Source organism: Corvus hawaiiensis, chromosome 2, assembly GCF_020740725.1.
Source record: "Corvus hawaiiensis isolate bCorHaw1 chromosome 2, bCorHaw1.pri.cur, whole genome shotgun sequence".
NCBI classification, from domain to species: Eukaryota; Metazoa; Chordata; class Aves; order Passeriformes; family Corvidae; genus Corvus; species Corvus hawaiiensis.
Window position 1 is genome coordinate 120399764 of NC_063214.1, and position 71475 is coordinate 120471238.

Here is a 71475-nt window from a genome sequence, read left to right on the forward strand (position 1 = left end):
CAGAGTCCAGGGAACACATCCACAGAGCAGCAGGATTTGGCCTCTAAACAGGAGCACTTTCACTGAACTGAACGATGCTGCAGTGGCAAAATCAGCTGTAAATAATTTATTTCACTTGTGTAACCATGAGAAAGGAGAGCAGGAAGGAAAGGGCACCTGCATTTGCAGCCAGCCAGGTTGGCATCAGCCCTGGCAATGGATCAGAGCAGGGATCAGAACAAAACTGACAGAGGTTGTGCTTCGTGTATGATCTGCAATAACTACAAAGGGGTGTAAACGCCATCCAAAACAAACAGCAAAGCTCCTTTTTCTTTCAGCAGCAGCTCGTGGTGAGGAGAGGGGCACTGGGGAAGCTGTGGGGCTGCCACAGCCCAGCCACAGCCATCGTGTTGACAGGGAGCAGCACAGTCCCCAGAGTGCCCTGGCAGGGGCAGGACCCTGTCGGGTCACAGGGTGACAGGGACAATGCTTCTGCCCATGAGAAGCATCCAGAAGAGGAATATTTTCCAGCAGAGCCCTGTTGCTGCCAGAGTTGGCAAATGAACAACCTCTCTGACCCAGCGAGATACAAACCCTCTCTGGACCCCTCTCATACTCTGGTCCCCATCACTCCCTGTGTTGGGGGAGGCATCTCCCAGGTCCACCAGGTCCCTCCAGGTCCCCCAGGTCCCTCCAGGTCCCCCAGGTCCCCAGGCACTGCCAGCTGCAGCTCAAGGCATATCCTGCATGGCCCACATCCCTGGGGCCATCTGGGCTTGTTTGGTGTCAGGCACTCTGACTTCAGTCCCAGCTCATCACCAGCAGGCACAACCTGCAGAGCCAACGACTTTTCCTTAAATCAAATCCACTTCCAAGGAAAGAAACAGCAGAAACCCTAATTCTAGCCCCTTCCTAAGGCCTGACCCTTCCTTGCTCCTGGGGAGGCCCATCCCATCCTCTTTGCAAAAACAAACCCATCTCTTGCTTGTGCTTGCCCATCCTCTTCCCTCTCACCTCAAAGGAGTTTTGGTTCCATAATCTTTTGATCCCAAACTCCACTGATATCTAATTTTCAATGCATTGGAGGCAAGACCTCTGAACCCAACAGCACTGCTTGCTATCTTTTGATATAACCTTAAATCACCTTATCCAGGAAACTGGAAGGTTACTTCCCTCTTTTTCTTTCCCCCAGAATAATTTCAATTAGAACGTGCAATACCTATCCCTGGACCCAGGTATAGTTTATACAGTTACTCCTAATAACCTTCATAATATCATTATGTTCACTACTTAATAATATATAGTTGACAGTCATAAATTTTATTTACATTAGATAGTTTTCCAGGTATGTGGAAAGCAGCTCCGTTCTGATAACCAAACAAATTCCTTAAAATTCAGGAAGTTGATTAGCACACCAATTTTTTTCATTTAGTGAAGTGATATTCCTGCCAGGTCTGGGATATTTCTCTGCACTTTGTTGACTTTCAAGGGCAGTGCACTTTGGCCCTTTGTTCCCTTCACGCTACAGTAAGCAAAGCCCTTCATGTTTTCTTTCCTCTTGCACCAAAAGGAGCCACCTGAGAGCTGACCATGGTTTCAGAGGGAGCCCTTGGGAGGCTGGGGGTGACTGAGTTCACGTCACATCAGCACTGGTTGTGCTGTCCCATGTGTGTTAGGACAAGTCCTGAAGTCACCCTCAGGTCACAGGTGACGTGCCAGGGGCTGTGCTGCAGGATCCTGCCCTTCAGCACCCAGGGACACCCAGAAGGGACCCTGTCCTTGTCCCAGCAGGGATCCTGAGCACCCCTGCACAGGGCAGAGCGTGGCCTGACACGGCTCATGGGTGTTGGGTCACCTCAGGTTGCTGATGTCACTTCTTCAGCTTTGGGTTGATAGGCAGGATTTGCAAATAAGGCAAACTTGCCTGGAAATCGGCACCAGGGTTCAGTTCTGAGCTCTGCCACGGACTTCCTGAGGTAGCGTGGGAAAGCCACTCCACCTCCTCGTGCTGGGATGGGGAGGGAGAGAGAATCTCTCATTTCTTCCTCCCTTTGTTCATCTCATCCTTTAAGACTTAATGGCTGCTTCTCAGTGTATGAGTATCCTGAGTTTGGCCACAGCCTGTAGGTTTTACTCTAAGATAGGTACTGAATGGTAATGAAAGTAGCCATGAAATTGCTATCACCAGATAGGAATCAAAAAGAAATGAAATAAATGTCCTGCAGCTGAATTTTGTTCGTTCTCTTGGTAATGTGGAGCTCTTATGGCAGGTGAGTGTGACGGGTTCTTGTCACAGCACTAAAATTCTCACCAATATTTGAGGGTTTTTTTGAAAACTTCATGTCCCAGAGTCAGGTGGTTATAGCTGAGTCTCAGTTTCCACTGAAAAGCAAGTTTTTCTACTTTTAATGGTCCAGGGAAAACCTTTATAATATTATTCCTGGAGGAAGAGAGAGGTGGAGAATGAGAGGGAAAGAGGAGGAAGGCAGAGCAAGAGAGAGGAATAGAGGAAGAAAGAGAGAGAGAGAGAAAGAAAGAAAGAAAGAGAGAGAGAAAGAAAGAGAGAGAGAAAGAAAGAGAGAGAGAAGAAGAAAGAGAAAGAGAGGAAGAGAGAAAGAAAGAGGAAGAGAGAAAGAGAGAAAAAGGAAGAAAGAGAAAGAAAGAAAAGAAAGAAAGAATTGTTTTGTTTTGTTTTGTTTAAGGTCTCATGATGTTTATGCCAGTCCTAAGAACTTCAGTGGGCTGATTCGTGGTTTCTGAATGGATATCTTTGGCAGCACAGGAATCTTACTAAAGACTCTAAACAATTATGTTCTCAGAGTCTCCAAATAAAATGCTTGTGCTTTAACAACAGTGGAAAAGTGAAAGGTTTGGCTTCTTTCCCTTCTGGATTAACAATGGCATGAATGGAAAACTGGTGCTGTGTGCTGCACTGATAAAAAGAGCAAACAGATTTGTTTCTCGCAGTGCTGGAGCACATCAGCCAGGAGGACCTGAGGCAGATTTCATCTGACCCTGCTGGCCTGGGGAAAGGTTGTGCTGTTCTTGCCAAAAAGTGTTTTTTCTCTAAGCTGAGGGATGCCACCCTCACTAGTTCTGTAAGTTTCCTCTTCTTTTTGAGTGTGTAGCAGTGGAAGATCACTCTCCTCCAGCTAGATTGGGACAAATCCCAGGCCAGGTTATAGTTTAGGTATCACAAAGAGGCAAAAAGTCACAATAACTGTTAAATATCCAGGGTTTTGCTCCCCACAGTCAAACCCACTCAGTGGATCCTGTTCAGCATAAGAATTAGAAAACCATAAGCCTCACATAGACTGTTTTTAGGGCTTAATGCAAGGTCTTCTGGTCATCCCGTGGGAATCAATGGATGTTGAGGGGATACTCCATGTCCTCCTCTGCTTCCCATTGCCCCAAATCTGATGATAGCAGCTGTTTCACTAAGAACCCTCATCAGGCAACTCCGTGAGTTTTCCACCCCTCAATTATGACCATGAACTCTAGTCCCAGGTCAGCTTCGAGCCACAAACCAAATCTAAACTTAATCTGGATGCAGACCCAGCCCCTTCCCCTGCACAGAGCACGCAGGAATTCTAAAGGCGAATTTTGGAATTTTCCATGGTCTGTGATAGTCTCTGTGGAGCAGCAATGTGGGCAAGGCAAGCACGGAACGGGGGCTGTGGAGGGCCAGAGGAGTGGAAGCAATTCTTTGCTTTGTGGGTAATACCTTGGAAGTCCACGAGGCTGCTCTCTAGGGAAAACATGGGAAATCAGGGGTGGAATCTGTGCCTGTAAGGGCAGGGTTCAGCAAATGAGGCAGAGCTAGGAGGGAGCACCAGCGAGGCTGCTGCTAAGACCCCTGAAGGTCTGTTTTCTCCACGTTTGAAAGCTTGGGGAGGAAAAAGAAAAGGGAATGTCAGCAATTTCTGCCTGATATTTCCATCCTTTGGATTGTCTGCCTCTGGGAGAGTTTGCCCTGTGAACATTTGAAGTGGAGCAAAGTATCCCCAGCATGTGAAAACTCAGCCCTGCTCAGAGCTCACACGAAAGGCTGCACCCAGCCACTGGAGCTCAGCAAGTCGCTGTAGCTGAGCCCTTCCAGGTGGGCTGTGACCAGGAATGCCTCTTGCCCCACGTATTCTCAGCTGCTGGTAACCTAAATGCCCCTTGGAGTGGTTTTTTTTCCGAACATATTTTGCAAAGCTGTCAAACTTGACGTGCAAGCACATACAAAACCCAGTGGGGGGGTTGGTTTGGGAAGCCCTGGGTGACTTTGCCCAGACATATATTCCAATTAAACAGCACAAATGTTCAAATTCCTTGGCTGCTTTCTGGAGTCCCAGGTCTTTACCTTGGCTCCTTTACCTTGGCTTCTGGTCTGGATCAGACCAGAACTGCTTGGGAGTGATTTTCCTTTATCAGCTCCTTTACAGGTAATTTACCAGCAGTCCAAGCTGCATATTTACTCTGAAGAGCAGAAACTCCATCTTTCAGATAAGATTGCTCTCCTCTGAGTAAATATTGGGCAGAACACAAGGAAGGGATGAAAACTGCAGACAAAATGGAAAGGAAATGGCTGATCAGGCTGTCAGAGAGTTAGCTCAGGTTGAAGTACCTTCGGAATTGGTCAGAAAGGAGATTAGAGGGGAAAACCGTTCATGGCTTTGTAAAACCAAGGGCAATGCTCTGCACTGGCCTGTGATCCTTTCAAAGTGTTCACCTGGCATGATCAGTAGATTCAGACACTGAAAGTTAATTTGGAAAGAGTCTGGAGAGTTGGTAGAAACACTCCTGAGCTAAATGTGCCTGCCCACCGTGGCATCTTGAACAGAAAAATCAAAGCTTTAAAATCCTTTACTGTGTGGAGGGGAGGCTGCTCTGCAAGGGAGGCAGACACCAGGCTTGCCCACTGCTCCCACAGGGGAACTTTTGGAGGAGCAAACGTTTGTAACAAGCTCTTTGTTGGAGGGAAGAATTCCAGGGTGCGGAACCTGGGAGAGAGACCAAAGGATGACGAGCTGCATCAGCTGCAAACCTGGGTTCTGCCTTTCCATGTGGTGCTTGGCTCCCCTGGTGACAGACACGTTATAAATACCTCAAGACAGACCCATTTCAGAGGGGTGTCTGCAGCTGTGGGGAAGCTGCAGATTGGAAATTCCAACTGACTTGTCACAGGCATGAAAAATATTTCCCCAAGCCTCTCTGTGCTCGGGGGGCTTTTCTTGAGCAGAGACTTCACTGGTCTCAACACACTGCTGTTAGAAAGGCTTGTGAGGGCTGCATTCAGCCCCAAAGCTGATTGCAGCTGGTGTCAAAGCCAGGGTGATGTGAGGCTTGCCCTTGGAGCAAAATAATCAGACTGGTGGAGAAGTGATCGTGGTTGAAGAGGTGTTGGGAGCTATCACAGGGTTGTGAAATGGGGGGGTCAGCAGCAAGAGCCCTCATTGAATCACAGAATCACAGAACGTCCTGAGCTGGAAGGAATCCACAGGGACCATCCAAATCCAGCTCCTGTCCTGCCCAGACCCCCCCAACAATCCCAGCCTGGGCATCCCTGGCAGCGCTGTCCAAACGCTCCTGGAGCTCTGGCAGCCTCGGGGCCGTGCCCATTCCCTGGGGAGCCTGGGCAGTGCCCAGCAGCCTCTGGGGGAAGAACCTTTCCCTGCTCTCCAGCCTGAGCCTGCCCTGGCCCAGCTCCAGCCGCTCCCTGGGTGCTGTCCCTTGTCACACAGAGATCAGTGCCTGCCCCTCTTCTTCCCCTCATGAGGAAGTTGTGGACTGTGACGAGGTACACATGCACCTCATCCCCAGGTCACGCATCCCAAAATGTGCTTGTAGGGCTGAAATCACCCGTGTGACATCAGCCAGCAGAACAGTGCAGGTAGACACTCTCTGGAAGTGTCCAAGGCGAGCTTGGATGGGACTCTGAGCAACCTGGCCTATTGGAAGTTGTGTCTACCCATGGCAGGGTGGGAACTAGATTGTCTTCAAGGTTTCTTCCAACCCCAAGCATTCTGGGATATGAAAATTATGTCAGTACTCCTTTCCCAGCCCATAATCGGGGGGACTTCTGCCTTCAGTAGCATGATTTAAATGACACCCAGTGCCATGTCCAAACCATCCCCATACATTTGTTCCCATGCTTTGTGCCCCTGAAGGAGTGACCATCCCACCAAACCTATCTGAGGTTGTCCATGTAGGTCTCCACCTCATGGGTGACAGAAATTTGACAGCACATCTCACCACAGAGGTGAAATGTGAGACAGATTTTATCCTGAGCTGTGAATCTCCCCAGTCTAAAACCTTTCTGGGGTACCCTGACATTACCACAAATGCTATTGTGAAGGCTCTTGACAGCCTGAAAGCATTTTCATTTTGGAGAGAGAAGGATTTATCACCTTGATATTCCAGCAAGCTCAGTTCCAGGCAGTGCAATGCCCAGGACACCCTCAGGGCCCAATTGCGCAAACAACGGGAAGAAGAGGAAATTATGCTGGAGTTTGTGCCTTCCCCTCCATGAAGACATGAATGAGAAACTGCAAGGCTGAATCATTTCTTTCTGATAAACCACTCTGTATTAATTAAACCTAATCACTCTAGCATGGGTTCTGATACAGCTGGTAAATTGTTACCAGCCCGCTGATGATGGTGCTTACGAAAAAGAAATCAGGCCACGTTTTTACTGGGGTTATCAGAGATTTCCACCCATCACTTACTTGTTCCTTCCTCCACCACAGATCACTCACACGTGCCAAGTGCCACATTAACTATTTATGGGGTGGCTGTTGCCTGAAGGGGAAGAATTCTCAAAAAAATTTGTATTTCTCAATATTCAACCTTAACACAAAATTAGAAGTGCTCTGCTTTAAAAATTACGTTAGAACTTTGGGGAAGATCTCTTTATTTACAGAAATTTCAAAGAACTTGTTTACAGAAGAAAGGAAGTTCAGTAAGTGTTTTTAACAGGGTTTTTCCTCCTTGTTGGGCACTGGTGGTGTTTATAAAAAACAACAATGAAATGTTGCAATGTTCCTTTGCTTCCATTTTTCTGCACTACCACAGAATTCCTCCGGCCCAGACACACATTACCATAAGCTTCACAAGTGCTCTTGGGACCCTGATTGCATTCACTGCCTGCTCTTGCCAAAATGTAAAGTAAATTATTTTCATATATATTTTATGTGTTCATAAAAAGCTACACTCTACTTGACATCTGTTATCTGGATTAAAGCTTTTTGTTCAGCTGGCCAAAAAGAGATGGAAGTCTGTGGAGCATTTCATTCGCCACAATCCACAGATGATGGTCATTTGTCGGGATGCTAATATGAAAAATTCCAATAAAACAAGCAATCAGCCTTTGGACTTAAATAAAACAACAGAAAGGGGAAAGAAATACCAGGCCCTCCTCCATAATGCTCTCCCATTTATTATTTTTGCCTGTGTGGTCTTATGATCATAAATGTTGCCATTACAGTCTCCATGACTTTCTTGCATCTATCACCAAGACCTTCTGGTAAAGGGAAAGCAAAATGCAGTGCTTTGAAGGTCCCCTCTGAATTCAAATGCCTGAACTGAAAATGAGCATTGAGCCAGCTCAGAACTGCTGCTACATTTACTAGAACCAGTAATGTCCAGAGTTATTTCCACCCTGCTCTTTTACAAGTCACGTGGTTCCATTTCTCCTCCACCAACATGGATAAATGAAAACCAGACTCATAACCATACATTCAATTTTATTACCTTGCCACTGTGTCAACAGGAAGGCTTCAAAGATTAAATGGCATTTTAGATAAGGAGAGTGAGCAAACCATAACAGCTTCGACAACAACAGCAAGAAAGAGGGAGCATTTAAATAAATGATTGTGGGAGAGAACTATTTCACACAGTCAGAACATAATTGAGTCCATAACATGGCTGATACACTGATGGCCATGAAAATTTAATTACTCATGAGCCCCTGAATGAATTATGCAGTCTCTGATCGCTGCAGAATAAAGTTTATAGACCAGATTCACTGTTGGCACAAGCAAATGGAGCTGCGTTGGCTTCCACGGAGTTGCCATCATTTGTTCCAGCAGTGAGCTTGGCTCGCCATCACTCCAGCATGGATCCACAGTCCCTTGAAGTTGATGGAAAGAGCCCTTGACTTTAAGGGACTTTGGATCCTGTCTGGGGTACGTTGTGTTTTGCCAACAGCTGACTTAGTCGTAGTACAGATCACCATGTGCGCACACATGCAGTGTGGCGACACATAGTGACCCAGGAGTGGGACTGGAAATGTATCCCTAGCAGCAAACACTCTATTTCTGTAACCCAAACCCACATTTGGAGCTGCTCTCCTCACACTTAGAACATTTCCACTCAGTGCCAGCCCCTCGGTTTGTTTGTAGTTTAAATCCTTTGAGAATGTTGTTCCATCACCCCCTCAAATCGCTCAGTAGCTGCCTGAAAATTGAAACTATTTTGGACAAAGCTTCATCAGAAAAGTTATGGTTATAACCGAACGTATTCTTGCCCTGCACCAGCTGTCTGTTCCCTAAGCCTAACTGTGAACACGACATTCCCAAGAAAGCTCTCTGGCACAAATTAGGTAGGAGAAAGATGATGGAGGACAAGATCACACATTTTAAATGGCTGGTTGGTAGCAGGAAGTTGCTGATCTTGCTCTTCTCAAATTGGACAGATCCTCAAATACTCCATCTTCAAACACTGTCCAGCCTTAGAGAGGATCCACCTGAGCAATGCAGGGGCTCCAGTCACCACTTAACTAAAAAAATGCAAAGGGAGTCCAACAAACTGGTGGTGATGTCCTGGCACAGGGTGCCCAGAGCAGCTGGGGCTGCCCCTGGATCCCTGGCAGTGCCCAAGGCCAGGCTGGACATTGGGGCTTGGAGCAGCCTGGGACAGTGGAAGGTGTCCCTGCCCATGGCAGGGGTGGCACTGGATGATCTGTAAGGCCCCTGGAAGAGATAAAAAATCTCACACAAACCTCCTCTCAAGCAGCATGAAATGTATAAAAAATGCCTTATTTAACCTAACTGTGACCTCACTGAACAAAAACTCAGCTTTGACACCTGGTATGGACACCTCCAGCTTTGATCTGCTGGGACACCCTTGATGTTTTGCTCTTCTGTGCCGCAGCCTCCCAGCTATGAAGAGGAATGGCAGTAAATCACCTTGACTGCCTTAATGAAGCACTAAAAACCTCCTGTTCTAATGAGCCAAAAAAGCAAAACCAGGCAGAGTTGCTGTTATTTAGCAGCTGCATTCAGGTATGAGATGACTCTTTGGAAATGGGATGGTGGTGTCACACCGCAGGTTTAAAAATAGACACTTTCCGAATATGAAAGTCCACAGACAAACTTGTGAAACACCAGTTCAATCACTGACCACGGATTAGCAGTGAAGTCTAAATTCAAATTCCAGCTAAAAAGCCAAATTTAGGGCTGTAAAATAGAATGTTTAAACAAACCTCTATCTCACACCAACTGATCATCACCAAACAGAATTAGAGCTGGCTGAAATTCTTCTGGGTTAGCATGAAACTACTGGAAGTTTAAAGCTTTTTCAGGTTTTTTTTTCTTTTTGTCACAATCTTGATAATGGGCTTATTATGGGGGTTGTAAAATTTCATTGCAGCTCATTCGTGTCTTGAACAAAATGAAGCTCATTTTTCCAGTGGAAACAGCCTGGTCTTGATGATCCTTCCCTCTGTGCCAGCGAAAAGGTTCAGCTGGCTTTTTGGATCAGTTTTACGGCCTCTTTGCAACGCCAGGATGCTGCAGAAAAGGGGAACCGTGGAGCCAAGAATTTGGCCTCTGGATTGCAGTGACATTAACACCCAGAAAGAATTCCTGGGAAGGACCACTTCCATGAGGGAAGCTGGAGCCATTCCTCGCAGTCTGGGGCTTGTCTGCGCATGCAAATAAACGCATCTGGAATAAGAGGAGCTGTAAATTTAGAGTGTGAGAGTGGTAAAATGGAGCGAGTCATGTGGCAGTGTGATTATTTCTTTTTTATTTCTGCTGGAATTGCTCAGTGAAGCTGAGGCAGGGAAAGACAGCCACAATCCAGTCCCCCAGCATCCCTAGGCACTGTCACTGTGGACTGAGTTACTCAGAGTTGTTAAATGATTGTGCTGGAATAGCTCCATGTGAATACAAGCTCTCATTTTGCTGTAGAAGAGGGGAATGGAAGAAGCCTATCAGGGAATCAACTCAGCTTGGTTATTTCCTCTCACAGTGAAAGATTTGCCTGGGTTTGCGAGGTTTGTATAAATAAAATTGTCTGGGTAAAGCAATCAGTGTTTCATTAATGGACATTTCACAGCTGAGTAAACTTTTTTCCAATGTATCAGAAGGCTCAGCCATTTCTGGGTTTCAAAACATTCGTTTGGAGTGTCTGTTCTGGCTTTCAAGCACTCTGGTTGAAGGAAAAAAGATCAGCTGTCATATTCACACAGGAATAAGTAAAAAAATGGGTTTAGGGCAATTTTCTAGGAAGAAAACACAACTTTCCTTATACTTAGGTGCAGTTTATTTGAAGTGGAATGCAGGTCTCAGTTCTGAAGTGCTCCACGCTTGGGTAAGGTATTTATTTCTCCCTCTCTTCCTTGTCTGTGTTTTGGATAGCATTTCCTTTCTTTTTTTCAGCCATAAACTGTCCCATTATACACTCAAATCTGCAGTTTTAGAGGTGCTTCATGCTCATGCAGAGCTCGTAGGGCTGTCACTTGTTGTTCACTGCTATTTCAGAGCACTTGGGGTACAAAACAGCTCCGAATCCATGGAAGAGAGCAGAGGGGAGAGGGAGGAAGAAATTTGGAATCTCATCAGGAATTACACAACCTCCACTCTGACCTTCCCCAGACACCTGATGGTGCTGCACTGAAACTGGAGTGGTTCTGTCACACAAATATCAGCTGGACGCACTTTGGGGAGCCAACATTCCCTAAAACCTGTGTTCCTCACAGGAAAGCAGCTGTCTGCCTGCAGCTTTCCAATGGAAAACTCTCCTGACTTACAGCAAGCACCTTTCAGAGGCTGTTGTGGTGTACAGTGTTCTCCCTGAACTCTGTCTGCCATCGGGGTAGCATTTAGGATATTTTTTTTCTGGAAATAACCATCTGGAGAGTTTTTTTTCGATAACTGGCAAGATCGGTCATTTAGCATGAATCACCTAATTCATCCCAGATTTTGGACTTTGATATTTATTTTGAGGTATTTCTTATTTTGGAGCACAGCAAAGGGTACATTTCTCAGACCATTTTACCCATTTCATCCCGTAAAGAATGAATAATAATTACCTAACTTGAAGATTGTTGCTTAACCACAGTTGTTAAGTGAAATCATACTCTGCTCATGGTTCAAGTATACATCTTTTCAGCAAAGGAAAGATAAATAAATTATGATCCTAACCAACATTGGATAATTAGATGCTTTATACGGGCAGGAGAAGGGAAAAAACATTGAAATTGGTCTATAGGAGTGAACAATTTGTACTGCAAAAGCCAGTAATGAGTCCTGGAGCCATCTGACCTCTGTTAAGTCCTTTTTAATGTATAGAAACCCAACATTTTAGTCTGAGGTTGGTGTGGTCCCAAAAGAGAGTAGATATCCAGGGAGGGTGGCCAAGGGATATTTCTGCACCCATTGGACACTTTTTCTGCATGAAATCAGCAGAGCATTTCCACAGTGTGGGATCTCAGCGCCAACAAACCTCCATGAGTTGGTTTTGGTTCCCTCAGAACCTGTCAGACACTTGAATTTCAGCTGGAGCTTTGGGAGTGCCAGGAACTGCTCCATTGTGCTGCTGGTCCTAAGGATGCAGATCTTGGGCAGAGCAGAGCAGATCGGTGGAGCAGGGATGGGTTTTGTCCACAGGGAATAACTGATGGCAAGAGTTCATATTTCATTAAACACTTTCCTCCTCTCAGCATAATTAGTGTCAGTCATCATGTCATGGTTTGTGTGGATAAATGTTTTCAGGGGATGGTAAGAAGGAATGAATTTATCAGCCCTGGGATCTGGTGAGGGGCACAGCCAGCACTGAGGAATTTATTGCTGGGAGGAGATGCAAAGAGCACCTGCAAGTTGTGCTGCTGGTGGAATTCCCTTCCCCGTGTGCCATGTGCTGACACAGGACAAAGCAGCCCCGGATGAGAATATGTGACATCCTGGAAATGCTCCTTTCAGGCCACAGAGGTACAGGATGTTCAAGCAGTACCTTTGGCATTGAAAGGGCTCTGTTCTGGTAATCTCATGTTTGCAGAGAGTTTCTGCTGGAGGCTGAGCAGGCAAGGCAGGGGAAAACTCCTTTATACACATAATCCCAGCAACAGGAGGGCAACCAGGACACAGCCAAGCAGTAGAATAACAATGGATAAGCAAGAGCTGGAGCACACACTGAGCTTTTTTAAACTTCTCTCCATGATGGATTTGTGAGACTCATCACAGGGTCTTACCTGTTCCCTTACAAGCTTAGGCTGTCATCAGGCTGACACTGAGCAAACACACTCACAAGGCATCAGGAACATTTGCTCAAGCACAGGACTTGCATTCATTTCCCCAGAACTTTGAGTCATCTCAGCAAATCTGGGAGCTATTTTTGGGTTTTTTTAATTTGGCATCCTATGGAAGTAGCAAATGTTCAGTCCTATGGATGCGTATAGGTGTGTTTGGGGGTTTTTTTCCCCGTTTTCCCATCCCCTCCCCTGGTATATTTTACACCTAATGGCTATTTTCGCTCCTATTTCTAGTCAGAAAATTAGAGAACCATCTTTTACTGGAGACCACTCTGTTGCCCTGTCAAATCCTTGGCTTTCCACAGACACTGTCATTCCTTTGGAAGATGACGTGAAACGTTAGTGAGGGATGGTGGATTTGACTCTGGCACAGTCAGCTTCTGCAAGGAAGCAACAGAAGTGAAACTATGCTTATTCAATCACCTACCTACACAGAACAAATAAATACATTTTTAAAAAGAGAGGAAAAAAAAAGAGAACAATGAATTATTGAAGCCAAAGCCAAAGCAAATAGTTCAGAGACAGCCCAGGAGGTGAAATAAGTTCCCATTCATTTGTGGGCTGTAAAGTCCAAACAATAAAACTACTCTAAAAATATTCTGCTCACTGATAATTCATAAATAAAAGAACCATAAGTATGTCAGATTCCTCAGTAAATTTTTAAAAAGTAAATGACTGGATTTTTAAAAAGTCTGACTTTTAAAGAGTGGCTGGAATGGAAGATTTACTTTTTAGACATATTCATGCTCTTGTACACACAGGGAAAGGGGATTCCACTGCTTTATTTAAACCTTGAAATTGTAAATTCCAATTCAACAGTGAGTGAGGCAGCTTTGCTTACCTAAGTTTTGCTTTTTGGCTCCCCATCCTCTTCCTTCTCAGCCAAGGTAAATCCCCAGAGCTGAGCTTGCCACAAGCAGCGAGAGGTGGTGGTTTGCTGCTGGTTCCCATCAGATCCACGTGTCCTGACATTTTCCCACTGCTGCTGAGCATCCTGCTCCACTGCTGCTCTGCTGGGCTTGCAAAGAATAGTGGAAGTGACGCCTGCACAACACCAGCTGGGAAAACTTCAGCTCGTTCCACAGCAAGGCTGCTTTCTCCAGCTGAAGTGAATAAATATTATCCTAATGTATGTATATAACACTTCTGTGCAGTCTCTCACTGCCTAATGAAGATTTGTCTTGGTTTTGCAAAAGATATCCAGTGTTTTCACAGAATTATCAACATTGCAAGAGACCTTTAAATCATCCAGTCCCAGCATCACCCCGCAGCACCAGCATCACCCCAAACCCTGTCCCCAGCAGCCACATCCAGACCCCTCCTGAACATTTCCAGAGACAGTGACTCCACCACCTCCCTGGGAAAATTATCCCAATGTCTGACCACTCTTTTTCTGATATTTTTCTCAATATCCAATTTGCTGGAGCAGTTTAAGGCCATTTCCTCTCATCCTTTTGCTTGGGACACATCAGAAGAGCCCAGCCCCCCCTCACTGCACCCTCCTGTCAGGGAGTTGTAAAGAAACAATTTTATTCTTTCTTTTTGTAGAGAAACAACTCTTCTCTTCTCTTCTCTTCTCTTCTCTTCTCTTCTCTTCTCTTCTCTTCTCTTCTCTTCTCTTCTCTTCTCTTCTCTTCTCTTCTCTTCTCTTCTCTTCTCTCTTTTCTCTTATCCTTGTAGGACCAAAAGGTCAGAGAAAAACATTTCTGTGATTTTTTTTTTTCTTTCTTTTCAAAGCTTTTGCTTTAAGATGCTTTAAGAAGATTTAAGATGTTTTTTTCTTCCAGGACAATCTAATGACTGGAATGGCCTAGAGAACACAGTAACTGAACTTTGGGATTGGTGTACAAAGGGATCAGGTGATCATCAGATGTTTCTAGAGAAGAGCCAGGTCTCTTGCTGTTGGTGAAGCTGTTTTGTAGTCAATACACAGCCATGACAATTATTTTAGGAATGTTCTGAGTCCTTATCTGGATAAAAAAAATAATAGGAGTGCTTGTTTGATTATCAAAACACAGATATTAGGGCTTGGCAGATGAAGAGTTAAGACAGCTGTGAACTTTCACCTCAGCACCCCAAAGCATCTTTGAGTTGTAGGACACAAACCTCAGATCTATGAAGTGACTGTAAAATTCTTGGAGCACACGCAATTTATGTGTGTGATGAAACAAGGGATCAGGAAAAGTGATGTAAAATTTGAAATAAACAATCCATAATTGAAACATTTACATCCTCTACATGGGATTGCAAATGAAAACCTGTGTTACCACACAGCATAAAACCACCTGGAAATTCTTTCCACAAATTCCAGGCAGACCCTGCCTACAGTGGTTTGAGAGAACTTGTTCACTCTGGAATGGGTAGAGAAACTCTGAGGATTAAGTAAAGTTTGTCTTTTCAAATAAGTACTTGCATGTTGCCCAGGCTGCCCAGAGCAGCTGTGGCTGCCCCTGGATCCCTGGAAGTATCCAAGGCCAGGTTGGATGGGGCTTGGAGCAACCTGGGATAGAGGAAGGTGTCCCTGTCCATGGCAGGGGACAAGGTGATCACTTCCAATCCAAACCATTCCATGATTCCATGATTCTGTGTCTGATTTCCCCCACAGGAGAGCTAAAAATTTACATAAATCAGCAGTTTTAAGCCTCTCATGCCCCTCCTCACCACCACCACCCTGCCCCACTCACAGACACCCCACAGGCCCCTGCAGTGTGTGCTCCTTTCTTCCTGACATCCATTCCTGGTGCCACCTCTGTGCTCAGCTCTCTTGGGCTGCAAGCTGGATTTATTAACTTTATAGAATATTGTATGGCAGAGTGCAGCACTGCATTCCACCAGGCCACACAGTGCCGGGAAGCTCAGCACAGTGCTGGTAAAACAAATAAGTGCAATGATGCCAAAAGTCACAGAATCACAGAATGCTTGGGGTTGAAAAGGACCTTAAAGATCATCTGGTTCCAACCCCCCCCCATCCTCTCATCAGTGCCAGCCTTGGTGGCTCTCAGGCCAGACCCATTTAAAACAGGTTTTCCTTGCCAAAGCTTTAGAGGAGCAGAATCTCTAGAACTCAAGAGAGCTGCCAAAGTGATATGAGTCAGAAATAATTTCAAATTCCCATTAAAAAAGCCTCTATAACAGAGATGCTACGTGGACACCGCTGCTACCTGGTTTGCTCCCTGTCATCTGGCCACTGCAGTGACCTGCAGAATTCCCAGGGCTTGTGCCAGAGGCAAATGCTCCAAGCACTCAGCTCTTTCAACATCTGGGGTACTGCACCCTCTCCTCGTGGTACAAAGAGATCGGGAACTGCTCGAATTAAATTCCTTTATTAATGGAATGGTTTTAGTAGACCAAAATTGAAATGGATGAAAGGAATGCTTGTCCTTTATGGCTGCCAGAAAAAGTAAATATTGTCTACAGACATTACACAGCTTTCTTTTTAACCAAAATTAAATACGGTCCGGAGCAAAGCAAGCAATCTGTAGAATTGTATTGTTATGCTGCTGTTACAAACTATTTACATTGGATAAAAAACAGGTGTCTCAAAGCCAGCTAGAACCTTAGCTGATTACTGTTGTGATCCTGTGTGTCTTGCCCTCATCTCCCCTTTTTGCTATCAGATACAAATCAGGCACTTGCAAGGTTAAAAAAAGTGAGTGATCATAAAACAATCACAAAACAAGCTCTGAGCAGCAGAGACAGAGAGCGAGTTCTCTTCCTCACCACCCAGCACTGCTCTGTCCCACTCCTTCGAGATTTAAGAAGGAGTTTAACCCCTCCCTGAAGTTCTTCCCACATCCAACCATCTGTCTCTCCAATCAACTTACTTTCAGTGCCAGGAATCCCCAGGCAGGCGATCCCTGGTACGAGAATATAGATTTTAAATACGCATATTTCAAAGGAGGACGTTTCCTTCTAGCAGTGCTGTGTGCTGTCCCTGCATGTTCACAGTAAAACCATGTCAAATAAATATTTGAGGGAATCAGTACAGTGCGTCCAGTTTCACTTTCCAAACGGAAAGTGGCGTGTCTGCTTTCAGTGGTGGCATAAGGCAGAGGTTTAATACAAACCCAATTTTGCTAAGTCATGATCAGGAACAAAGAAATGCTGCCTAATTACAAGATACTTGATTAACAACTCGGCCAAAGGGGTAGATTTACTGTACACCAAAGCTATTTGCTGAAATAGGACTGAAAAGGAAATAATCCTGAAAAGGACTTTACTTCTGGTTTCACAGCAGACATACAGCACAGAAAGTGTGGGTTTTTTCAGTTTGCAGAAAAAGGATTATTCAGAATAATTTGTCCATCCAATCAAACATTACTTTGCTGTAACAACATTGTTCTCAGTTCCCTCTCTCTTTGGTCCTCCTGCCTGTATTTCTCCTCCAGCTTTTGCTTTTCAGAGTCCACACTGTAAAAAGTAGAATCTGTGCTTCTCCTGATCTTCTCAAACTGGCTGAAATCCGCCACGTACTTTCCGTTTGGAGAGAGGGAAACCACAGGCACGAACTCGTAGCCCCAGTGGATCTCCTCAGGGATGTAGGAAGTCCTGCTCTGGCAGACAGCACTGGTGGACTCCACCGTGGCGTTCAGGAGCACCACAAGCTCAAAGTCCTTCTCCTTGAGGTTTTGAGGTGTGAGGTCTCTCAGAGGGCTGCTTTCATCCAAAATGTGGTAGAAGGTTAAAGGCAAAATGAGAAATGGACTCTCTGAAGAGGAGTCAACATTGAATTTGACACTGGCTTGGTTCAGCAGAATCCTCTCCCCTTCTTTGGTTTCGTAGGTCTGAAGAAGCTTCCCAGAGAGCTGACACTGTATCAGGAGGCTCTTCCTCATGTTTGCCACTCTGATCACCAGGCAAAGCTCCCCGTTGTGTTTGGTGATGACGGCGCAGTGGCTGAATTTAATTGTCTCTGCCCTTTTCTTCGGCCTCGCAATCTTGGCCAGGAAGGTACCTGTGATGAAGATCTCAATCAGGGTGGTGATGACCAGCTGGGCCACAAGCAAGAAGATGGCGTGGGGACACTCTTCTGTGATGAAACGAAATCCATAGCCAATGGTTGTCTGGGACTCCAGGGAGAAGAGGAATGCCCCAGTCAGGGAGTCCACGTTCTTCACGCACGGCTCCCGCTTTGGGGAGAACTTGTTCATTTCCAAGTCCCCGTGAAGGAAAGCGATGGCGTAGTAGATCACCCCAAAGAGGAACCAGGTCATGACAAAAGTAGCAGCAAACAGGGTGAGTTTGTACCTCCACTTCATGTCTATGACTGTAGTCCACAGATCCTGCAGGTAGAGCAGGTAAATGCCATCGACTTTGTCAATCCTCACATTGCTGTGGCCGCTCTTGGACATCACGCGGGGTTTGTGTGCCTTGAGCATGGCGGTGTCGATGCCACCGTTGACCAGGGGCACGCGGGACATGTTGATCTTCGTGGGTTCCATCCTCACTGCTTCAGTCCTGAGGAGAGAAGAAAAGAAGGCTGTTACTTAATGAGACCAGAGCTGACTCTGAGAAGCATTTGAAAATGTTGATGGAGAGAAGCACAAACATAATCTAAACACAGCAGCAGTGAATAAAAACAGCTGGAATATAAAGTTACCACTGTACAGTATCTGACATTACAAATAATTTGATATTCTTTTTTTGTTTCCAGGAAAAAAAAAAAAAATCATTCTTTGATTCTGGTGCCTGCCAAGTATGGAGAAGTAGGTCTCTTTTATGATAGCCTGCAAAAGAAATTTGTCAAAGCTGAAATTTTATATCAATACTTTATTTCTGTAAAAGGCATTAAATATTTTTTTTTTTCCTTACGTTTCTCTAGAGAAGAGGCTCTTTTTGATTAGTGAGCAGGTTTTCTTTAATGCCCTGAAGAGAGACATCTGATCAGAATTAAAGTCGCCTGGGTTCAGAACGCAGATCCAGCTCACCACCTCTGTCCCTTCCTGCGACGGAGGCAGAATGAGCCAGACCAGCTTTCACTGGGAACAATTAACTTCCACAAGTGATTTACTCAGTCGGATCTGGCTCTTTGTTACAGACCTACAACTAACCTAGAGGGAAACAAAGCAGACCTGAGCACATCAAAGGCAAGGTTTGGAATATTTACACCTGGATGCAACACTCTGAAGCTGTTTGCACTGGACAGCACTCCCACATTTTAAGCCGTCTGAAGGAAAAAAAAACAAAAAAAAAATTTTTAAAGGAAGTAATTCACAAAGTCAGCATTCTAAACGTGGGCCCTGACCTGCGCGACCCCAGCAATCATTAGAGCACCCGACTCCTGGGTTTGTTTACTGGGCATCAGTCCGGATGGAGAGGGAGAGTGCGGGCGCCCAGGGCTGGGCAGAGCCCCCGGGGTGAGGCAGAGCCCTGCCCGTGTGCCAGCTGGACAAGGCACGGACGGGACCCGGCTCGCAGGACCAGACAGCGATTACGTAGAGCAAGGACAGTGCATGTTATAGTCGTTCCCAACAACAAAACTTCCTGCTGACAAAAGCAACAAAGAAAAAAAACATCCCATGCATCCTTTGTGCTTTGGCAGGTCTCACAAAAAGGCATTGTTTTGTCCCATTGTTTTCCTCAAAAAGAGCCTCCAAGTCAGTGATTAGTTTTCGCCAACCGCTGGAAAAAAATAAATGAGAAGAAAAAAAAAAAAAAAAAGTCTTCCTTATAGCTACTTAAAAGAATTTTGCAGGAAGTACAAGATATATTTGTGGCACACACATGTGCCAGCCCAGGACATCAGCATAATTGCTCACTGAAGTACCTTTCCTGTTATGTCAATTAAGGAGAATTTTTGTTTGTGACTGTACTCATCACACTGTTGCAGATTTTCTGGGAAAGGGTGATTAAACTTATCCCCCATTAACAACTGTAGCTGGTTCCAGTTTTAGTTTAATCACCAGCATTTCTCTTCCATAGCTAAGAACCATTGCCACAGATATATATATATTTATGAAAAAAGGAGTGCATCCATGATCGCAGTAGGAGATTCCTTATGTGACAGTCAAATCAACACACAGAGCGCAGCATGTCCGGATAATAAACAGGAAAAAACCTTCAAGTGATCTGAAAAAGAACAACGGGAGGAAATGTGGGGGCTGGGAGGGGTAGGGCTGGGAAGGACTGTACATGCAACTGCTCTTCAGGCCAACTCAAACCCCAGCATTGCTGTCAGGGGGAGGTAAATATGTGCAGCCTCTAATGGGAAACCTTTCAGGCAAGTGCATGTTCCTTAGGGAACACACCAAGCCTCTCCCTGGATAGGACATGGATATAAAACATGCCCAAAAGTCTGTCCTGAGATCAGTACACTTCTCCCTCTCAAGCACACTTCCCCTTAGCCAGTGCTTCCACAGCACCGGAACAAGTTTCCCTGACACCAGTTGCTGTGCCAGGAGATAGCTGGGATCTCTGCTCCGGTGTTGGAGGCACATCCCCATCCCACCCCCTTGCTCAGCCTACCTGGATGCCTGCTCCTGGGAGCAATTCCCAGGGCTGACAGCTCCTCCTCCCCTGGAGGTCACAGGGATGGGGACAGCCAAGGCTCCACCTTCCCTCCTTGGAGATCCAGCTGGTGGGGTTGGGCTGGAGGGGCAGGGACAGGGCTCCCGGGGTGTCTGAAGGTCAGAGTTACCTGTCCAAGGTCAGGGATGGCCCAAGGCACGTGGACACTCAGCTCTCCACACTCACCATCCCCAGGAGACACTGGATCCTGCACCAGGGGTCGGTATGTGTGTGTGGGATGCAGTGGGAATAACAACAGTCATAGAATCATGGAATGGTTTGGGTTGGAAGGGACCTCAAAGTCCATCCAGCGCCACCCCTGCCATGGCAGGGACACCTTCCACTGTCCCAGGCTGCTCGAAGCCCCAGTGTCCAGCCTGGCCTTGGACACTGCCAGGGATCCAGGGGCAGCCCCAGCTGCTCTGGGCACCCTGTGCCAGGGCCTGCCCACCATCCCAGGGAAGGAAAAGGTTCAACCCTCACAAGAGCCTGGTAAGAGCTCCTGCCCCTGTCTCTGGCCTGCCCTGGAATAGGTTGTTCCCTGTCCAAGAGCCCCAAATGAAAAGAATCCTGACACAGCAGCCTCTCACATTTCCAGACCTGCTAAAGGACGGCACCACAGATATGACACCAAAATGCCACAGCAGAAGAGCTTCCCCCAAGAGATGGGAGGCAGGAAGGAAGTTTCAAAGCACAATGTCTTCCCTGGGCTGCCCCAACAGAGAGAGGCACAGCTGCAAAATTTGCCATTTCACATTTTAAGCCGAGAAGTGAAGCTGTGGTGCAGCCCAGGACAAGGCTGGCACACTCCAGACTGGTCCAGCTCACAGCCAAGGCTGTTTCTCACTGTCCATCTCCCCTGTCCCCATGTGTAAGCTTGATCCCCACATGTGGCAGAGCAGGAAACTTTGGAGTCTGCCATAGGTGAAAGAGGCTTTTTTCAGAGCTCCCCCATCATCTTCTGTGTTCTCTCCTGATTTGTGACAAAGTTACTCAGCTTTACAGCCACTTCCTGAAATGGATCCCAGCCAATTTCTGGTGCTTTTTTTGGTGTCAGGGTATTTTTTGTGTTGATTTGCTTCCTACTTTTTTTTTTCTCTCTCACATCACTCTTTCCTGTGTGATCCTGAATTCCTCTAGTGCTCTCTTCCTCCCCAGAGAAATTCCTCTTGGTTTCCTTTCCCTGCAGAAATACTTCCCTCCTCTGCCACACTGCCACAGGAAGAGAGGATCTGTCATGCTGCCTCTGCTCCCCTCCCTTATCACTGGCAGCAGCCAGCAGCAATCACTTGGGGGAAGAAACTCTGACGAAACCATCAGTAGAAAAAAGAAATAAGGGCTTCAGAGGAGGATTCTCTCCTGCCCCGACTTCCCCAGTGCTTCCTGAGTGAAGTGACCACTATAATATCCCAAAATAAATGATTCATGGATGTCTGTATGTGTAAAAAATACATCATAACACCTGCATTGCTATTTCCCATCTTATAGAGGCACCTTACACTCTCTGCCCTGACAACCCAGCACCTCAGCCAAAATTCTTTGGTTTGTTTGCTTTATGCTCACTCTAAATCACAAAGCACATCTACCACAGTAAGTTACTATGAGCAAACAAGCTTAAGTAATAAGAGTAATACACATTTTTAAATTAAAAGAACTTCTTCTGTCTGTTCCCTAACTGATTTTACACTGAAAAATTACTTTTTATTGCTGTAAATCAAAGTGGCACTGCAAATAAAATTGAGCTGAAGGAGAGTGAAGGAAACATACTTCAAGAGGGAAGAAAATGAAATTGTCTCAGGCTTGTCTAGCATTCTAATGTCCTCTGAAATACCTCTTTTCCTCACCAGCCCTTTGGAGCAACCAAAGGAGACTCCCCCTCAGAGCATATGGAAGTTCAGTGCAGACAAAGCCAATAAAACGTAGAGCTACATACCAAACCACCAAGCATGAATACCTTGACATTAAGGTAATTCCAGCAGCCAGGGGTCTAACCAGCACATTACCACTGCTTCCAGGGAGCACATTATCAGCGAGCCGAAGCCAGCTTGCATACACGCAAAAATGTTCCTCTTGCATGGAGCCAGCTTTGCTTGTGCAAGATCTCTCTTGGCAGACACAAGTGATTAAAAGCGTACAGGAGCATGACTTGTTCGAAGGGCCTCAGCTGTTTTCTTTTTTTCCCAATCAGATATGGCTTTGCCACTGGAGCAAATCCTCACACATGCTTCGCTGCCACTCCGATACGGGGGCAGAGCTTGAGCTGTTTTTTCAAGCGGCAAAAAACCATTAGCAGGCTTGGCATCGGGAAAATGAAAAGGCAGGGGTGAGGAAAGAAAACACTGAGGAGGGCTGCATAATCTTCAGATCTTTCCTAGGTCTGATGTGGTTCAGTAGGTTACAAAAGTGCCTCCTGAATTCTCAGTGCTCTGCGTAGCATGAACATCCTCCTCCCTCTGGGCTGTGCACCAGGTTATGCTGTACAACTGTCAACCAGCAAAATCCTCCTCGGGGGCTGAGTTATGGAATTCAAAAGGAGCAGAAGAGGAGGGAGGGAGGGAAGGAGAAGCTGCAAAAGGGTGCTTTGCCTCTGGCATAGCCACACAGCTGGACACTGCTACCCTGGGTGGCAAAAAGAGCCCTTTAGTGCTAGGAGCCACCAGGGAGTGGTGACAGGCAGGCTTGAAAAGCTAAACTTACACATTTTGGGGTTTTATCACAGAAAGACTGAGACAAGAGAACCGTAAATACACCCCAAGTCAAAATCAGCTCCCAAAGCTGTGCCTTCATCTGCCACCTTGGAGCCACCCATCAGCACAGGGCAGCCCTGGGAATGGTCACTCTCTCCAGTTTGGGCACCAGGAGCAGGTGAAAGCAGGGGCACGTCCCAGGGCAGGACAGGGAGGGCTAAGGGGGGCAGTGGTCAAGCCAGAGATGGGTTTTACATCACTCACAGCAAGGCCAGGGCAACAACCATTCACAGAGCAGTGGTAAGGAACTGAAAACCCAAATCCATCTGTCTCTCCTAGGCTGCTGACTGCTGGGCATGGAAGATGAATTAAAGGTGGGCAAGTCTCAGGTGTGTTGTCTCTGAGGGAGATTTGCCCAGGAATGTTGTTGTTTCCCAGGGCAGGGTGTAAGGCTTTGCAGTAACTATGGATTTACACAGAGGAGCCTCCTTCGGAGCTACACTGATGCAAAGAAATAGAAAAACAACCAAGAAGGCAGAGAGGAGGCAAAAGATGACTCAAAGCTTGTTAAAATTAGTGGACAAGCTCCCAGTGATTCCCAAGGCCTCCAAGAGGAGAAAAAGCATATCCTGCAAGGGTGTGAGCAGCTAACACACTGGAAGTGAGCACCCACCCTTCCAAAATCCTGCCCTCCAGCCTCTGGCCTGGGCTCTGGGGATGAGCAGGGGACTTGGCCGTGCACATCCTTCAAGTACACCAAAGTGTTCTTCCAGGAAGAAGCAAACAAACTCCTCACTTCACGAAACTCTCCTTTTTGTGCTCAGCATTATGGTTTATGCACAGCTGGGAAAGAAAGAAAGGTTCCCTAGAAACCTGTCCCGCTTCTTTTATTTTTTACAAATGGCTTTTCTTCAGCATGGCAGCGTAACATACTTTAGAATGCCTCCCTTGCTGGCACACTGTTGCTCCAAAATCTTTTCAAACACTGGGAGAGCACAGTTAAGCATTTAAAACCTGCCCATGCCGTGATGCTCTTCCCACCCACAAACCCTTTCCTCATTCTTGCTGTGCAAACCATCCCTGGCTCTTTCTATGCAGACAAGTCTGAACAGACTCCCGGGATCCTGCCCTCTCTGTTTCTGGGAAGTTGGGTGCCAGAGCTGTTCTGCAAGGCTGAAAGGGACATTTATTTCTGCATTTTGCTTATGGAGCTCATACCCTGCGCTTCCACTTTCAGTTACATCTTGGGCTGCTGTGGAAACATTAAACCGCTCAGCACAGAGAAGGAGCTAAGCTGGGACTAAACAGGAGTGATGTCCTACCCCAGTCGAGCTTAGCAGCCAATACAAAGCCAGGGCTAAACTTTCAGAGAGCTTAATGCCAACTGTTGTCCTGTTCTGCAGTCACTGCCACTGTTTCTCCACTCTCCCCTTCCAGAATGCACATGGGGACTTCCAACAGCCAAATCTTGTCCTTCTTTCTCCCTGAGGTATTTCTCCTTACCACAAGGGTGTCACTCATTATCCTGCTTTCTCTCATTTTGCTCTGTACCCCGTTCCTCTCCCCTTCCCACTCTCTGTGAATCAAAAGATCCAAACCAAGAGTGCTTACCCCACCACCAGGAAAGTGTGTAGCTCACTGCAGAATGCTTTATGTTCAGCAAAAATCTCCCTGTAGGCTCACATCACCCATTCCTGACCTCTCCATCACATCAGAGAATCATGGAACCACAGAAAGGTTTGGGTTGCAAGAGACCTTAAAGGTCATCTCATTCCAACCCCCTGCCATAGGCAGCAACAACTCTGTTTTCAGTGATTTCAAACTTTGCAAAGCTTCAATTAGTGCAAGGTCTCCCCTCCCCATCCTCTCAGCTCCTTATCAGTCAGCAATGTGGGAACAAAGCCTCAGACTCAGGGAGGAGTCTCACCTTCACCTCCAAGGATCAGATTTGGGAACACAAGTGGCAGCAGCCACACAGTTTGGGGAGCTTTGCAGTGCAGGAGGGGGGTGGAGGAGCAGGGCAGGGGAGAATACTGGGAGAAGATTGAAGACAAGCCAAGGAATGCCTCATTTTTTGGCTCTTCCCGCTTAGACATGAGATAAATTAATCCATGTGGTGTTTTGTGGCATGCCTGAACGCAGAGCTCCTGGGCACCCAGCAGGGTGAGGGTCGGGGATGAAGACACCTGTACACATTCCAGCACCAAACAGAAGCTGGGCAGGGATTTTCTGCAAAATAGTTTTTCACTTACTCAACTCAGGCCTACCTAAGTCCTTCCTAAGTACTTAATTCCTTTTTTGGGAACGGGCCCTTGACCAGCCAGCTGCTCTGGCTGCTGGGAGAGTGTTTTCACACAGCTCCTGCTGCCTTCCCCATCCCAGAGTGGGGACAGGCCACCTCTCCAGAGCATGGCTCCCAGGGAAAAGGCACCCAGAGAGGTTGGTGCTACCTTTTTTGTCTGATTTCAGGGCTGAGGCTCAAGGTGGGTGAGTTGTTTGCCCCAAAGGCATGTTTTCCCTTGATTTCAGCCTCTTTGGATGCTGCTGGGTATAAATCACCTGGCAATAATCCTCCTGCATGAGCTCATGTGCCAAGAGTTTCATGTTTCTGTACCCAAATGAGGGGTGTCTGTGTTTCCTTCCAGTATTTGAGTCACAGGGTGGCAGCTTTAGGCAACAAGATAGAAAATAATGAGTCTGAAGCCATTTACTGATCAGGTTAAGTTGGAAAAAGTTCACAGGGAAGGGAATCTCCTCCCAGGTCAGCACGAGAACAAAGGGACTGGACTGGACTGCTGCGAGAGAAACCCAATAGGAGCCTTCCAGTGCCTGAAGGGGGCTGGAGAGGGGCCTTTCACAAGGACAGGGTGTGACAGGACAAGGGGGAATGGCTTTAAGCTAAAGGAGGGAAGCTTTAGATACTGGGAAGGAATTGCTCCCTGGGAGGGTGGGGAGGCCCCTGGGCAGCTGTGGCTGCCCCTGGATCCCTGGCAGTGCCCAAGGCCAGGCTGGACATTGGGGCTTGGAGCAGCCTGGGATAGGGGAAGGTGTCCCTGGCCACGGCAGGGGGTTGGAATGAGATGGTTTTAAGGTCCCTTCCAACCCAAACCTTTCCATGGTTCCATGATAAGCTTTCTGGGACTGTCATTCCCTGCTCACCACAGGTTGGCTGTGTCCTTGCTTTACCTTCTTTCACAGCAGATAAAGGACAGCACCTTGTTTTTAACCTTCTCAGTACTCACCCATCACTTTGAATCACTTCATCACTTTGAATAGTAGTAATAATTATAATAAAGTCAAACTCAGAGCAACTGATTTGCCAGTCTGCAGCTGGTTTGAAATCTCCTGCATCTGTTTCAGAGCTGAAGAGGGGTTAGTGGAACAGAAAACTGTTCTGCTTTCTTTTCTTGTTTGTTTGCTTTTTTCCTCCAAATTCATTTCTTGGCCTAATAAAAATCTGGTTTTGTTTAAAAACAAACAAGCAAACAAACCCAAACCCAGACATTTCCTTGGATTTTTAATTTCAGTTGTCAGCAGGTGGTTGGAAATGAAGAGGAGCGTGCCAAGTCATGGCAGGGAGAAAAGTTAGCGCTTTGCTGGTCGTTCAAAAATTTGGATAAAACAGCTGCAAGGCTGCCTTCTTCAGGGCTGCTGCTTCTCCCTGACTCTCAGCTGGGACAGGAAAGACATCAGGTAGCAATGGGGCATTTCAGACCAGTTAGAGCAGACAATTTACAGGTTTTTGTGCCCCTCTTTATTTTTTTCATGACAGATCCCCTGACGCCCCAAACCCAACATCAGACACCAGGCTCCAGCACCTCACAAGCATCATCTCCTACCGGTGTCCCAACCCTACAAGGAAGGAACATATCCAGGGGCTCAGCAGCTCTTTTTAATTACAATTTGTGGTGCCAGTTCATTGCACCGTGTCCCAGTCAAGTTGGGGTTTGTTTTTAATTAGTCACTGCACACCAGGGCTCTCTCAGAGCTGGGTGGAGGTGTGGTTGGGGGTGAGGCTCCCTGCAGGGTGTCAGGCTGCTGCTGGGGCAGAGTTTTTGCTCTGCTTTCTCCCCATAAATCACATTTCCAGTAAATCACGGCTCTCCTTTAGCCCATGCCATGAGCTCATTAAGAGTTGCTTTAATACCCCATGAGTACCCCACAAATACTATGTACATATACTCTGCAGAAATAAACCTGCCCATAATTTTCCACCTCTGTGCAGCCACTAAATCTCAACACTGAAATACCAGGCTCTGAAAAGAGTTTTCCACCAAAAAAGTATTAAAATTCGTGTGCCTTTTAAATTTCTAAAAACCTCGATATTATTGAAAGTAATGGTAGGGGTGCAAAAGGCCAGGAAGCTGGTAAGGGACAAAAAAAAAAATTATTTAAAGGTCTGTGTATTGTTAGCCTTTTATTCATCTATTTCTAATGTGGACAAAATAAAATCCAACTGGGGAAACAGCACACCTTGACCCAGCAGGAAGGTGGATGCTGTTACTGGAGTAAAGTTTTTCCTATAAAAGAGTTCCTGGATCTCTTTTACCTGTTTGTTGTGGCTGATTTGTGCTGCTTCATGTAGGCAGAGCAATGATAAATACAGAGTAACCTGCTAAATAATGCAAATTCTTGTCACCTCTGCACGGCCAGGACACACCAGTGAATTAGGAGTGGTGATGGTTTCAATCCTACAAAGCACATTTCCAAGAAAGAAGGATGGATGGTTTTGTCTTGTTGCAAGATGATTTTCTCAGGAAGTTATTTGGTTATGAAGAATTGCCCTGCCTGTGTGAACAAGTTCACACTGTGGAAAATGTTTTCAAAAAGAGACTCTTCTCTCATGCTGGCAAAATGCAGCCTGTGAGACAAAGTACCCACTTCTCTCACCCAAACCTAAATTATTTTTAAATTGGATGCCTTTCTCTCTTAGGCAAAGCACAGATGATGCTACTGGCACAGCAGGGGCAAATATAACTGACTTATTTTTTGATTATTAATTTCTTTACTGTGAATTAGAGTAAGCGTGGAGAATATTCTCTTTGAGGGGCACAGCAGCTTCAAAAATGTTCATTCCTACCCTGTTTTCTCTGCACTACAAAGATTTCAAATTGCATGAAGCACCCATTTCCCTTGATTTTCCAGGTCTGATAAATGGAGAGCAAGCTTTGCTTCCTCTCAAACAAATGTTTGGAAGCTACTTCACCAAAACAAAACTTCAAAATTTTTAAATGCTGGAAAGAAAATTCAAGAGTGTCCAATAAATTCAGGATGTGATATTTCACAGGCAAGCATTTATGTGCACTTACATAGAAGTCAGAGGTTTATTTCTACTATTTAAAATATCATTCCATGGTGTGTGAGCTCAGCTGGTTGGAGCCTGGTGCTAAAAACACCAAGGCTGGGGATTCAATCCCTGTATGGGTCTTTCCCTTAAAAGTTGGGCTTGATGGTCCTTGTGGGACCCTTCCAACTGAGAAGATTCTGTGATTCTGTGCTTCCCAGGTCTATAAAGCACAAGCAGTTGCAAATCTAGAATATTGATGTGGGAGATTTTGCTGTATCTAAAGTCAGGTGGGGATGCATCATCTTTTACACACGTCCCCCTTTGGGCCATTATTGCCCTTAATAAAGTCTCTACATCTTGAAACAAAATAATCTCCTCAAATGTCCAGTCTTGGACACATCCACAAGGGCCAGGAACCACCCCCTGGGGCTGTGGTCTGAGAGCAAAGTCCTTTGCTAAAACACCTCCCAAAGGTGTGCTGGGGTCACCCTGGGGCTCACACACGCTGTCCCCATTCCTGTCCCCATCCCTGTCCCAATCCTGCTGCTGCCCCTCACCAGCTCCCAGAGAGGACAGAAATGGTCCTGGGGGTCCTCTAAACCTCTAAAATTCTGGACTGATGTACAAACCAGGGCCTTCACCTGCCTCTCTGAGGTAGTCAGGCAAGAATTAAAGATATCAGGGACACTTCCCTGTTGGAGTAGGGTTGCTTATCCTCAGCACTGCCCAAGAGTTTTGTTTCAGGGCAGCTTTCTCTTTTTTTTTTTTTTTCCTTTTTCTTGTTCCTGACCAATCCATGGATGTGGTTAATTTAAGGTTTAAAAGGCTTTTGCTCACACATACACACACACCCATATATGTTTTCCACTGAAGTCTGTGCTTTTTCCTAGACCCACCCAAATTCCAGTACATAGCTCACTCGTGTGCCAAACTTCCCTACTCTCCTTGCAATGAATGGAAAAATGCCCTTTTTTCCACTCCTGCGCATTTTAGGGGGAGAAGCATGTAGGGGAGAAGGAAGAATTTAGTTATACCTGTGATTTCAGAGCAGAAAAAGGAAAGAACCTCAATGTTGTCCATGGGAATGCTCTGTTCCTGAGGTTTATGGGGTTCTGAGCCCCAGTGCTTTCTTGAGACTTCGAGCTGGAATTGTGGAGTGCTGAGGAGATTTAAAAATTAGTAAGTGTGAAGCAAAAATAGCTGGTTGTTGGTAAAATTCCATTCTGTTCATATGAAGTACTTAATGCTCCTGAGTGCTCTGGTATTTTTGTAGGGGGATGACAGAAAATCAAAGATTAATGGTGAGAAACTTTGGGGGGTTTCAGGTGGAAATGGCTTCAGCTGTGTCATTCTCTGCTCCCTTTAACAGGGCTACCAGCAAATTCATGGAATCCCAGAATGGTTTGGGTTGGAAGGGACCTTAAACCCCATCCCATTCCACCCCTACCATAGGCAGGGACACCTTCCACTATCCTAGGTTGCTCCAAACCCCATCCAACCTGGATTTGAACCTGGGGAAAGGTGGTGGGCCAAGGGCTGCAACAACACACAAGCTCTGTTCAAAGCCTTTTCCATTTCTCTGGCCTCCGTGGGGATTCTCTGATGCCTGGTTAAGGCTGGTCCCCCTTGATTTCCTCTTCTCAAGGAAGGCATTAATAAAGCCTCTCTGGCTTCCAGAGCTCCCTGGTTTCATGGAGCTTGTTGGAACATAATTTCTGAAGCCTCTGTTCACCTGCCAAGCCAAGCTGAAATTAGCCCATGGCTTTAAAGACGTGGGCTGCTTTGTACCCCTTCACTCTTAGGTGATGGAAATTAAAATAGGCCAGGTTAATTATTTATCCTTTCCATCAGCAACATGCTAACATTGTGCAGGAGCTTATTGTCACTCACAGATCTGCAAAAATTGGAATAAAAATGGATATATTTTTAAGAAGAAGCTGTTTCCTGAGTTTCTTGACTGGGAAGTTACACAGCCCAGCTCTGTGTGTCTTCCAGATAAACTCCCAAGGAATCGGAGGGAAAAGAATCTTTGTTTTCCTCGTTGCCTTCCCAAATTGTTTGATCCCTGCCAATTTCCATGACACAGACCCCTCAGTCTGCTGCAGAGACTGTGGCTTCGGAAAGGGAGGAAATAGCATGAAAGTACTGGTGCACATCAGTGTTTTTGGATTTTCTCGCCAAACCAGAAATAGCAAAACAAAATTAAAAAAAAAAACAAAAGCAAAAATAGTTTCAACTTTTCTGGCAAAATAAAATAAAAAAAAAACCCAAATCAAAAGAAAAAAAGGTTGTTCTGGCTGTTTGTTCAAACCAAAAACTAAACCTTTTTTTTTGAGGTTTGCACAGATATGTGTGTGTGTGTCTTATTTAAGTCAGGTGAGGAACAAAACACTCCTTGGAGTGACAGATTGTGACATCTCGCTTCCACAAAGAAAAAATACAATTTTTTTTACTTTTCAAAATAGTTTGGGGGTTTTTTTTCCATCTAAACCTGGTTGAAAAGTCTCAGCCAACTGTAAGGACCACGTGGGTTGGTTTGGTGACAAGTGACACTTGGAGGGACACAGCCTGTCCTGGTTGTTGGGATCTGGCAACACAACTACAGTTCCCTCCTCATTTTTCTTTTTCTCACAGTTCCTTAGGAACCTCCATAAAAGCAGTGATAGTGTGCCCAAACAAGACAAAAATCTCACGCTGCTTTTCAAAGCCCCTGCGTTTCCTTACACTCAAAGGAGCCTGTTTTGCTGGTTTATTTACACATCCCTTATCTTTATGGCTGCTCCTTTATGATCCCATGTCATCTCCAAAGCTCCTGCAATCTTTTACAGTTGGGAAGGTCCAGCTTTGATCACTGGGGTAATCAGGCTGAATAGAACATTGTTCCTGCTCTGCCGAGAATTTTTTCCGACTGCGCTCAGGACACCGCAAACTTATTTTTAAAACCCTACAACGCTCAGCAGCTCCTCTACCTTGTTTTTTTGTGAGTTTTTTACAGATGCCGTGGACTTCAGGAGGCACTTTGATGTTTTCCAAGCTGCCTGATTTATGAGAACAAAAAATACCACTGTTCCCCAATTATTTTCTGTCGCCTTGTAATAAGGCTTGATGCATCAATGGAAATTCAGTCTAGGCACAAAGAATAACTGGGGAATGAGGAAATCAGCTGCATCTCCCACAAGAGATCATTCTTCCAGTGGAAAAATCAACCTTTTTTGATCTCTAACCCTCTGTACTTTTCCTGTAATATTTAATAAACCCTCCATTTTCATTGGAAAACACACTTGATGGGAAATGTGTAACTGGTAAACCTTTATGTGTTATTTTAGTGCTGTTTATATTCTATTTTAGAGCTGTTTGAAGAGAAGTCATATTTTGCAGGTAAGTCCTGAAGATAAGTAGTGACAAAAAGCAGCTGAGCAGGGCTGTGAATATCTCAAATTGCAGCAGATTTCAGATGGGGTTAAGATAATGGCACTGCTGAAAGTCCAGGGACTGTCACTCCACCAGCCAGGTGGCAGCTTAGAGGCAAAGCAGAAAACTCCTCCATGCGCTGTCCTGGTGACACCCTGTCAAATCCAGCCTTTCCCAAAGGAAAAACTCTTCCTGAAAAGTTCTTCCCCTGTTCCACTTGCTGCACGGCTCAGACTTCTGGTGCAGGCAGCTTGGTGCCACAGCATCTCCAAAATCCAACTTTTCTTTCAGTCCAGAGTTTCAGTTTATTAATTAACATCTCCCAGTGCTCCTCCTGCTCACAGTCGTTCTCATCTGTCCCACTCAAAACTTCTGGGATAAAAATCTTATTTCTTTTCTGCTCTTTTGACCATTTTAATTTTTCCTTCCTTAATTCAAACACTTCTTTCATTTCTTTATACCCCTAAAGGTCACAGTCTAACCTTTCCACAGCTGCTGCCCTGGTCCCCATAGCTCTGCTTTCTTCTGCTCTTTGTTGACATCTCATTCCTCTTTGTCATCAAATCAATCCCTGGGGGTTTTTTGCTCTGTTCCTAGTTTAGATTTCTCTTCTCCAATTCCACAATAGCTTCCCATGTGACATAAATGAAATTCCCCTCTTCCCCATGTCCTGAAAATCCACCTGTTTTGAGATACATCACAACAAACTTCTCCCCATCGTTGTGTTCACCTACAAAGTTCCTCCTGTGTGTCACTCACTGTTAGATCTGAAATAATTTAGAGCATGTTCAACGTTTTCCTTTTTGTTCACCTGACTGCAAAGTGTGTTGAGGACCTGCTGTGCTGTGAGAAATAATTTGTTCTGACTGTAGGCTATGTTCAGCATCAGCACAGATAACGAGTGATTGGTTTTCTTGGAAGCATGCATTTTTCCAGGATGGAAACCTGGGATACTTTGAGGGATGGATGTGCCCATCTCCCTGCAGTGCCTGATGACCTGAGACCAGATCCTGAACTTTTAGAAAGCTGAAATTGTCTTTTCCTTGCACCTCTATAGCAAGGCCGGAGCTTTTGAAAGCTGCCAAGTTTGTTTATTCCGTGAAAATCAACTGTTCCAGTGTATGTGAAGGTACCCCTCTTGTCCTGGAAAGATGAGAATTATACGTGTTAATTACCTGGCACAGGTGTGCATTTTAAGTCAGATTATCCAAATAAATACAGGTCAGGGTGACTTGTACTGCTGAAGCCTTTCGGGTGAAATCCCATGGGAAATGCTGTGCTGTGTGGGATCCCAGGTAAGGTTACACACCATGATGTGCCCTTTCCATCACACACAGTTTAGTTGTTGTAAAAAATGCAGATTAGGCACTGAAGTTTATGAACATGTTTCTTATATAAAAACAACCTATCCAGGAATCTAAAATAAGGTGTAGGATATGACTGCTCTGTTTTAAAGGCTCTGGCCTATGACATTCCCTGCCACGGGACAGCTTGGTTGTCCATGTGTATTGGTTTGGTATGGCCTGGTTTTGGGTAGTGTGGGGGCCACAGAGGTGGCTGCTGTGAGAAGCTGCCAGAAGCTTCTACCATGTCCAGCAGAGCCAATTCCTGATGGCTCTGAAGATGGACACGCTTCTGGCCAAAGCTGGGCCAATGAGAGAGGTTGGTAAGGCCTCTGTGATGAGAGATTTAAGAAGGAAATCAAAACAAAGTGGGCACGCACAGTTTTTCCCCTGGCCAGAGAAGAGGGGAAGGTGAGAACATGTGAGGGAAACAACACGGACACACCAGGGTCAGTGGAGAAGGTGCTCCAGCTGCTGGAGCTGAGATTCCTCTGCAGGCCGTGGTGAAGGCCATGTGGAAGCAGCTTTGCCCCTGCAGCCTGTGGGGATCCATGGGGGATTTAGAGATTCATCCACAGCCCCTGGGGTGGTGCCCACGCCGGAGCAGGTGGATGCCTGCAGGAGGCTGTGCTCCAGTGGGAGACCCGGTGCAGAGAGGGGCCCTGCTCCCAGGCTGGAGCAGCCTGGCCTTGCGGAACTGCACCCTGTGGAGGAGTGACCCACGCCGCAGCAGTTTTGGCAGGACTGCTGCTCGTGAGGGTGGAGCCACGCTGCAGAAGTTCACAAAGAGCTGTCTCCCGTGGGGGGGACCCCAGGGTGCAGCAGGGGAAGGGCTCCTCTCCCTGAGCAGCGGAACAAAACCTTGGGTGACAAACTGAGCAAAGCCCCACGGCCTTTCCCCTGCACTGTCAGTGGGAAGGAGGGAGGGGTTGGGGGGTGGAAGATGTTCTAAGGGCTTCTTTTATTCCTCGTTATCCTCCTCTGATTCTGTTAGTAATAAATTCATTTTGCAGCTTAAGTTGAGCCTGTTTTGCCCTTGATGTGTTTCTCCTGGTCTTTATCTCGCTCATGAAGTGTTTGTTAATTTTTTTTCCTTTTCCCTCCTCTGCCCAGCTGTGACAGGGGAGGGTGAGCGAGCGGCTCTCATGGGTGCCTGGCGCTGGGCCAGTGTCAAACCATGGCACCATGTCAACATGGAAACTGCCACCACATCCCTCACCAAAATATGGATTCATCAAGCTTGAAGGTTTAAGAGGCTCCCTCATCCATGATCACAGAATCACAGAATCATCAGGGGTGGGAAGAGATCTTCAAGCTCATCCAGCCCCACCCCAGCAGCACCAGCAGCACCCCAAAGCCTGTCCCCAAGGGCCACATCCAGACTCCTCCTGAGCACTCCCAGAGACAGTGACTCCAGCACTCCCTGGGCAGCTCATCCCAAGGCCTCACCACTCTGGCAGGGAAATTTTCTTTTCCGGTCTCCAACTTGAGCCTCCCTTGGAGCAGTTTAAGGCCTTTCCCTCTCATTCTTGGGACACGGCAGCAGAGCCCGACCCCCCCGGCTGCCCCCTCCTGTCAGGGACTTGTGCAGAGCCACAAGGTCCCCCCTGAGCCTCCTTTGCTCCAGCCTGAGCCCCTTTCCCAGCTCCCTCAGCCGCTCCTGGGGCTCCAGCCCCTTCCCAGCTCCCTTCCCTGCCCTGGACACGCTCCAGCCCCTCCAGGGCTCTCCTGCAGGAGCCAGAACTGGGCACAGCCCTCGAGGGGCCTCTCAGTGCCCAGCACAGAGGGACAATCCCTGCCCTGCTCCTGCTGGACACACAATTCCTGATCCAGCCCAGGGGCCAGTGGCCTCCTTGGCCACCTGGGCACCCTTGGGCTCGTGTCCAGCCGTTGGCACCAGCACCCCCAATGTTTTTATCTGTGCAATTCCAAAATATGAACAACCTGCATCCTACACCTCCGTCACTGCTGCTTGTTTCAAAGGTTCCCCTTTTCATGGAGTGGTGCAAATCCTCCTCTGCTTTTCACCACGGATCACCTGCCATCTATTCGGCAAGATGGGAGCCAGTGATCAGTTGATAAAGAGCAAAAAGCTAAACCAGAATTATTTGGTGGTGTGTACTGCCTTAAGCTGAGCAAAGCTGAAGATCAGGAGCAATTTCTGTTAATAGCACCTGGAGTTTTAAGAACTCAGCAAATTCTTGACCACTGTTTCATTCTGAGGCTGGGGAATGAGGATCTGGTCATTCTCCCAGCTTTTTTTGTATATTTCACTCTGAATATTTCAGTTTATGTAGAAAAATGCTTAAATCAAAGTATCTTGTGAGAACAGAAAGGTTATTATTTATTTATGAGATATTTTCAGTCTTTATATGACATCTTGGTGGTTAACAAACTTCTTGTATTTCTTTGTATTTCTTGGGACTGTAAAGCAATCACAGACAAAAGCTTTTCCTTGATGCTATAATCATTATTTATAAGCTCTAAACAAGCACTGGAACATTTAAAGGCAAGGTGTCCCCACATGCAATTTCACTGTTTATCAACCAAGAATACATCTGCAAAGGCAGAGCCCCACACCAAGGTGCAGTAGGAGGATAAATCACTGGGGTTGCCCCACTGAAATGTGTCTTTTTTTGGATTTCTGCTCAAAAAACCAAAGAAATTTTCTTAAAATAAGTTTTATATTTTCAGTCTGAGACCTTACAAAGGGCAGGGAGATTTATTACCAATAAATATTATTTTGGGTCATGATCAAGTCACAAATTTGGACATTTTATTCTGACAAGAAAGTAAGTCAATGCTAAATTTTATATATTTTTGTTCAAAAATATAGTTAAATTTTATCAAATTTTAATTTAAGTTCCAGAGCTTTTTGGTTGATTGGTTGGTTGAGGTTTTTTTGATGGTTTGGAGTTTCTTTGGGTAATTTTTCAAGATTTTTTTAGACTGCAAACACAGAACAGAGCAGGAAAATACTTCTAGGACCATGCACTCCAACGGAGTCCCTTATAACAATTAATTTTCTGCCTAATCTTAGGGAAAAGGGAGTTTTAATCTAAAAACACTAAGATGGGAACAGTCCAGAGATTAACTGCCATGTGCCACCAATTGTGCCAGTCAACCAAACTCAATATGGGGCTAAAATAAAATGTAGGCTTGAAAGGTTTTCTTTTTTTATCCTATTTATGTGAGAAAGTTTTGCCATTTGCATGAGAAAATGAATCAGAATTGCAACTCCAACACCTCCTCCCAGATGCTGATACACCTTTGGTCTTACTCTGAAAATGAAGCCTTGGATGAGAGGCTGGAGGGGTTCAGGAAAGGCTGGCATGGAAGTTTCCAGAAGGAAGGGTGGGCAGCTTGGAGTGGATCACTGCTGAGCAGAAAACAAGGGGAAACTTTGGGGAAATTTCATAGACAAGGTCAGAAAATCACAAAAACGTTTGTCTGGTTGCCATTTTCCTTGGAAAATTAAAAATGAAATTACAATCATTTAACCAGGAAAAATTATTTACTGGTCAAAATATTGTAAACATCTATTTTATCCTATTTATTCTGGGTATTTTCTTTTTTTTGTATCTATATTATTATATGTTTTTGTTAGGCTGTGTAATTCTAGTGAGGAAAAGGGGAAATTTTGATCATGATATATTTTACCCTTTTCTCTTTGTCAGTGTATGCTAAGAATACACATTTTAAGCCATCTAAGTAGGTGCACTGTTACATATATATTCCTTCCCTACAGATTATAGTAATATATTAAACAGATAACCATTTTTATAATATATCCTCAATGCAAAAGTGCTAATTTTAGATAAGGAAAAGTACATGATGTGAAACCAGATTGAACCAACAGTGAAACGCCTCTGTTAAAACAATGGAGATTAAATTAATCTGATCAGGTTGTACTATTGTCAAAATTTATTTTACTTTATGACTTTTGGGTTGCAAAGAGAAAGTGGCTCTCTAAGCATAGACAAATCCAGCTGAGGATCTCCAAGAGACAAACAAACCAGAAAGGAGCCAAATGTGGATTTAAATGGGGCCAGCCTTGTCCCAGCACCTCACTTTCACCAGAGGCAGCAGAAGGTTTGCAAAAGGCTCTGCTGGAAAATGAAATTTGCCAAACACCTTTCTTCCCACTGGGTGTAAATAACTGCAGAGCTGTTATCCCAAAAATGTGCCTCCCCTCTTCATGTCCAAGCAATAATTTTCCAGTGAAGGATGACAATACCTGAAGGCACTCCTGTTACTGCTTGTTCCCTTTCTGCCTGACCACGACCTCCGCCTTGCTGTGAAGCTCAGGCTGTGCTGGCCATACAAAGACAATCTCCTACACTGGTCATACAGGACAATTTCCTACTCTTAGGAGGAGGCAGAGATGCTCTGGTTAGTGATGGATCCACTGCTTTTGGCTGCTCTCCACGTGCATTTCACCCCACTCAGCACAGCCAGGCAGAGAGTGAGCAGGAGTTTCAATTCATGCACAGCCAGTCCTTGGAGCTGTTTTTCCCTGTTTACTCCAGGAACATGCACATGATTTTTGCCAAATTCTTTGCCATATTAACTCCAAGCCCTTTGCCATTTTAACACCAAACTCTTTACCATATTAACGCCAAGCCCTTTGCCATTTTAACACCAAACTCTTTACGATATTAACGCCAAGCCCTTTGCCATTTTAACACCAAACTCTTTACGATATTAACGCCAAGCCCTTTGCCATTTTAACACCAAACTCTTTACCATATTAACGCCAAGCCCTTTGCCATTTTAACACCAAACTCTTTACCATATTAACGCCAAACCCTTTGCCATTTTAACACCAAGCCCTTTACCATATTAACGTCAAGCCCTTTGCCATATTAACACCAAACTCTTTACCACATTAACTCCAAGCCCTTTGCCATATTAACACCAAACTCTTTGCCATATTAACACCAAGCCCTTTGCCATATTAACACCAAACTCTTTACCACATTAACTCCAAGCCCTTTGCCATATTAACACCAAACTCTTTGCCATATTAACACCAAGCCCTTTGCCATATTAACACCAAACTCTTTACCACATTAACTCCAAGCCCTTTGCCATATTAACACCAAACTCTTTGCCATATTAACACCAAGCCCTTTGCCATATTAACAAACACATCCAGACACTCTGAAGGCTGAAATGATGCTCAAGCCTGTAATAACTCACTTAAGTAACTCATGACTTCTCTCATCCCAAGGGGTTAAGGACAGCTCAGCTTTCAGATATTTAGCATTTAATAAATTCCTTCCTAGTAAATTGACAAGGTTGATTTTAACTGTTTCATACAATAATCAATCATTTTTATAATTTTCATACATGTATAAGTTGCCTCTAAGGTATTTTCCCTCCATCAAGCAAACAAACCAAAAAGGCATCACCCCAAAACCTGCTTTGTTTTTCCTTGAAGAAAAGTGAATCAAAATTTATTTCAAAATGCTCTGAGGCTCAGCATGTAAAACAGTAACATTTCTGTTTTTCTTGGTCCTTCCCAGCTTTGGCCTCCACCTGTTCCCAAAGAACACAGACCGTCTCTGTGGACTGTGTGTCTGAGGAGAGGGAAACAGGACAGGAGGCAGGAGCAATATTCCAGACTGATTAAATGAAATCTGGATAAATCAATAAAAAATTCAGCTGCAATCAGGGCTGTGGGCTAACGGCTTGTTTGCTTCATTGCATGAGGAGCCAGGGTAAAAAAGAACTATTTGTTTTCATTTGAAATTCTATAAAAAGTAACAGACTGAATTATTGTATGTACGTTGGAAGACTGAAGCCCAAGTCATCTGCTGCTGTTTTTGTCTCTAGGCCATGCCTCATTTACTGGGATGAAATTCCTGGGGAAGTTTTTGGTCTGGTCTACAACTGTGCTTTATAAAAGTGATGCCAGTTTGTACTGTACAACCAGCACCGTGTTACACTCCAGGCTTGCTTCCTCCCTCCTGTTTAGCTGGTTATTAGGGAGTGCAGAGAGCACAGTGACATTTTATAACTGGGAAATAAAGAAGACATTTCTTTAGCAGCAAATCTTCTTTCCCCCTCAACTTAAAAAAAAATCACAAGAAAGCACAGACTTGGTAGATAAATACACAAGCACTGTGATCAGAAAGGGCCTGGAAATGCCTCCAAATACAATGTGAGAGGGAAGAAGGTTAGTTAAAAAGTGCTGTGGATACTCCTGGTTCTCAAAGGAAAGCCAGCTTTGTTCCTCTTCAAAACCAGCACCTCATGGAGAAAAGAGATTGCATCTGTAACTCTCACTGCAGCATGATCCCGGTGTGAAAATAAAAAGGGAGGCAGTGGAAAAGCAGAGGGGAATTTGCACCACAGGCTTAGATTGTGATTATGAGGAAAAGCCAGACCTGTCGTAAACAAGTTATGTGAAGACACAGGCAAAAGTTGGAAGAAAATGCCTAAAGTTCTCCAACTCAGACATGTTTACATTCTTTTACACCTACCACAGAAAACTGCCATTCTCTTATACACAAAGGTAACAGGGACAGGATAAAGTTCCAGGCAAGTTTTCCCACTATGCCAGTGAAAACTGATTTCTGCATTGAAAAAAAGAGCAAGCGCTGGCTGAAAGGTATGATTCCAACACTCCAAACAGCACTCTGGATTTCTATAGGAAAAAATCCCTGGCAGGCAAACAGTGACAAAGACAGGTTCAGCATCTGTCCCCTTCCCCAACATATAAAAATCTCAGCCCCATGCATTACAAACCCCACATTCAGTGCTTCACATCAGTGGAAAGACCAAACAGTGACAGCTTTTGCTTCACTGCTAAAATGCCTCTATGTCAAAACCCAGGAAAAGGCACAATTTTATAAACATTTTTTTCTTTTACACACAGTTTCTAAATCCTTAAACTACCAAAATACAGAAAAAAATAGGAAAAGCACCTACTCCTTAGCTTCCAGTTCCACACAGCTCCCAAAGCCCTGCTAAGCATGTATGGATTTTTGACAAATACCTCTTACCTGTAAAAGAGCAATGTTCAGATTCCTTACTAGATGTTATCGTCATGACAAGTCAAACAGTCTTTTTTATAGAAGGTTGGGTGGCTTTTCAATAAAGCATGTGTGCATTTAAAAAAAAAAAACAGAAAAAAAACCAACACAAACCAAACCCCTCAGAGAGTCTCCCTTCCCTCGCTGTCAGTCAAAAACAAGTTGAAATAAGCCTGAGTTGGAATTACCTGAATAAAGAAACTGGAGAGAGGGAGGGAGGAGAGGGAGGGAGGGAGAAAGAGAGGGAAAAAAAAAAAAAGAAAAAGAGTCTGAGAGGAGACTCAGTGATGTCAGCAGTGTGTGTTAAGGAAATCTAAAGCTGAGCCCAGCAAACTTTATAACTGCACAGCTCTCGACACCCAGTTACGTGGTAAGCAAATACCTGCTTCAGAGGAAACTGATTTACTTCTAAAGAAGTCAGTTAATCTTTGAAGAAACTTCAGCCAGGCTGATCAAAGTCCCTGAAAGGCCTTATTTCCTAAATAAATAAGGTTATGAGTGGTTGTTTAATGCTAAGAAAAGAGGAAGAAGGATAAAAAAGTCAACGTTATTGATTACCCCTTTCCTGTTGGCAAAAGGGAGATTGAGACTCATCTGAAATAAATTCAGGTTGTGGTTGTCGCCTACTGAGCTGCAGCAGCTGAAATACCTGACCACCAAATTTTCCAATGTATTTATCCACACTTTTTCCTTTGATGGCTTTTTCTGGGTTTGCCTGGGTGCCTTTCTACCTTTGTTTCCCAGCTGCAGAGAGCACAGGCAGGGATGATCTGAGCAGGGGGAAGTCAGGTACCCCAAACACAGGGTGTGGATGTAAAGCCTGCGCACTGCCATTGGTACCATGCTGGAATTGGATGGGATTCCCTGGGAATGCAAACAGCAGCAGGGAAAGGGAAGTTGCTGCAGCACCAGCCAGGCTCATGTGATGCCCTGGGATATCATTATTCTGAGTCCACATTACTGTAATTCCTGGGAATTCCATATCCCAGCAAGCTACTCCAGGACAGGATAGCTCAGCATCACCTGCAGGCCCATCCCACAGTGCCGGGATAACTTCCTTCCCTTTCACTTGGGACAAGGAGCACATCGAACACTGGGATGAGTCCTTCACCAACCAAACTCTTCCCACCTCAAATTCCCACGGAACACACCAGCCAGAGCAAAATCCCTGCTAAACGGGGATCTAAATGCCATAAACAGATATTAATAATGCCCTGATATGCGACCAGAGGAAAGCAGGAGCTGGAATTCTGCTGTCAAGTGCAGCATTCAGGCAGTGCCAGGAGGCAGCAGCTGTTTTGCATTTAAAAGGGCAACACTTAGAGGTGATTTTTTTTTTTTTTCTCACTTTGCCAGAGACCGAAGAATTTCACACGGCTTGGGTTGTTCCCCGAATCCATGAACCTGTTGCACTGGTGTCTCTTTCTCTATATTTACTATGAGGGAGATGGCAACAGCTATAAATATATTTATATTTATATATAAAAATGCTTGTGAAGGTCTTTTTCTGCTTTCAGATGAGCTGTTCTGTTTGCAGAGATTCATGATGGGATGAAGCACCTACACCAGGAATTCTCTTTCACTATCCAATTAAATTATGTTTAGCTGTGATTATTCATTATTAAAAATCCCCAGGGAAAGCTTTCCCCTTCTTTCTTCTGAGTAAAATTCCACAAACTGCCCAAATCATAACAAAATATGAATATTCTAATGTGCTAGTCCCACAGATCCCTCAAATCAGGATTTGTGGCAACACGGTGACCATGAAATCCACTGTAGTGTGAGGGGTCTTTGGAAGATCATAATATGAGGATATGCTCTCAAAGATGCACAACAGTTCAGTTTTTAATCTTTTTACTAATGCTCTGTGGATTCTTACTCCATTCTGAAAAACAGAGCAGCAGAGCAGAGAGTAGAATTTGAGTTGCATGGGCATTTCCCAGCTTTGCATGCATGATTTGGAAATGTAAATACCTTTCTTTGCACAGTTTTCCACCTTAAACAAGTGTCACTTCCTTGTGGGTCACCACAAGCTCTGGGCCTGTTCCCACACTGCTGCTGAGGTGGGCCAGAAGGAAAAGTTAATTTGTCATTTCATACCCTCCAAAATGCATAAATTCACTTTTTTTCCCCTTCAGATTTACCTAGTACCAGGGCTTATAAATCTCTTTCCTTGCAGCAACAACAGGTGAGTTCAAAAGTATGGGCTAGAGATGTTGAAATACTGACCCAAACTTCTCCAATCAATAAAGCTGAGCAGGAAACCCCATGGTGATGAGAGGCTTGCTCAGGGCATTTTCATATTTTATGTTGGCTGTGGATAAAGTTAAGTAAGGAAAAGAGACAATAAAACTGGATCCCTGGCAGAAAAGTTAGTCCTACTCATCAAATCTACACCTGCAATTTATCCTTGATCCAAAAATCAGTTATTTTAGTGAAAAAGTACTTTGGGCTTCTCATGTGAAGCATGATCCAGCTCAGAAGGATGACTGCAGTGTGAGTGGGGAAAAGCCACAGCCATCTTTAAACTTTGTCTCTTTTTCCTTGTTCCTGGGAATCCAAAGTTCAGAGTTTAAAATCAGACCCAGGATATAAAGAAATTGGCATCGTTATAGAAACCAGACACAGAAATGGTTCTTGCACGAAACAAGTTCAGGATGTCCTGAGCAGGCAGAGTTTTCACCAGAGAACTGCTAAACATCTGCTTTTACACAACTAAATCTGTGTGTAAAGCTGAGCCTTGTCTTGTTGAACACAGATATTTGTGCTTTATGTACACCACGGTTTTTTAGTTGTTTGAAGACAGTCCTTTCTTTTTTGTATTTTTCCCACATGCTTTAGAGTATTCATCTATTCATCAAACCATTCACCTGATTCTTATTGATGAAGTTCTTGATAAAAAATAATTGAAAGGGTTAGAATTAATTACAGAGATTCTCATAAATTAGGTAAAACATTGGCACTGAAGGAAATGCAATTAATGGAATCACAGAAGGGCTTGGACTGGAAGGGAACTTAAGGATCATCCATCTCTACCCCCTGCCATGGCAGGGACACCTCCCACTGTCCCAGGCTGCTCCAAGCCCCAATGTCCAGCCTGGCCTTGGGCACTGCCAGGGATCCAGGGGCAGCCCCAGCTGCTCTGGGCACCCTGTGCCAGGGCCTGCCCACCCTGCCAGGGAACAATTCCTGCCCAAGATCCCATCCAGCCCTGCCCTCTGGCACTGGGAAGCCATTCCCTGGCTCCTGGCCCTCCAGCCCTTGGGAATTGTCTCTCTCCAGGTTTCCTGCAGCTCCTTCAGGCCCTGCAAGGCCACACTGAGCTCAGCCCAAAGCTTCTCCTCTCCAGGCTGAACAATGCCAGCTCTCGCAGCCTTTCCTCCCAGCAGAGCTGCTCCATCCCTCTGCTCATCCTGGTGCCTCCTCTGGCCTCTCTCCAGCAGCTCCACGTCCTCCCTGTGCTGGTCCAGGACTGTGGATGCTAATGGGGATGGGAATCTTGACACTCCAAAAAACCAGACACCACACTCTCCCCACTTACATGTGCTCTTAGCACGCTCAACACACATTTTTCCATCTTTTTTCTTTTGTCACATCTTTGTTGACATTGCAGCAGTGGCCACAGTAAGGAATTTACAGCCCATTTTCCCAGCCTGCTCCGGGTTAACGCCGTGGTTTGAGTACAAGCCCTCCACAGTGGGCTCTTTGCATGATGAGAGGTTGTGGCTGACACTGCTGCTCCTGGGGGAGATTTGTGCACATGGAAAGCACATAATTGGAACAGGATTTTACTCTGCTTGACGAGCTTCACACAGAAGGATCTGGCTGAGGAGAGCCCAGCTCTGTTCTCAATGAAGCGAGCAGTGACCTCTGTGGAAACCCCGTTACCGCAGCTTTCCAAAACTTCATCGCAAGGAGTTTGGATGTGAGACGGCTGCAGTTGCTGAGATGTGTCTTATCTGCTCACATTAGGGAAGGTGGTTGGTTCTTCATCCAGCTGGCTCAGGGTTTCAGACCCCCAGCTCCACTGCTGTCCTGAGAGGGATGGAAGGACTTCGACAGCTTACAAGTTTAAGATGCTGCCCAGAAGTTTTGCTTCTCAATGACAGAAATACTGACATGTTGCCACCCAAGAGAGCAAAAGGATTTCCAGGTAGCAGAAAGCTCTGGTGGAAAACAGCTTCCTGGCAAAAGTCACTCATTCCCAGGCACATTTGGCTGCCTTCTCCCTGGCTGTGGAAATTAGCATCTTCTGGGTTTAGTTCTTACCCAGAGATGGAGCAGATTCACAAGCAGGAATTCAAATCCAAGCTGACTTTCCACACCAGAGTGAGAGTGACAATGCGCTTCAGATCCAAGAGGGATTTTAATTTCCCCTCCCCTGCCAATCTGGTCAAAATGTCCAAAGCAGCAAAAATTCACCGCAGATTCCTGGAACTGGTCCTCATATCTTTGTTTTGTGATACTCTGTGGTGGGTGCATGCTCGGTTTGCCACATCATGAGCCAGCAGGATGCATGAATGTCCCCGTGGGGATGTTCTGCTCACATTGCTGGGAGCTTCCCAGCAGGCAAGGCTGCTTCCTGCACACTCTCCAGGTGTGAGCAGAGAACTCTCCAGGTCCCTCAGGTTGTAGCTGTAACATGACGTTGGATTTGTTGCCATAGGAACAGATCCACGCTCATGGAAAACTGTGCTCTGCAAGACACAACCCTGAAAATTGTTCCCAGCTACTAGCAGGATGTCTGGCCCAAGCAATGACCCCAGGTTATGGTCTAGAAGAGCTGCTCCAGGGGATGCTGGAGAGACAGGGCTGGAAGCATCCAGCTGAGAGAGCCACTGACCACAAGAAACAGAGGCAGCTTTGCCTGGTCTGTCATTTCCCTCCCCTTGACCCATGGTGGTCTCTCTCTCTGCTGTTCCGTGGTTTCTGCTCAAGTGTGAATTTCCCTAGTTAAGAGCTGCCCTGATGACCAGAAATCCTTCTGGGAACTGCTGGGAAACCCCAGCTCCTCAGCCACTGGATCCCTCCTGTTGATGTGGCACAAAGAGCATTCCTCAGTCAAAGAGAAACTTTCATATTCAAGTCCAGGTATCTTCAGTGGCACACTTTGGAGGACAACAGTGGGAATGGGAATCTCTCCTAATCAGATTTCAGTTTGTTTGGATGACAAAATCTGCGAATCCACTCTGAATTCTCCAACCATGGGGCCACAATCTCTAATTCTCAAGCACATTTCTCAGTACTGTCCAGCAGGTAGGTTAGGTTTTTTTCCTTACCTTTAAAACTCAGGGATATTTTAATGGAGCTTTGCTTTAGAATAATTTGAGTAATAATGGTTTCTTTTACTTGGAAACTTCTTTTCATGAGCAGCAATAAGAGCCCTGTGAAAAACCTGTTTGGAACTTTCTTTACTGAATTTCTTTGAGCTGTAGCTATTTGGGACAAAAATGTGGCTTTACTGCTACCAGTTTCAGATACCCAGACTAGATGGCCTCTCAGGAAGCAGCAGTAAAAAGGCAGAGCAAATTAAATGGGTACCTTTGTGCATTTTAAACGTGTCTTTCTGGAAAAATAACTTCTGGCTTGAATGAAAGGAACTGAAGTGTATACTTTTGCCAAACTTTATCCAAGAGGATTAAGAAGTGAGCCTACAGACAACTCCTGAGGTTGACAGAGCACGGAACACTACTGAAAGTGCACAAAAAGAGGGTAATAAAGGGAAGGGCACAGGGTGTGTGTAAAAAGACTGTCCTATCACCAAGAGAGATCATGGCACAACAAAGTGAGCTTCCAAATACCAAGTGCAAACATTTGTCCAGAGAGCGCTGAAAAGGCTCAACTTCAAGATCAAATTTTTGTAGAAAGCAGAGTTGTCATCATTTATCTACAGAACTCAACTTTGAGAGGAAGTAAAATGCAATCCATGATATGACAGGTGATGGTTCTGGGACAGGAAGATGGACAGGGGTGCCGGCTGCACCCGTTGTCACCAGGATTGCACCACAGTTTCCATCACAACCTCCTATTTTCATATGCCATGAGCATTGCAAAATGCTGACCTTTGGGGCTGCATTTTTCCATGCTTGCTCCCTGCCCCAAAGGTGAATTCTTTCAGAAAGTCTGAGCAGAATTTTTTCAGGGACCATGGCTATTATTTTTGGCTGTTGCCAGGGCGGCTTGCCTGGGGCAGATTGAATAACAACTGGTTTGTTCCTCTGAGCTACAATAAATCCCACCATCCATCATGTGAAGGAGAAAATTAAAAGCATGAAAAACAAATCAGAGCTCTCCCAATCTGAGCGTTTGCAAGGACTGTTTAGGCTTGCAAATGGCAGCAGGTGAAGAAAAGAGAGATTTAACAGGGGGATCCCGCCCTGACCAAGAGTCTCCTTTAATGACAATTAACTCCACCATATTTATATCAGGAGTTGGTCTCAGGGACAACTGTTGAAAAGTGGTGTTAAAATTCAATTTTCAAGGTATGAGGAGAGGAGGCTGGGTCTGTTTTGTCCCTCTGAGTGTGATGCCATGATGATTTTTTGCCTTTTCTTTTATACCCCTGTTATACCTTTTTACAACTTCTGTACTCCTAGTGCTTTTTCCCTACATTCTTGGACTTGTTTGTCAAGCTGAGAGACTCAACATTTTAGAAGCTTCGTAGCCAGGGATCAGTGTGCCCCAGACCCCAAGGTCCTCTCCAGAACACATTCTGTAAACCAAGAGAGAACCATCCAGGGGAAGGTTCTTTGGGGAGAGGGGCTCCCTTGAGCCTCTCATTGGGGAATCTTTGATAGATATGCTAATTAGTAAAACCTATAATGTTATACTGGATCTTTTGGAGGGCATTGTTGTGTGCATTTCCCCTGTGTGCATTCGACCTGGATGTAGTGCACCTAAGGATCCTTAAAAGAAATACCAAGGTAAAATCCCTTTTCCCCTTCTAACCGTGTTTGAGTCTTGATTTTAAGACCAGGAAAAGGCATCAAGTGTCTCTAACATGGGACACTTGCTCTTCTCAAGAGGTTAATTAAGAATTGAAGGGTTGCACATTTCCATCCATTGCCACAGGCTGGGTCAGTCAGTGTCAAGGGCATTAAATATTCTGCATTTCTCAAAAGCAGGACACTTGAAGAAACCTTAAAACATGGATATAGATGCTGAACTACATGGCTGAAAATGCTCTCTAGGGGCTTTAAAGACCACAGACAATGCATTAGGATAGAGATGCTGAGCAGCACTCAAAGCCACAAACAACCCCAGAACAAACCCCCACGTCTGCTATTAGGAAATAGCACCCAGGTGGCCTCATATACCCCCACATATTCTCCTGATTTTATCATCCACGGAAAATATGTCTGAAAGTTACTGTACAGACAGGAAAAGCCAGTCTCCCTATGGGCCCCAATAAAGAGTAGAGCTGTCCAAAGGTCTCCGAGAGTGCAAATGTATTTGTTCCAGTAGGTCTGGTCTGTGAGGCTGCACACCCTCCAGACTACAGCTTCATCTGGGGACAAGTTGCTGGAGCAGGGTCATCCCAGAGCACAGGGCACAGGGCACAGGGCTGTGTCCAGATGGCTCTGGAATATCCCCAGGGAGGAGACCCCAGAGCCTCTGTGGCCAATCTGCTCAGGGCTGGCCCTGCCCAGGGCAGCAGTTCTGCCTCCTGTGCAGGGCAATTGCCGGGCTCAGGCCCTGCCCGTGGCTCTGGTGCCGCTGCCGGGCCCCGGAGCAGAGCCCGGGCCCTGCCCTGAGCCCTCCCTGCAGCCAGGGACACCCAGGGCTGAGGGCCCCTCTCAGCTGGGGCTCCTCTCGAGGCTGAGCAGCCCCGGCTCCCTCAGCCTGTGCTGGGCACGGAGCTGCTCCAGGCCGTTCCTCAGCTGCGCAGCCTCCGCCGGCCCCGCTCCAGGAGCTCCCTGGCCCTGCTGGGCTGAGGAGCCAGAGCTGGGCACGGCACCCCAGAGGTGCCTCCAGGGCTGGGCACAGGGGCAGGATAACCCTGACCTGCTGGGAATGCTCTTCCCAGTGCACCCCAGAGCACCATTGGCCTTCTGCACTCTGCTGGCTCAAGGACAGCTTGTTGTCCACCAAGACCCCCAGATCCATCTCCTCAGAGCTCCTTTGCAGCAGTTTTGTTTTCAAATGATTGTGTTTTACACTCAATATTTTTCCAACTTCAACATTTGAGTTCCTGATTATCTACTTTTATTGAGTCTGTCATTCAGTCCACAAAAACAACCTGTTCATGCTCTGCCCTGATACATTCATAATTGACATTAAATATAATGCTTTAATGCCACACTTTAATGCCACACTTTTAACCTCAAGAACAACAAAATGCCTGGCTAAGATGAAGCTTACAGGGTTCACATAACAATCTGCTTGTTTTATAACTTCCTTTTTCTAGCTGCAACTAATGCATCCACCTACCAGTTATTGCTAAATCATTCCTCCAGGTTTCCTTGCTACCTAAGAATGTCTGGCAGATCTGCAATTGCACCTGCACATGGACCTTAACATCAGACTTGCAGCGACTTTGTTCTCTAATACATCCTGCTTTTATAATGCCGGATAAAAACCCAAAAGGATGATGGTGAAATCAGACTGGTTTGTCATTCACTAAATTTAGGGATTTTTGAATATATGAAGCAATTGCTTAACCTCATAAATCCTCACGGCTGGGTGGTATAAGAGTTCAAGAGGATCTTTCATCAGTGCATTAAATGGCTTCAAACTGACAGAGAATGGGTATAGATTGGATATTAGGAAGAAATTCTTCCCTGTGAGGTGGGCAGGCCCTGGCACAGGGTGCCCAGAGCAGCTGGGGCTGCCCCTGGATCCCTGGCAGTGCCCAAGGCCAGGCTGGACATTGGGGCTTGGAGCAGCCTGGGACAGTGGAAGGTGTCACTGCCCATGGCAGGGAGTGGGACTGGATGATTTTTAAGGTTCCTTCCAACCCAAACCATTCTACACTTCCATGTTTTTCCCTGTGTTTCTTCTGCTTCCCACAGCATATCTCAGCTGAATCAGTGACAATGGACTCACAGGAAGTGCCTGCACTCTCCATACTTTTCCATGTATTCCTGGACTACTGAAACCTTGACCACTGCAACATTCCCAGATTTGAAGTCCTGCTGTCTCTTCCCCCGTTCTGTGGCTTGAGTGCAGCCTGTTGACAATTGATTTCATCAGGACAATGAATTATACCTCTGGATTGCTTGGAATGAAAGGAACTCTTTTCCTCGGGGTTCATTCCACTATTTTCTTTACTCAGCTACCTCGAAGCCCCACTTGCTCCAAGCTACCTTTTCAGATTTTTGTGTCTCTCAAAGGCCAGCTGTGCTATTTATCCCTTCTTGGAGGACCTCTGCTTTTAACTCCTTCTTGGAGCAGAGTTTTCTGCTGGAGGAACTGAGCCCTTTCAAACCTGTCCACAATGTTTGCATTGCAGAGAAGAACTGCAATCTCCTAAAGCTGGCTAAGGCAGGCTTCAAAATCTTTCTTCCGTATTTACTTCACCTTTGGGCTATGTGGTTGACCACTTTTTTTTCCCCTCTAATTGTTGGTATTATTGGCCCAATTGCATTTCCAGGGAAGTTAACCCTTAGGACACTGCTCTGCACCTTGCTTTCCTGATCTTCCCTCAGATCTCTCCCTGCTTGCCCAGTCTCAGAGCGATTTTCTCAGTGCTCTGCAAGATACTTTTACTTCTTTTGTTTCCCTTCAGCCCTGGCTTGTTTACATTTTCCCCATACTGCCTTGTTTTATTGCTCATCTAGACCGTCATTAACTGTGTGTACTTTTCAATAACTTCCTTCACTTGGTTTTTTATCACTTCCTTGAATATATCCCAGCAGATCTGCAGGGAGATTTCTTCATCCTTGCAAATCAGTGGCCTGAAAATCACCCAAACCCACCTTAGAGGGCTGGCAAGAGCTATCCCTTAACACAGCCCTGCACTCGAGCACAGGAGGTTTGAGGTGCTTTCCACAGGTGAATCAAAGCAGGAAAAAGCTCTGCTGTGACCAAATCCATAAGATTTCCAGTGAATATCATGGATAAGATTCTACTGAACCAGTTGAGGTGGGGGATCACAACTCAGAGAGCCACACAGGCGAGTCTGTCTCAGAAAACACCCAAAATTCCCACCTGGATGGTGGAGATAGGCTGGTTTTGGACAGCAAGGGGGCAACAGCTGATCCTGGCCACACTGTGGGCCCTGATGTGACTTTTCCTCCCTGCTGCCCAAAAAGGCACCCCTTCTGTCCAGAAGAACTCACTGAGCCACACTGATTTTTTTCTGGAGCTTGGCCATCGGGCCTAGGCCATGGAAAGGGCTCTGGATTTCCAATAAGTTGAACCTCCAGGAATCTGGAGCTATCAAAACTGAGCGAGACAATTTCATTCCAGCATTGGCAAGACAGTGTTTGGACGCAGCACATTACAAGATGTCCTGCCAGTTCTGGGTCTGGGAGCACACTCCAAAGCAGGTGAATCCTTCCTTAACTGGAGTTCCACAGCGAGGAAAACGTTTCACAGAACTCGAGCAAAGATGAAACCAGCTGGCTGATGGAGAGGGCTAAGAGAAGTGGTCCTCTCTGAAGAGCTGCCAGCAGTTTCTGAAATGAAGGTCAATTAAATTAAAATAATTGCAATCTATATCTGCAATGAGACAGGTACCTGTGTGTAAATATAAGCTGAATTTGTACCCACACTCTGGTACGCGATTGCAAACGCATGCACACAGAACAGAGGTACTTTCTAGAAGGCAGCTTTTCACACATTCCTTGGCAGACTGGATCACTTTCACCTCCTGTGATCCCAGACATTGTGGTGTTGCAGAAGGAAGGGGTCCCTTGTTTCTCTTGGGTTTCTGGAACAGCCTCACACAGATTCCCATTTTTGTATCTCTGTTCCTGACACATTTGCCAATCAAAGTACCTCTCTATCTCCCTCACTCTTCTTATCTCAAGAGCTTTGTTATAAAATAAAGGAAGTTGGGCTGGATGGTGCTGCCAAACTTTGAAAAGCTTCTGTAAAACACTACATTTTCCTGTAGTGCTGCAAAGCCCATATTTACCTAATAGACTGTCCGGAGTCCAAAGGAGCTTCTACAAAATTTCTGGTAAAGAGTATTTGTTTTAAGAATTGATATGCATGCCAAAAACAATGTACTGCATTTATCAGCCTGGAACTGTTACAATCTTTTCAGCAAATAATATCCCAGTTTCTGAAAAAGCCTAAAATGTATATCTAATCCAATTGTGTCACCTCTCATTTCCTTCAAAGAGGGGGAAAAAGGCAAAGCTAAGCCTGAAATTCTGGTTTGAATTAACTGCCACTTTATCTCTAAGTGACCTCTTTGTGCAAAGCTATTACTGCAAACACAGTCTCTGAATCATTCAGTCGTCTCCAACGCCTGAAACACAGAGCTACAAGGTAGTTAATGCTATCAGCACTATCATCTTGAATTTTATGTAGGGCTTCTCATCCAAAATGCTCCAGCTCCTGGCAGGGTGATCCCTTCCCTGGGTGGGCTCCTAATGTGGGTGCTGCATTGAGCGTTGTAAAGGGGTAAGGGCAAATGGGAGGGGGCAGGAGGGGGATTTTACACTTTAATTCCAGTGCCACTGTTAAAGAAAATAATCTTCCCTAAGGTGCAAACCAGCAACCAGTGAGTGCTCTGCAGTGCCACACAGCTGTGGAGAGAAGGAAATGAAGAATATTCCAGGTATTATTCTCAAATCCACTCGGTTCTCTCTGGCAGTATGAAGGGATCTAAGTGTTAGAAAGGTTCAGAACCTCTGACAGAAAATGAAGAGCTAGAAAAGGTATTCAAACAGATAGCCTTGGTTATTCAAGCTGTGATGGAGCCCTGCTTCTAACCAGGGCAATCTGGTGTGGTAAAAGCTTTAATTGGCATGACTAAAAAGCCAATTAATTTTCTTCATTGGAATAAAATCAATTTAAACTCATTCCATTATTCCTTGTGGCCAGCCATGCCCCTCACTGTCTGCCCACTCTGCCATGCACCCACAAATACCTTTTTCTCCATTTATTCCTGGTCTTTCCTCAGCAGCCAGGGGCTCCTCTTCCCAAAGGCATCTCCTGAGGGTGTTGGCAGTCAGCTCCCGAGGGTTGGGAAGCTCACCTCACCCCTGTCCTGTCCCACTGGTTCCTGAGGCTCTGTAGCTCCTTCCAGCCCTGACTGCTCCTGAAGCTCCCTCACTCCCAGCTGCTGGAGCAGGTTGAGGTGGTGAGCCCGAGGGCTGGAGAGCAAAGAAGAAAGAAGAGAATTTATACTTTGGTATTTTGGAAGCTGGAATCCAGGGAGAAGCTTAAGAACGTGACTTGAGGCCAAAATGTTTGGCTCTCCAGTTACAGAGCAGAGAGGCAGGTTTATTCCTATTGCAACACTGTGGCCCGTGTCCTGTAGGAATTTTCCAACATCATGGATGTGTGGTGGGTTCAGAAGAACCTCTCCTTCACTCGCCTGCTTCCTGCAGTGCTGCTGGAGGAAAGTGATAACAGAGGAATCAGCAGCGCTGCAAGAAACTTGTCTGAGCTAGAGCTGTCTATGGAGGGGCCTGGGAGTTATTCCTGGGACATCCCGAGGTTACAACTCCTCCTGCCACTGTCCTCCTCAGTTGTCCTTCCATGCCCTCATTCCAGCAGAATCATGGCCCTCGAACTGTTAATTTGGTCTTTGGCTGCTCTTTCATTTATTCCAGCTGCTGAGTTCGAGAAAGAAAATTAAAAAAGCAGCATCTCACTGAAAACAGATGCTGCCTCTGTACTAAGCAGATAAATTAAATACATAAAGCATGGCTTGTTTATAGTGTTGATTCTTTGTAAAGTTTTGCTGGTTTTATCCTTGATATTAGAATTGCAAGTGTATTATATCACTTTATTTTTGATGCATCTGGATTAGGGAAATAGCCCACTGGCATTTCTCAGGAATACTGTAAATGAAATGGACTAACAATTTACCACAGAATTGACAGCACAGAGAAAAAAAACCCTGAGTTCAGCTTTTACTCCTGTAGAACAGACACAGCTTTTCTGGCCTTCATTTCTCCACAGTCACTTACAATACTGTGCGATTTTTCTCTACATCCAAAATTCACAAATTTAATACATTGGAGTAAAACACACACTTCCAGCATGGATCTGTGTGCACACACAGGGATACAACTACAAGTAGAGATCACAGAATCATCAGGGGTAGAAGAGCCCTTCAGGATCATCCAGTGCCACCCCAGCAGCACCCCAAATCCTGTCCCCAAGGGCCACATCCAGACTCCTCCTGAGCACTCCCAGAGACAGTGACTCCACCACTCCCTGGGCAGCTCATTCCAGTGACTGACTACTCTTGCAGAGAATTTTCTTTCTCATATCTAATCTGAGCCTCCCCTGGTGCCATTTGAGGCCATTTCCTCTCCTCCTTTCCCTTGGCACACGGCAGCAGAGCCCGACCCCCCCTCACTGCCCCTCCTGGCAGGGACTTGTGGGGAGCAGTGAGGTCCCCCCTGAGCCTCCTCTGCTCCAGCCTGAGCCCCTTTCCCAGCTCCCTCAGCCGCTCCTCATCAGACTTCTGTTCCAGCCCCTTCCCAGCTCCCTTCCCTGCCCTGGACACGCTCCAGCCCCTCCAGGGCTCTCCTGCAGGAGCCAGAACTGGGCACAGCCCTCGAGGGGCCTCTCAGTGCCCAGCACAGAGGGACAATCCCTGCCCTGCTCCTGCTGGACACACAATTCCTGACCCAGCCCAGGGGCCAGTGGCCTCCTTGGCCACATGGACTAAAGCTGAGCCGGCTCTCTGTCTGTCTCAGAGCTCACTGGCTCCCCACCAAACAGTGATGGTTTTGCTCTTTGGTTTGAAAGACTAAGAAAAATACATTTGTTTTAGTAAAGCGCAACAGGCAAACTTGAGCCCACATCCTCTGAGGTGAAAACCGATCTTTTGTTTGAATCACCTTATCAGTGTTTACAGTTCTATGAAAATACAACAATGCACATAGTCTGATAACCTTGAAAATTTAAATGAGAAGTGCCTGTGGTTTTCAGGTGTCAAAGCTAACCCAAAGGTCTTTCCAACTTCTTAGATCTTTTGAAACAGTCTTGTCTCAGGAAAGACAGGCAGAGAGTTTGTGGTCTGCCAGCACCGGAAGGATTTGGAATTTCTTAAGAGTTTCAGGATTTTGTGCCTCAAGTTATATTAAACAAAACATGTGTATGAAAGAGTATCAGTGTCTGCATTGATGCATGCTGATTTTCAGCTCAGGAATATGAAAACAAAATAAATTACAACAAAAATGCTTTGGCAGCAAACGCATCTTCAAACATCATTAGGGAGATGTGATGAAGAAAGAGCTACGGTCAAAGTCAGAGCATGACAAGTGCAGAATTTCATGGACTATGAGTTTATATAGATTTTCATCTCTTTCTCCAGATATCCTGGCAATCACTCCATCTGGGGGTCCAGTTTGGGGTGGCGGTGGGGTTTGGGGAGGGGGTGGTGGTGGATCCTCACAGCACAGGGCAGCCCCAGTGCTGATCCTCATGGGCTGTTCTGTTCCTCTGCACAGGGCTGAGATGGCTCAGTCATTTTGCCTGATTTCTGTAAAAACTGAGAAGTGAAAAGGAAAGCCTCTCACTTTTCTCACAACATAAGATGGGGCAAGATTTACCTTTGCACTGTTCTCCTTGGAAAACTTGCAAAAATGCTCCCCAAGCAGGACATTTGGCAGGTTTCAATTTAAATGTAGGCACCTGTTTTCCTGTGTGCTGCTCAGCTCCGAGATCACACTTTTTACTGATGTTAAAGAACTCAGGATGCCCCCACAAGCACACTCTTGCTTGCTCTCTGGTAATCCAGGGGTAAAGAAACAGGGAAAAGTAGGAAGCCCTGATCTTTTGGGTCCCTCTTAGGCAAATCAGCAAAAATCTTGAAGTAGATCTTTTACTGAAGCCTCAGAAATTGCTGCGGCCTGGTTGGACATGTCAGGGCTTCCTGCTCTGTCCTGTTGCTTCACCCGTGGTTTATGGACAGCTTGCAAGGATGTGCTTCTGGGGGCATCCAAAATTTAACCCTTGGGAACAGAGGCACTCAGGAGAACCCTTCAGCAGACTCTTTTCACCACACACTCCTTTTGTGGGAACTAGGCCAGGCTTTTTTGCAGTGGTTGGAGATGGTACCCGTGATTTATATCAGCCCTTAGCTGCTTTATATCCTCCCCAAGGAAATGGGATGCCTGAAAGGTTTTCCTCAGCCACAAAAGGCTCTCCTCAGGAGTAATCCCAGATCAGGCAGAGGCAGAGCCGTGAGACTGAGTTGTGCCAAACTGATTGGAATTACAAGCCCAGCTGAGATTTTGGATCACCAAACCAGTGTTTGCATCATTTCAAAACTACTTCTCTGCTTGATTCACACTGAGGAAGGGAGATGGATTGCCAGGAAAATGATTTCCTGAAGTTACTTTCAATGGTCTGAATTGTGAGTGGTTAATGAGGCTCAGGTGATCAATACGGATTTTCCTTGTGGAGAAATTTCTTTCCCAATTGTATTTGAACAACTGGCATTGCATTTCCCATAGATCACTTGGATATAAAATCAATTATTTAGTTCACTCCTGTAGGAAATAAAACCTTTTATTTGGTTGTGTTCTCCTTGTCCTTGTCACTGGGCAATTGTTTTCAGCTAAAAGTGCACTTCATGAGGCTGTAGCTGCAGCGCAAAGACTCGGACAGATCCATTAACTGCAGGGGTTGTTATAAAGTCCCTTTTTCTGCCTCTTGTGAAAGCCAAAACTCAGTCCCAGTGCGGGACCCCAGGAGGCAAACTCAAGAATCCAAAGAAGACTTCAGCAAAAAAATGAAATGTTGTATTTTTACTCATCAAACCACACCATGCTTTCCAAAGAGAAAAAATACTACTCTCATTTTCTATAAAACATTGTGCCAATGGTAAACCTTGTGACTGAAAGCACATGACAAATCACTGCTGATACCACAAGGGTCAAGATTCAGCACTTATTTGTCAGAAAACCTTCAATCTTCAAGCAAAAAAGTTGTCTGTCATGTGAAGGGAACCCCTGTGGTATTAAATCCTTGGTTCAAGTACATCATCTTCCACAATGTTTAACACCTCATTAAGACTCTGATTATGTATGAACCCTATCCTGGCTACTTTTTAACCATTCCTGGTGAGAAAAATCTTGAAAATGAACACAGGGTCAGTTGTTTTGTAATCACAGGGTGAATTCCTACCCTTGAGTAATTGCCCCCAGAGTTCCCACATCCTCCTGCAGCAGCTGGAGGTCCAGAGGTTACCTGAGGATCCAAGCAGCTCCTTAGAGGTGCATGGGGACAATTCCTGCTTGGTGGCCCTGTCCATGGCACAAGGTGCTGCTTCAGGCCTTTATCTCAGGATAAGAGAGCACCAGGCAAGGGAGCTGGGGAATTCCACCATCAGTTTAAAATCATAGAATCATTGAATTATTTGGGTTGGAAGGGACCTTAAAGCCCTTCCAGTCCCACTCCCTGCCATGGCAGGGACACCTTCCACTGTCCCAGGCTGCTCCAAGCCCCAATGTCCAGCCTGGCCTTGGGCACTGCCAGGGATCCAGGGGCAGCCCCAGCTGCTCTGGGCACCCTGTGCCAGGGCCTGCCCACCCTGCCAGGGAACAATTCCTGCCCAATCTCCCATCCAGCCCTGCCCTCTGGCACTGGGAAGCCATTCCCTGGCTCCTGGCCCTCCATCTCTTGTCCCACGTCCCTCTCCAGCTCTCCTGCAGCCCCTTCAGGCACTGGAAGAGGCCCTAAGCTCTCCCTGGAGTTTTCTCCAGGCTTAACAATCCCAATTCTCCCAGCCTGGCTCCAGAGCAGAGGTGTTCCAGCCCTCTGATCCTATTAGTGGCCCTCCTGTAACTGCAGTGGACTGATTATTTAATTTGACAGCTTTCAAACTGTACATCCTGTAACCTTTAGCAAAAAAAACCAAGACCTGACTGTCACGCTGAGGTCCTGGAAAAGTCTCTCAAATAACATCAGAAATAATTAGAAAGTGCAGAATTATAGTTTGCACATAGAAAAAATAAATTAGGGGATAGTGATCAGATTTTCTCAGTGTCAACATGAAGATCAAGGTCAGAAAACCAAGCCAAACATCCTCAGCTATCTTTTAACACAAGGGCCTTTTTTTCTTGTAGTGCTGCCACAGCAAAACAGATGCTAGAAATTCTCACTCCAAAACTCTTTGCTTTTCATCCAGTTTTAAAGCTGTGGTGACGTTCCAAGTTAAACTCACAAAGGAGAAAGAAATATGCTGGTGTTTGCATTGTAATATGAATTTTCCATTGAAGATGTGGTTGAATTAGCAGTTCATTTTTTAACTATTGCTTTAATTTGCTCCTTGTGGTCGAACTCTTTTTTCTTTTTCTCTCTATAAAAGTCATGCCTCAGTCCTGTGCCTTTTGAGACTACTCAACGTAAAAAATTTTTAAAGGGAAGGGAACTGTCTAATTAAATGTCTGTAAAGTGGCTGTCGAGCTTCGTTTGTGTGGAGCAAAAAAAAATAAGAGCAAATGTGGAGGAATGTGCTGCTGATTGAAAGTGGACATACCCACCTTGTTCCCACCCACGGGCAGGAATATCAAGGTGTTGGAAGTGACTCCGAGTCTAGACATCCATTATAGGTTTTGTATTTTCAGCCCCTCTTTTAACTTGTGCCTGGAGTGACTGGTGTGTTCACACACTGGGACATTTAAAACAAAGCAGAAGGAAACATTTTTTTTTCCCTTTTTTCCTCCTTAGCACATGGAAAATAAAGAGAATTGTGTGTTTTTTCGTTATAAACTTGCCCAGGTTTTAGTTCCCTTCCAGGGGTTGTGTTTTAGAGCTTCTGCTGTGGGCTTTCAAATCCTGGGAAGCACAAACCCTTTTGGACATTTTGAATTGTGGATCTTTTTCCAGGAACTAATTCATAAGGAATTCAAGGCTGGTGGGTCCTCTTTAGCTGGACAATTACTGCTGAATTTTAATCTCAATGCCACCAGCCTTGGCCCCTTGGAATATGTGAGAGGGACAAATGCAACTCATGATCCCTTTTTTTAATGGAAGGTAGTGGAAAACAGGAGAGGTTTAAGCATCCTGGAAAGAGGGAAAGCTGGCAGGAGGAAAGACAGAGAGGAGGCAGCAGGCTGAGACTTCTCTCTTGAAGCTGAGCAGAGAAGATGGAGCAAAGCTCCAGAGCAAGGCTGTGGGTTTGGAAGAACTGGGAGCAAAGCTGGCTTTTCCCTCTGTTTGCAGAACTGAGACTGTCTCTACAGAACAGGAGACAAACTTCCAGCCTGCCCTATCCCAGGAAAAGCTGCCACGGACATCCTGAGTGCCAAGGCAATGTGGGGAAACCTCGGGTGCTCTGTGCAGACCCTGGGGAAACGAAACTTTCAGCTGCTTTTAGTGAGGATGATGCTCTTTAGAAACAGCAGCGGTTATTGGAGACTCGGAGTGAAAGCACAGGCCAGCAAAGCTTAAAAAAATCCCAAAACATCCAGAGGGTGCTCTCCCAGGCTGTGGGAATGATGCTAGACAGGAACTCACCAAACAAGACTCTTCAGTGATGCCTGGATAAAGTTGCCTGGGGGTTCTGTTTTTCTTGCCTAAGGCAGCACCAAAGGGAGCCCAGATAAAGTTGTCTGGGTGGTTTTGCCTGGGTGTTTTCACAGGTTTGGGTTCTTTTCAGCTCCACTTACAGTCTACATTTCGCAGATGTTTAAAAGTTTCCTGCAATCTGCAATCCTGCTTGGGGAGCCTTCTTCCCAAAGAAATAGCTGTGCACACTCAGAGAGCTTTCCTTAACTTGATTGCACTGGAGATTTTAAAGTGTTCTTGAGTTCAGATTGTGCTTGAAAGCTATTTCCCCTTTCTCGGTGTGCAATCGCCAAAGAGCAGTGTGAAGGAAGAGAGATACTGCCCTTATGCCATGAGCACAGACGTTAACAGACTTTTAACACTATTTAACAACTTTTTAAACTGTTTTTAGCAACACTTTTCCAGCCACTCCTGCCACGACATTTAACCTGGGAAGAAGCAAGACAGTGCTTTAAAAATGTGTGAAAACACCACACGGTGCAATAACTTGTGAAGTGAAAAATATCATTGCTGGGTTAAAAGTAAGTTTTTCAAAAGAACCATCAGCTACCTTTTCTGTCATCCGTTCTAAGGGATGAAAGTTTCTGCGTTTATAACTGCATAAATAGGTGTACATGGCCCTAACAAAATACAGCTTCTTTTGCTTTCAAAACTTACCCCATCTTTCTGGTACATTTGAATATTACCCAAATCCATTACATCTTAATCTAAATTAGGTCAATTATACTTCCCTAAAACAAAATATAAACTGGTATCAAAAATGTCAAATAACCTTGAATCCTGAATGCCACTCAGAACCACTTCAGTACTCAGAAGCCTCGGATTCTGCATCCCCCTTTTAAGTCTGTCCATTCCTTCTTGACATTTAGAAAGCAGATTTTCAGGAGCTTTTTCTGAGGGGTATCTCTGATTTCTGGGACTAGGGAAGTGTTGAAGGCTGGCCACTCTCCTGGCAGTGCCTCTTCAGCTGTATTTCCTACCCAGGAATCCTCCTCTGGCCCTTGTAGTTCATAAGTTCAGCTCCCAGCCCTCTCATATTTTATTTTTTTTCCCTTAAAAAAGCTGAACTTGATTATGTTTTGGTTTAGTGCACCTCTGAACACGAATGATCATTTACAACTGTTCCTAGTTTCACCAGGAGCAAACTGTGCCCCCATGCCTGGTGATTTTTTACATTATTTGACTGCAATAAGCAGCTCTGCTCTCAGGGAGCTGCGGCTCATCTCACTCCAGCCAAAGTGGAGAGAAAAGCTCAAGGCAGAGCTGTAGATTTTCAACCAATTAAGCTCCTGATTCAGCATCAAATTTGAGCAGGTATTTCATGTGCAATTTATGCATCTCCTTGTTGAAAGAGGCAGAAGCTTGTGACCCTCTCCACTGAGAGAAATTCCATAGAAATACAGGCCTAAATGCTTTGCTCAGCACGTGGACTTGGAACATCTTTATGTATTTATCAATATCTAGGCATATCAAGCTGTGGAAAACAAACCAGTTTGAATATGTCAGAGGTGCATGTGGGAATTTTAGAAAATCATAGAATATCCTGAGTTGGGGGGGGGGACCCACAAGGATCATGGAGTCCAACTCCTGGCCCTGCACGGACACCCCAATAATCCCACCCTGTGCCTGAGAGTGTCATCCAGGATAAAGGAGGACAGGAATGAGATGACCAGGAATGGGATGCAGGCTTTGTCCTGGCCATAAATAACTCACCAATGATCAGTGAAAATGACAGATCCAGAGCTGGACAAAGTCAATTTTAGGAGAGACAAATGGCATCTAACTTATATGAAAGGCCCTGAGTATGGGACACTCAGATTTAACAGGGCGCTGCAGCCCAATAAAGACAGAGCAAAGGTGGAATAATAGCATTTTAGCAAAAGTAAAAGTGATCCCAAGTGGATCTTGGCATGAGGAGAAGCATGAATTCCTCATGGAGAGGGACTCTGCCCGCCCACAGCTCTCTAACCCTGCTGCTACAGCCCTGGAACTGCTGACTTTAGCACCCAACACCAGGAAAATGGGCAGAAACTACAAATTACATGGATTCTGATTTGAATTCAAGCATTATTTTTCCCGTACCTATTAGATCTGGACTAATCATGATTATATTCTTAAGATTTTAATGAATTCATGGCTTTATTGCTACATGAGGTGCACTCTCCCTTTGCCATAAACAGGATTTTAAGAGCAACTTTGTCATCTCTGCAGATCTGAGTCTTTTACAGCCAGCACTTAAATCAAGAGAAATGAGAGCTACGAATTTAAATGTGTATTTCAAGTTTAATGGAAACCAAATGGACACAAATATATATATATCTAAAAATATATAAAAATATATAAAAATACATGTTTGGGGATAAATGTTTCCCTAGCAACATCAGGTTAGAGATCCAATGGTGCATGAGGTGGAGCAGGGTTCATCTCCTGAATGGTTCTCTGTGCATTGAACCCACTCACAGGGACTTGTTTTCATCAAATTTTCCTCCCCCCATCTGTTATATAATTGAAAACTTGCTCTGTCTAAACTCAGGCTTCTCTTCCGTGACACAAACACCTAATTCAGTTCGAATTCTCTCTTATTTTTATCTCCCTGATAAATTTAAGCAGTCTCTGACTGGTCCTATCCTTCACGAAGGTGCAGTGCCCCAAGTAGAAAGGAATAGATTGGTTATTCCTGGTGGTCCTGCAGGAATTTTCCAGGTTATGACAAAAAAAGGACAGAATCAGAGTAGGTATTAGGGTTTTATATATATATATATAAACATATTAGAAGAAAATGGTAGAATTAGAGAGAGGAGGGGTTTTTTTTCTGTGAAAAACAGCATTTTTTTTAAAACATATGTGACCTATTAAATAAATAAATAAATAAAATATCCCAATTATTAATGGGAAAAGAATGACATGCAATCTCTGACCATGCAGTCAGTGAGTTTTACTCCAAACCATCCCAGGGTAGTTGCTTTGCTGTTCCAGCCCTTCCAGCTGAAAAAAGCTGAATTTTGGTGACTCGTCCTCTGTTTAGAAATGGAGAGTCAGCAGTTTGATGTATAACAATAAATGACTTTGAAGGGTGAGCAGCATTCCACCTGCTATGGAGTATGTGCATCACACAGCAGTAAATACAAAATTCTTACATTTTGCCAAAGTTTAAAACACATCAAGAATTAAGTGATTGGAAAGATTATTGTGTTTTAAAACTCTGTGACAAGTTACTGTTTTAAACTTAAAGGCTGCTTGAGGAGGAGGTTGTGTTTAAATACCAGGCAGGTTAAAATTCAGAGCCTATGTTTGAGGAGAAATCAGCATTAAAATTTTTGTATGGGCTGCTCACTGGTTAAATCTGGGAAGAAATGGGAAATTTAAAACATGAGCCAAAAGAAGAGACTTCTGAGACAAGGGACTTCTCAAAGTGTCATTTCAGATAGAACAGGCAAGTCTCCAGAAAGGCAGAAAGCCAAAACTAAGAACATTGTTAATGTTAATAAAACAATCAGTCTGATTTGTGATTAACTAACTGAGCACTGAGGCCTCTGCGTTCAGCAAAAAGAGATGTGGTTATGAAACAGTTATCTTTTGGCACAGCTCTTTTTGATTTCACAAAGCTGACGGAGAGGTGGGATAATTATTTGCGGCACAAAGTGCTGGCTAAGCTTCTGCAAGTTCACCCTGACAGCTCCAAGGGCCAGCATGGGAACAGGCAACTGATGCCTGGAAAACTAAACCTGCTGGAGACCCTTGTTAGTGCCACATCCCCTCCCACAGGGACACCTCAGAGGGACGTGGGACTGGGCTCAGCAGCTCTCAGCTCTCTGGTTACACCAAACTGAACTGGCCCAGGGTGCCCAGAGCAGCTGGGGCTGCCCCTGGATCCCTGGCAGTGCCCAAGGCCAGGCTGGACATTGGGGCTTGGAGCAGCCTGGCACAGTGGGAGGTGTCCCTGCCCATGGAACTGGATGATCTCTAAGGTCCCTTCCAACCCAAACCATTCCATGATTCCATGAGAGAGAACTGCTGCCCTCCCAATCAAACTCTGCACACCAAAAGTGAGCACAGAGCACTTGCTCTAAGCCAGGACGTGCCAGGGAATGTTATCAATAAGCCTGAGGTGTTTATGAGGCTGGCTACATTTACATGGAAGAAACTGTATGATTTTTCTGGAACATGGCCATTCATTAAGCGTATTTCATAATTGTATCTTTAAACGAACTCATTGGCATTTCTTTTTGTGCTAGCTCCAAGATAATAGATAGAAGATTCTTTTATACATAAGAATTCTGGACAAAGCAAGAATTTCAATGTAATCTCAGAATTAGAAGGATTTTTTCCATAACTCATGGTTGAATATCTCCAGGACTGCCAACTCTATACCTGTTGGACAAAGAAGTTGAAATTTATTTCCTCTTCCATAAAACAAACACAGCATTTTGGCCTCCTGAATACAAAAAAAGGTTTTGCAGCCCTAATTATCAACAAATTTTTATCCTCACAATCTATAACATGTTCAGTAACAAAAACTAGACAGATTCCATTCTGAAAGTTTCCATATTCATGGTGGATGAGGACAGCTGGATTTTTGGAAGGGGAGTCTGATATCTTACCCTGAAAATGGAACTGTGCTTTGTGGAAGAGACTCCCATTGTCATTCTTTAAGATGATATAGAAGCCACCAAGCAGGAAATAATTTTGTGGAGCAATAGGTTTGCTACTAAAACAGGAGAAGACACGGTCTGCTTTCTTCTTTTTTTCTTAATTCTTCACAGAAATTGTGGTTTTCACCTCAAACTAGACTGGCTCCTCTTGCACCAAGGAGTATTTTCAGTTATTTACCACAGAAAGTGCCACAGGTCAATCAGAGATTGGGGCCTAAGTGTCTTTGACACCATGGACCAGGAGAGCGGGTTGGTAATTGTCTACTGACATCAGATTTTGTGGGGAAAGCTTAATTTGCCCAATGTTTTCTGATTTCCCAGCTGACTATCCCAAAAGGAATATTTCATTGTGGTTGACCTTGAGCTATTGGCCACAATAATTTTTAAATGAGTGTTTTAATTATTATATTTATATTATTAATAATTATATATTATTTTAGTTTATGTATTATTTGTATTCATGCCGTTGAAATTACTATGTTGATGTTATTTCATTATTAAAATAGTATTTTAATTATTTTTGGACTAATAGAGACTACAAACACTAAGATACTACTTGTTCTACCTCCCTGTCAATCCAAAGCAGATAATAGCAGTATACTTACTATTAATATCAACTTAATTTAATAATACCCATTATTAACACCTAATAAAAACACTGTGACAATAATCCACATTCATAACATCTCAATAACATCCCAAGAAGTGGCCTTCCCTTTCCAAGTCCCTCAGGAGCTATTGACAAGCCTTTCCCATCGTGTTTTCCTTACAGATATCCTAAATTTTGGTTCTGCCCCTCCACTCTTGCAGCCTCTCCCAGCCACCTCGCCGTCCCTCGTTTTTTATAGGTTTCAGCATTTCCAGGAGGCTCCATCCCCTCTCTGTCACTTCCCACAGCTCTGCAAGTCCAGCTCCTCACACTTTTCCTCAAAAATCAGTTGCTCCATCCTTTCTGCCCATGCATTGATATTTCCTGGAGCAGCACAGTGAAGATTTGTGAAGTTTTTTCCTTCCTTTATTTTTTTTCCCCTCCTTCCCCACACCAGGCTTGCTGCATCTATGCCATCTTCTGGATGTTCTGTGAATCTTTCTTGTCCCAGAGCGTGTTCTGAGTAATGTGCAAATCTCTTTAGCAAACGTTCCCACATCCTGATTGCTGACATCGGGAGAGGGACAAGGTTTTAGGGACAGGGTCACAGCTTCAGATGTGCTTCCTTTGTTTACTGCCCGCACACCAGGAAAAGGGGTTGCTCTCTTGTTCAGTGAACTGCCCATTTCTGCTAAGAATAGTTATGGAACGTGGCAAAAAATTCCCTTTCAAGAGGGAAGTGATTTTCACTCAGTTAAGAATTTATTAAATGCACTTATTTTTATGCACTGAAGTCCTGTTTACAAATTTTTTTCCTTCTTTTTTTTTTTTTCCTAGCTGCAAAAAGTAGAAGTGATAATTTCCAATATCTTCTCACTTTTTTGCCTGGGTTTCATGCCACTGTTTCATCAAGATCTACAAATAACTATTTTTCAGCTTTTGCACAATGTTTGTCCCTGAATGATGTACAATCTATGATTTCTCTGGATGATGAAGAGACATCCTCATTTTTAACCACTTTTCTGCTACTATTTACATATAAAATCGAATTAAAATAGAATTTTAGGGGTTTTTTGAGGACAGCTAGAGGTCTTCAGTAGTCCCTCTTATATGGACCCCCAAATTATTGAGGACTTCCATCAGAAAACAAATGCTTTCCTGCATGTTTAAACATTAGCAACGTGCTTAAATGACTTGTGAAATCTCAGCCTGGATAGCAAAGACTCAGGGAGATAATTTCAGCTTTAATCAGAGAGACAATGGATAATACTCATTACTTAACGTTTCCAGTTAATCTCCTCCACTGTCTAAAGAAGTTCAAATAATTCATGGAAAAGCAGAGAAACAGTAGGATGATTCATTATTTTAAATGCTGTTTTAACCAGGCAATTCTGGACTAATCCGTGAGGCTGGGCTGCTGGGTAATAATTGCTTGATTTTCAAGGCAAACACTGAAGAATTTTTCTTAGAAATCAGTATCCCAGTTACCACAGGGCAAGATTTCTTATGAAAGTCAGATACCTCAGATATTCAAGAATAAACAGATTAAGAATTTAAGCTTTCGTTGCCAGAAAGCAATTACAGTAATTTACTGTTCAATGGTACTTTCACAGACTGGTAATTCTTACAGTCAGTTGAAAAGTAATCATTTTTGCTCCATCATTGCTTCAGATTATGGCCAGGAACAAAAATCTCGAAATTCCTTGCTGAGAGTTGTGCTTTCCCACAGATTGGGGAAAGTGGGAAGCACTGACATGTTAAATTTCCATCCCTCTTTTGTAGGTGAAGGATTTCAATCCTCAGAGCCCATAAACTTCTGAACAGCCAGAACAAACTTTCCCTGCAAGGAGCAGCCCAGAACCAGGCTGACCTCTCACACATTGAGTTAATTCCTTGTCATGAGGACCTTGGCCAGGCTGAGAAATCAGGAGGGGAAAATTCAGATATTCTGGCTGCTTTTCACAATGTGCACAGCTCCAACCATGCTAAATCCCTTCCTGAGAAACTCCTGATTTCAACTCATGGTACTAGGAGTAGAAAAATGGATTTTGCATGAGGTGTATCACCTGTAAACGAGAGAGATTGCTAAATCTGTTCCATGGCTTGACCACCCTTTCCAGGAAGAAATTTTCCCTAATATCCAATCTAAACCTCCCCTGGCCCAGCCTGAGGCCGTTCCCTCTCCTCCTGTCCCTGTTCCCTGGCAGCAGAGCCCGACCCCCCCGGCTGCCCCCTCCTGTCAGGGACTTGTGCAGAGCCACAAGGTCCCCCCTGAGCCTCCTCTGCTCCAGCCTGAGCCCCTTTCCCAGCTCCCTCAGCCGCTCCTGGGGCTCCAGCCCCTTCCCAGCTCCCTTCCCTGCCCTGGACACGCTCCAGCCCCTCCAGGGCTCTCCTGCAGGAGCCAGAACTGGGCACAGCCCTCGAGGGGCCTCTCAGTGCCCAGCACAGAGGGACAATCCCTGCCCTGCTCCTGCTGGACACTATGAGGAGCTTCCTCATCCAAGCCAGCTCCAAAGAGATGAGAGAATGAAGATGAAACTTCCTGGCTGTAGCACACATGTTCAGGATTTCAAACTCCCTGAAAAACTCCAATTTAACTCTGAAAACTGTAGATGGAGAGAACAGATTGAGGTTAAGGCCAACATTTCTCCTTCTTTTTATGGTCTCATAATCCTCAGAGCTGATATTTGGGGTCACATGCAAGGGATGTAGAGAGAAAAGTAGAATTCAGTAGTTTTGAAAAAGGCTGAACCTCCAGCCTTCATTTACAGATCCCTGTTTCTGGCTCTGGGGATCAGGCAGCTCCGTGGATAATTTGGAAAGGTGAAGCATGAGCCATCCTAGCAGAGTGCAAGGAAGGTAAGCTGGCAATTTCCCCTCACAGGCCATACCAGGGTGGGATTTATCTTATCTAAAATATCCAATTAACTGCATAAATGAGTGATCTTTGCTTTCTGCAAAGGCAACATGGATGGGGAACTCCAAGGGGCAATCAACTCCACCTAATTAAGACACGGACTCCAGCTGGAGTTTACCAGCCTGATCTAGAAGCTTATTTGGTGCTTGGTGGAATTGGGTGGAATGGGGCCTACCTTGTGCAAATTTCACCTAGAGATTTTAGTGGTTTGCAAAGATCAAATTGAGAAAATAAAAGGATAAATGTCGGTGCAGAGCAGGAAATTTGTTGTACTTACAGGTAAGTCTGGAGAACTCAAAGAGAGTGAACTCCCATCTTTTTCCCTGTGAGACAGAAGTGCGGAAGGGGGCAGAAGACTCATAAAAACAAGCTCAGTGTAACTCTTAAAAAATGCTAATCCCTCTGCTCTTATAAATCTAATTGTAGGTTATCTTTACCTAAAGTGAAACAGTCCCAATTAGAAATCCCCTTTTAAGATTTATGTTGCTCTAAGAGTAAGAACAATCCACTTCACTCAAAAATGAGTCATAAACCTGCAGAGGGAGGGCTGTAAACAGGACCCTTCAATACCCCCCCCTCTGCCCTGTTCTGTAAAGAACCATCTCTAACCTAATGATCTGGACCAGGATATTTATGGTGCTGCCCCCAAAACCACTTTGTGTTGCTAACAGATTATTTCTGTCTAAGTAATGGGGCTGTCTCTTGTTTGCTGCTCACTCATTATTCTCAAGTAATTAATGTTAAACCACAGGCTTCTGAACTATAGATTTGCTCCAGGTTTGCAGAAAAGTGTTATCATCCCCTGAATGCCCTATTATTTTCAGTATCCATTAAAAATCTGTGCAACTATCTCGAGCATGATCCATGTTTTTAATATTCCTGCAGCAGGAATCAGTTTGATCACAGCTGGCTAAGAAAATTCGGGTGTCTTGCCCAAGTTCCCACACTGAGGGCTGGATCCTGTGAGGATTTAGGGCAGGTCCTCACAGGCACTGCAGTCACATAAAGCAGAAGCTATGCTGAGGTAAAGGCTCAACCCAATTTAATCTTTCTCTCAGCCTAAAATGCCCAGAGCACTGGCAGAGAGAAAAAGTGAAATATCTATGAGGGAGGAGCAAAGATTCCCCTCATAGGAAGGTCTGGATTTGTCTCTGGACAACCGAAGAGATCAAAGTCCCATTAAGCAGAGGCTGTTCTCTAAAAAAAGAAATGCACAAAGAGGTTTCTTGTACTGGTGGGAAGGGAAGGTTTGGGTATTGTGCAGGAAGACAGCTCCTGACTTGGGTTCCTCATTGCTCTGCTCCTCAGGGAGCCATTTCTATCCAAGCATTCACTTTGTTTTATACCGAAATGGGCTGGATTACACAAGTTCCCAAGCCAGAAAAGCTGACACAACATTAAATTCAAACCACTTTGATTAACAAACCAATTCTCACCTTCATATGTGGATCCAAATGCAAGAGCAGCTCTACACAGGGCAAGTTTGGTCGAAAATTGCCAATTTCTGGGAGCAAAGATGGGATTTAAAGTTTGCATTCATTCTGCCCTTTTTCCAGAAGACGAACACACGTGTGTGTAAAACACTTGGTACATCTGTGCTGATCAACTCCAAGTGCCCAGGGCTACTTTTTGTCATCAGGGCCCAAGGGCAGGGACCAGTCACATTCACCCTAAAGAGCTCTCAGGCTCTCAATAAATACACAATTTTTCAGGAACGAAGAGATTTTGGAGAGTCCTGTCTGAGGACAGGACCATATTAAGGACTGCTCTAAAAGTTATACCGAACAGGAAACAAATTTATGGCAGCTGAGAACGTTTCCTGACACCCTTTATTTTACTGGTAGAGATGTGGCTTCTACAGAGAGACATGCTCAGCAATCTGACCATGTCTCTCTATAAAATATACCCCATAAATTTAATGTCACAGAAGGGTTTGCCAGAAGAGATAAATATATAGAAGGAATAACAAATTACGTTCAAAGGGATTGTTCTATGCCTCTTTTTTAGGGTGTAATTTCCTTCCAGTGGTGTTTTCTTCTCATGGAAGATGGGATTCTGGCTGGATTTTACATGCTGCAGCATATTGAAATTCCCTGACTTTTCAGCACTGATAAAAAGAGAGAAACTCACCTCATTTTAGCATTTTCCAGTGTATTGTCCTCCAAGATTTGCAAACCTGGCCAGACATTATGGAATAACTAGATTGTGTTTAAAATGGCTGTCCCTCTTCATTAGCCAGCATGGACAGAGTAATTAATTACCTGGGACTGCTGTGCTCCCAGGTGAATTGCTCCCAGCTTGAAGTTCCACTGGTTTACTGGGATTTGGAGTGAAAAACCAGGAGTCTACTGCTCCCCATAGCAGGGGCAGAGTAAAATCACAGCAAAACTCTGGCATATTTTATGGTGAAAAACTTAAAATGCAGGATGCAAGAACAGACACAGAGGTGAGGTTTTATTAACACCTTCAACCACTGGGTAAGATCCAGAGAAATTCCTGTTTAGCAGCTACAGGGCTAAGGCTACTGAGGACTTTTTGGCAAGGAATGCCTCTTAAAACACTGTTATTCCATTTCTTGTGGGATAAACAAAGCCAGAAATTCCATAGTCTATGCAGAACAGGGAAAAGAAAGCAGCACCTGCACCTCCCAGTGTCTTCTTGCTTAGTTCTGTTGGCTCAGCAGAGCTTGGAGGAAGTCAGGTGAATGAATTATTCCTATTATTTTTATTCTGAAAGCCACCTCCTGATTCATCTCTCTACAGCAAGTGTGAATGTCTGTGAAATCCTGTGGAGAGCAGAAAGAGCAGTATTTTAGTAAAAGTGTTTTTTTGCCTCACTTTTTTAGTCAAATCATCTGGAGGCTGAAGAACCTGTTATTCCATAAATCCTCCCTCCTTCTGCACTGACTTGTAGCTGGAGGATAAGATTACTTCCTACATGCATTCTCAAAAATTGATGGAAAAATCACACAGGCATAATACCCACCTTTCCTGCACAAATACACCTTGCAGTGCTGGGAAAGGGCTCAAAAGCACCAACAGGATCATTTGCAAGGCTCAGAACATTTATTTTTCACTGCAGCTTGGCTGAGGTCAGGATATGACCCTGCAGTGATCCCTGCACGAGGTATGAAAAGTTGTCATACCCCAAATGAGGGACTCCAACGGATTCTTTCTGCTTGAAATTCCACCTGTGCAGCTTCACTGAGCTGAGCAAGGATGGTAAGGGCTCACCAGGGGCAGATATTGAAAAGCCAGCAGCCTCCATCAGCCACACATCCATAATCAGGCAACAGTGGCCAGTTTAAAAGATGATTAGATTTCTCATTTGTAGGAAACAACACATGGTTTTGAAGCCAGTGGCATTTGGTGACAGCGCTCTGACAGTGCTGATAACAAACCTGAAGCAGGCAAAGCAAAATTCGCACTTGTTCTCAATAAAAAAAGCTTCCCATTCCTCTCACCCCTCATTATAAATTGTTTTTCTACCTGACAAAGAAAATCAATTTACCATGTTTTCTTCCCAGCTTATCTGTGTCCATGGAACAGGCTGAGGGGGAAAACACAAAGCACACCAGGCAGCTGCAGGTTTGTTTGCTGCTTCAGGGCTGGCAGGATGTGAACTGCTGTGGTAATCATGGGCAGAGCTCTCATCAGAGAGGAAAGGTTCCTTCTACCAAAGCCAAATCCATAAGGAAGACAATCTACCAGAGTGCTGGGATAGCACTGCTCACCTCGAGGAGAAAGTTGTGAGCACAAAGTTGTGAGACTGAGAAAAAGAATTTGTGTGTATTGGAGGTTTCTATGAGCCCAGTGACTGGAAAATAACTTTGGATAATCAGCAGTGGGTGTGGAAAGGGATGGGGCAGCAGCTGGTGAGGGGTGTTAATCCATGCTGGCATTATCAGGGAGTGTAGTGCCATAGGAGCAGAGCAGCTGTAGCTGGAAACTCTCAGATCCATGAAAATTTCAGCATCCATGTGCAGCTTCTCTTTCAAAGCCGCCTGCTCTGACAAATAACTTGCTGGTGAGTTACAGGGATTGCTTTATTGCTGCTTCTTTGCTCCTGGGGTCTTTTCCTATGGATTCAGCATGGTCCTTGTCCCAGCTGGACAGACTGGGCACAATCAGACATGTGACTTTGGCTGCAGGGAATTTTGGCTTTAAAGTCATTTTGCAAACTGGGGTATTGTTTTCTTTTCATTCCCATCAGCATCAGCTCAGGCTTGACTGCTGCTATACTTTTGGAGCAATATAGCAACAACAATAATAATAATGATGAAAATTACTCCCTTATATTTATGCCCAAAAGTTTTCAGAGAAACAAAAAAGACATTTTGCCTCGTTATTTTTCTCCTTGCACAAAGTGCTAATGATCAATTTGTAAATAAATGACCTGAAAAACATCTTGGTGAGTTTATGACCAGGCCAAGCATTGATCTGCTTTCAGCAGGGAAGGAGGAAGAAAGACCTGAAGAAATAACCACAGAAGGAGCGAGGCAGAGCTGTATTATTGCAGAAGCAAATAAAGGAAGCTGAGGGAAGCAGTGCCTGCTGTCCCGGCAAAGAGTGAAGGATAACACCTCTCCCACAGAAGGAGCCCCTGCAGGGTGAACTGCAGCAGGCACTGAGCAAAACAGAACTCTTACCTGAGAACTGGAAAAACAACATCCAGGTCTGTCTGCTCTTGGCAAACAACCTGCTACAGACAGGGATATCAGCATCAGAAATCCCTCCTTTCCCCCACTTCGAGTATTTCCCAAGCATTTTCTTTTCAGCTGGTGTTGACACTGACGGTTGCTGATGGAAAGGGATGGGAATCGTTTTCACCTCTCTTGCAGGAGACTCTCCAAGCTGAACAGCACTTAAAGCCTTAATACTCTTCAATCTCTCG

The 71475-nt window shown here is 45.0% G+C and overlaps 1 protein-coding gene across 8 annotated transcripts; it reads right to left on the reverse strand.

Moving 5' to 3' along the window:
* Positions 1-14106: 14106 nt before the first annotated feature.
* On the reverse strand, positions 14107-39951 carry KCNJ15 (potassium inwardly rectifying channel subfamily J member 15). 8 transcript variants are annotated; one of them, XR_007200841.1, is made up of 3 exons: positions 21939-22393; positions 16324-17956; positions 14107-14469 (listed from the first exon to the last, which is right to left on the reverse strand). XR_007200841.1 is itself a non-coding variant. In XM_048291040.1 (3 exons), exon 3 carries the CDS (start codon positions 17938-17940, stop codon positions 16810-16812), a length of 1131 nt encoding a protein of 376 aa, XP_048146997.1. In that variant the 5' UTR covers positions 17941-17956; positions 18311-18364; positions 18744-18926; the 3' UTR covers positions 15807-16809. The 8 variants fall into 8 exon arrangements, 7 of the variants coding, with proteins under 7 accessions (XP_048146997.1, XP_048147006.1, XP_048147026.1 ...); XM_048291040.1 differs by lacking the exons at positions 14107-14469; positions 21939-22393 and adding exons at positions 18311-18364; positions 18744-18926 and having other exon boundaries at positions 15807-17956; XM_048291049.1 differs by lacking the exons at positions 14107-14469; positions 21939-22393 and adding exons at positions 18311-18364; positions 18550-18710 and having other exon boundaries at positions 15807-17956.
* Positions 39952-71475: the final 31524 nt, after the last annotated feature.

Coding starts and splice junctions, on each gene's coding strand:
- KCNJ15 (XM_048291019.1), bottom strand. CDS start 22,081: ATGCAAGAGGAACATTTTTGCGTGTATGCAAGCTGGCTTCGGCTCGCT. Junction 17,957..21,959: donor GGAATTACCTTAATGTCAAG/GTATTCATGCTT, acceptor TTCTCTCCTCAG/GACTGAAGCAGTGAGGATGG.